Below are 64551 nucleotides of genomic sequence, written 5' to 3'. Positions count from 1 at the left end.
TGGGCTGGAACCCAGAGTAGAGGGTGGGCCCGGGTTCCCCCCAAACCTCCCAACTTCTGATCAGACACAGGAGGAGTTGATCCAGACTGTGGGGGAGATCACTGAGGTGAGCAAATCTGCCAATAAGCACAGGACCCACCAAGGTAGAGGAGGAACTGTGTCACACTAGGCAGAGATATAGAAGGCCTGATTCAGCTCCCATGATAATCAATGGAAATATGATCAAAATCAGTCAGTAACAAAGACTAAGCTATTGTTTTAGTGTGTGTGTATACGTGTCATGTACAGCTGCTGCCTATTTTTTTCTTAATAGACATTTCATTCCATTAAACCACACCTGCAAATCACTGGATGGACTAAGAGGTAAAACTCTCCTGCTATGACTGTTGACTTCCATTGACTTCAGTGGCAGTTGAATCAAGCCCAGAGCAAAGTGTGTGCAGGAGCTCTGTAAATCTGCAGCAGGCAAGGGTACCAGTGCAATGTATATTAACTGGAACAATTATTAAAATAAATTAAAACTATCAGAACATAAGAACAGCCCTACTGGATCAGACCAAAAGTCCATCTAGCCCAGTATGCTGTCTTCCAACAGTGGCCAGTGCCAGGTGCCCCAGAAGGAATGAACAGAAGGTAATCAGGTGATCCATCCCCTGTTGTCCATTCCCACCTTCTGGCAAACAGAGGCTAGAGACACCATTTCTTATTCTTAGACTGCATACTGAGTAAATTTTCACCAATTAAAGAACTGCTTATAAATTAAGTTTTTTTTATGAGACAATCTGTGTTCAAATTCTGGAACCAAATACGAGAGCTGCAAAAAGTCAAGTTCTCTGTGAAAAACCAATAGCTGTGGATTCTCTGTCCCAAAGGCACACACACGATTGCTGAGGCTGCTTAAAGATTTTGCCTCAGCATATTTCCTTCAACAGGCAGCGTCACACCCCTAAATAGATATTGTTTGTTCCAGATTACAGAGTGCTAATATGTACCACTTGAGATCACAAGCAAGAAGATGCAATGAATAATGGATTTAGAAGAAGTGAATCAAAAGTTTTATAAATCTAGTTCTTCTGGCAATAGTATTGCATGTAATCTTTATCCAAGACAGCTGCATAATTTTGGGAACCTTATCAGAAAAACAGTTTGCATTGTGCAAGAAAATCAATTGTTGCATTGATTCATTTTATACTGACTGCCTCCAGACCCATACCGGGCATTTTACTTGATATGGTTTAGAAAATATTATAGCTAAAAACTAGTTGCTAAATATTAAACTCTTAAAACATATTTCTACTCCTTAGTCCATCCGGGGATTGCATATCAGAGGTTTAGGAAGTTACTTTCATGTTCAAATTTTTATAAGACATAGTTTAGTATCTTTTATAGATTGCATTTCTGATGATGATACACTGAATTAACTGCCTCATATTCAGTGCCCAACACACCTTATGTGGGCAAAATTTTCTTTGAGACATTCACTCATTCCACATAGTGGAGAATGGCTCTAGAAACCCATGTTAAATATAAAGTGTTGCTTAATGGTCTAAGCATAAAATAGGGGCCCAGAACTCCTGAATTCAAGCACTGGCTCTCAACCTTTGGCTTCGACAATGAAATTCTCTTTATATTCTGCCTTGGTACTTCATCTTTAAAATGGGGATAATAATTCTCATCTACTGGCCATATAGGGATCTTGTTAGGACTGACTGATATCTGCAAGGTGTAAAGCATCAAGGATTACTAGTAATGCAGAAGAGATTTTTAAAAATCATTTACTTCTGCCCCAAACATAACTTTGAATGACTGAGATGTTATTTGCGCTACTTTTAGTTAAGGTTACATCTGCATCTGTTTTAGAGTCTCAACATCCTCATTTTCTGGATTCAAGGTCTTTGTCCACAGAGAGATTTTCAGTTTGCAAGTCTTTCAGAATATGAACACTAACTTGTCATAGTACCTGGGGTATTCTGAGATAACCATACATGCCCACAATCCAGATGAATTATGCCCTGTTGGTGTATGAGCTCAGAACTATCTGCATTGCAATGGATTCTAGAGACGCATATGCACCTTTTAGAATCATAGAAACATAGGGTTGGAAGGGGCCGTGAGAGGTCATCAAGTCCAACCGCCTACACAGAGGCAGGACCAAGTAAACCTAGACTCTCTCTGACAGGTGTTTGTCCAGCCTGTCCTTAAACCTCCAAAGATGGGAATTCCATTATCTCCTTTGAAAGCCTATTCCAGAGCTTAACTACTCTTCTAGTTAGCAAGATTTTCCTAAATCTATCTAACCTAAAATTTCCCTTTCGGCAGATTAAACCCATTACAGTAGTCCCCAACCTTTTTCATCTGGTGGCCACCAGTCAATGAGCCACGGAGGACTGTGGCAGCGGACGAGCATCTGCCAAAATTCCACCAACAATCAGCAATGTCAATAGGTGTTGCCGCCGAAATGCCACCAAGTAGTGTCATCTATAGGTGTCACTGCCAAAATACTTCATCTGGAGTAGTAAATCTTTGGATGCGAAGATAATCTTTGGTCAGATTGTTGTTCATCTTTAGCAGTTGATAAAGGTAACCTTTGGTTTGATTATTCATCAACTGATGAAGACCAATCACCTTCAATGCATTGCTTAGAGCTTTCTACCTAACTGTCAACTCTTGTAAAATACTTTTTTGAAGTATGAGGTAGTTTTTCTAATTCTTTTTGCTGTTTTACTTTGTTGCTGGTAGGCAGCACTGGAAAGTCATTTTCATTTTTGTCTTGGCATTTTAGCCCTATAACCACTGGCACCAATGCGAAACAGAAATTAGAATGAACGGTGCTGATAAAGCAGCACAGTACACACACGTAATCATGATTTGAGTGACCGTGTCACATCATGCTCCTATTGCACTACTGTACTTGCTGTAGGTAAGACGCTAGTCATTGGGGCAAGAGAGCTCCCCATGAACTCAGATACACACTGGACCCAACCCTGCTGGCATTCTCCCAGCCCTGAGGCTGCCCAACCAGGAGTCCGAGGGGCATGCAATGGAGAGAGCTCTGGGGCTGGATGAGCCAAGGAAGAGGTGTTGGGCTTGCTGGACAGATGCTGCCCCTCTCTGCCACATGGTTCGCCCCCTGCAGGGTGGGGGGCAGGAGGAGACTCCAGGCACCAGCACACACTGCGGGGCTGGAGAGAGCGGCAGCAGCCTCTGGGGCTCCAGCAGGCAGAAGCTCCCCAGGGATCCTGGGGACCCTCCCGCCTGGCCCAACTCTTACCTTACTGCAGATATGGCCTGAGGTGGATTCATCTCCCATCACTGCCACTCCCGTGGCTGGGGGTTGGGGCTGCTGCTGGATCCCAGCCCCACTCATCCACGGTCTTCGCCTTGGCCCCGGAATGAGTTTGGCTCAGCCCGGGCTGCTGCTCTGCTCCCCTCTCCTGGCAGAAGGTGGCACAGAGGGAAGGAGGAGGAGGAGGCAGCAGAGGTGGGGACAAGTCGAGGAGGAGTGGCCTGTCTGGACACCATGTTTCGGCCGGTCCTTTGCAGCCGGAGCAGGGCTGTGCTACCAGCTCCTGCCTGGGGAGTGGCTGTGGACCGCGGGAGAGCGGCGGGGACAAGCCGAGGAGGAGTGGCCCGTCCTCTGCAGCCGGGGCAGGACTGCGCTACCGGCTCCCACCTGAGGGGGGTGGATGGCTGCTGCCCACAGGATTGCAGCAGAGACATGCTCCCTACTTAGCCAGCTCCCTGCCCTGCCGCACCCCAGCAGCAGAACAAGCAGCTGTTTACTGCCCCCCGCCCCACCCCCGGAGTTGAGGATCCAACCCAGGATGCAGCCTCAGGTTTGAGCTGGGGCCCCAGCTTTATGCTGCCCCATATATATTTTGTTGCCCCAAGGACCTGTTGTTTAGCTGGTGCCTAGAGCCGCCCCTGGCTACAGAGAAAAGGGATCACAGGCTGATGAATTGGTTGGTAGGGAAATCAGAGATGAACTTTGATAAAATATATGGGACTAAGAACTGCCTTATTGTTATGGAATTAGATACAGGGAACAGTCCAGCAAGTGGTGCTCAAGTCCAAGAGCTTATTTGAGCTGATGTGATTTTCACCAAAGATTGCTTCCTAGTGTTAAATGGTGCAGGGAGCCCCAGCCCCCATGAAACAAGATTTATGTATGCAACCCCCCTACTTGGTTTAGAATAGTTTTGTTTGTTTTTACACACTGCAAGGCTCATCTTTTTATAAGGGCTTTAGCACAAGTAATTCTAGTGCATTATAGACATAATTAAAGGGCAAATAAATAAATTAAGTGCGCACCAAAGAAATGTTGCTTTAGTCAGGAGTACCGGTGACAGTGAACAAGAACCCAGACTCCCAGAGACCAGGTTTAGTTTGCAGGGCTAGCACTTGGGGAGGACGGGGGGAGGAATACACCATTTTGCCTATAAGCTAGCAAATTTTATATAGTTTCATTAAGACAGACAAACTTAGAACCCTGGAAGTCTTTTTGCACAGAATACAGGTGCTCTTTAAATACACAGCCATCACTAAACATTAGCAACTGAAACATAGTCTTGTGTTTTTATAACTCAGAATAGATTGTTTGCACAATGGGAATGTTTTCAGGCCTTTACTCTGCAAAACATGCGACCGCCCTTCTGAATATTTGGGGGGTGGAAAAAGGGAAAAATTAACTTCACTGAACTATTTCACTAAGAAACATGGTGCACTGCACTTTAAAAAAAATAAAGTGTGTTGCTTCTGAATGCATTTATTGAACTAGAATCCCATTTTTAAGTTATTTTACAGTTAAGCTATAGTGGGACTAAAGCTACTGTGGTGGTTTAAGAAAGTATTACATATTCTTAAAATTAAAACGTGCATAATTGGGAATGCATTGAACAGATTATGATTAGTTGTGTAAGTCATATGCAAACTGCTGATTAACTGGGGAAAGAGAAAAAAAAAATGTATGGACTAGGAAGTAGTTTTGGCTCCTTGATTACATATGATGCCTTTTATAGTTTTTCCTAACAGGATATTTTTACTTCTAGTTACGTTTAAAAGCAACAGTGACAAAAAATGACAAGAGCAAGGAAGTTTATCATTTTAACACTGTCTTTTCATGCAACCCCTTTTGGTTTTCCTACAGGTTAAGGCAAATCACCCCCACTCTTAAACGACACTTCATCAGTGCACAAAACTATATGGCACCATCTATTGAAAGAAAGCAGCACAGCATGTTATTGTGGGCATATTACTGCTGCACTTATAAAAATGCATAGCACTAAAAGCACTGAATTATAAGTGGAGCACAGGCTGCTTCAAATTCTTATCTAAAACATGAAACAGCAGGAGAAAAGCCATAGTTATTTGTGAATCAATCACAGCGAGGCAACACAGGAAATCTTAGGAGGGTGGGAAGTCCGTGCCTCTGATTTCTCAGCTCAAGAGGCTGTTTTAGCATCTGACCATTAGGATATTTCCAAATGCAAAATACACTTTCTAATCACCTACTACTGTTATAAACGTAATAGCTTGAGAGGTGGATTTTGTGGCTTAACCACTCTTTGTATTTTCTCTCTATATAGCCATCTCCAGATGAAATATCCATTTTATTCTCTTTTAACCATCACACATGCACCAGCACTTTTTAGACCAGGCCTCAAGATATTATGCATATTTTTCACACACCCCGAGCAAGAGGGTCATTCCGATATAGATCAGTAGTGTAGACCTGACCTTACTTAGCCTTGTTGCTGTTGAATGGAAAAACCTCAGACATCATGCCAGAGTGCATCAAAGCTGCTCTATTTCAGCACTTTGAAGCAATTAAAATGGTTAATTGCCATTAGTATTAAAACATTAACTCTTTAAGCAATCAAAATTAACTGTGGTTTGTGTTCTTAAAGTATCTTGCAGAGATGTGTTATATCAGGGTTTCTCAAACAGAGGTCACTGCTTGTGTAGGGAAAGCCCCTGGCAGGCCGGGCCAGTCTGTTTACCTGCCCTGTCCGCAGATCTGGCCAATCACGGCTCCCACTGGCCGCAGATCACTGCTCCAGGCCAATGGGGGCTGCTGGAACCGGGGGAGGGATAGCTCAATGGTTTGAGCATTGGCCTGCTAAACCTAGGGCTGCGAGTCCAATCCTTAAGGGGGCCATATAGGGAACAGAGGTAAAAATCTGTCTGGGGATTGATGCTGCTTTGAGCAGGGGGTTGGACTAGATGAGCTCCTGAGGTTCCTTCCATCCCTGATATCTATTTATGTTTGCCCTTTTTGAGGTGGGGAACGCATGACAGATTCTGCCAGACAGCCTTAATAGGGTTCATAAATACCTCATTCATAGGTGAGGCCACTCTTGAAGGCCCTACTGTTGCCAACATGTCAACAAGGCCATGTAAGGATTCTTTAACCACCTCCACCTGGATCCCTAGGCTTAAGGCTACCCTCTATAGCAGCTCTTGGTGAGCCTTACATTTAGCAGGGGGAGGCGAAATGACCCCAGCGGAGTCTTGCTCATCTCCTGATGAGGCAAGCACAGGCTGAGGCTGCTTTTTCTCCACTAGTTGTCCAGCAGGATCATCCTGAACTACCTCTTGCTGCTCACTACTAGGCCCAGTACCAGGCTCCGGAGCAGATGGTGCCTAGGGAGCAGGTGCCCCATGCCTCTCCAAGACCCCCCCCCTCCCAAAAAAAAACAAACAAACCTAGAAACCATGGGGGAAACCCCAGATTCCAAAAAGGCCATTGAACTGGTGGAGGGCCTGGCCACCCTCTTGATGATACTCTCAAATATCTTCTAGCAGGGAAGGAGAGTCCACCATCTCCAGCATTCCAGTGCTTCACCACCCTCCTAGTGAAGAAGTTTTTCCTAATATCCAACCTAAACCTCCCCCACTGCAACTTGAGACCATTACTCCTTGTTCTGTCATCTGGTACCACTGAGAACAGTCTAGATCCATCCTGTTTGGAACCCCCTTTCAGATAGTTGAAAGCAGCTATCAAATCCCCCCTCATTCTTCTCTTCTGCAGACTAAATAATCCCAGTTCCCTCAGCCTCTCCCATAAATCATGGGCTCCAGTCCCCTATTCATTTTTGTTGCCCTCTGCTGGACTCTTTCCAATTTTTCCATATCCTTCTTGTAGGGTAGGGCCCAAAACTACATTCTTCATTCACACACAAAACAGAATTAATTTACACAGAACATTTTGAACAGGAACATCAAATTGCAATGCACAAGGAAACAATCATGGCATTCTTTTACTTATTTTAAAATGCTAAACCTATAACAAAATAGAGACCTTAAACCATCTGTTACTGCTTTGAAATCAGCCCAGATACAGATTCTGGCTGATGCTTCTTTACCAAATTGCCCATGAAGCCCTTCCTTTCTGGTATTCAAAAACGGTGGCTGTGAAGATATGATCAAATCATACACCAATACATTTAATACATACTACATCATCTCATTCTTTATCCTTATTTCTAAATCATACAAAATGCAAAATAAAATCCTACTACTACACACTTCTGGAGAAAGTGGCACCAAAAGGCTTAGCAGATCTCTCAAGGCTGCAGATTCTTCTGGCATGGTCAGTACCAAGATGGTCTCAGGACTGTGTGATGCTACGGATGTAGAAGGCACTGGACTCAACAGCACATGTTTTGGTGTCAGAGTCAATGGTGCTGACTTCTGCAACCCCAGAGAAGAGGAAGTCTTAGGCTTTGGCTGCACTCTACTTTTATCCCCATGCCTAGATGACTTCAGTGGTAGCAAGCTTCCCTTGTCAGCAGTCTATGTAGAAGTCTTATGCCGTTTAGGCACTGGGGAAGGTGAGCACTGCTGGGACTCTGGCAACATAGGAGGCACTCTCCTAACCAATGCCAAGGCATTTGATGCAGAGTCTGACCCTGTTGTCCTATAGTCTTTCAAGAGTCTGTCTGACTGGGCTCTGATGGAGGTCTGAGCAAAATCTTTAGCTTGCCTTCTCTGACTTTCCTTGTCCAAGGCTTAAAGTCTTTCTAGTTCTGGCAATGATCCAGAATCTGAGCTTCACCTAGAGACTTCAAGGTGTTTGAGTGAGGCAATGGGCATCAGCCTAGTACAAGAGATGCAGGGCTTAAAGCTCGATGACCAAGGCATCCATCAATACAGAGTAATGGGAAAAAATCCAACTGAGGCCAAAAATGAAAGCTTACACTAAGTACTAATATAAATCTAGAAAGTGATCTACAATTGTAAATTTACAATGAACACGCAGAGCACTTGCTAAAGCAAGCCAAGCAATTCCAACAACAATCACAGGCAGTAAGAAGGAGCAAAGGGAGCTTGGGAGAGGTGGGGCCTTTTATACCAGCAAGCAGTGAAACACAGCAGCAGAAGGTGCTCGAGTTGCTCCATGTACCTCTGAGGGAAAAGTAGCCGACTGTGAGGTGCATGTACAAAACAAGAATGGAAGGTACATGTGTAATCACTCAAAGAATAAAGCAAGACAGCTACAGAAATCTAGGAAAACAGCAGGGATATACTCAAAACATCCCCTTTTGCATGAAATATGAGATTCACAACTGGAGGGGGGAGGGATGGAGAGGATTTACAAAGGTTCTAGTTCCCATTAAAGTCTATGGGAGTCAGGCACTTAACTGCATTCGTTTCCACTGAAAATTCCATCCTCATTTTTTCCTGTTAGCCCTCTCAATACCAAAATGAATTCATTTGCACTTACCCACTAAGTCACAGGGCTAACATTAGCCACAATCTGTTCACAGGCTACAAATCATTTACATTGTCCATCAATAATCCATTTAGTCTGCCTATATAACTATTCTTAATCTTATTCATGAAAGAGAACAATACTCTTAGCCATTTGTAACATTGGATCCAAGCTATAGTTGCAAGTCACACAAATTACACCATTCTTCTCCCATCACCCTACATCTAGGGCTTGTTACTAACTATACTTAGTGTTACTGCCTAACAACTGACTCTCCCTTCTCCCACGCCCAAAGATCTTGGAGTCCTGGCCATATCTTCCAGAATCAAAGAGAAACATCTCAAACTTTTTTGGGGGAGGTGGGACGGAATATTAGTAATTCCACATTGGGCAGAGATCAAAATAAACTTCTCTCTTTGCCTCAGCCCCCAAGGTATCCCAGCTGACTCCTAACAACGGTCACCTTTTCCTCCTATCGTTATAAATTTAAAACTGTAAACTCAAAACTCCCGCACCACAAGTTATTCTAGCATCCACTTTCTGGCCCATTAGGACAATAACTCTTGGACTGAGGTTAGTGGAAGTGTTTTCAGAAACCAGACTAAGGGTATTAGTGACAAATTAATCCGTTTATATGTTGGGGCAGGGGAATGGAAAGTGCTAAGAATGAGAAAGGGTCTTCAATATATTTTAATAAACCATGTACAAGACTCATTTTTGAATAATTTAAGAAAGCAACATTTTTCATTTCAAGTTATTGTTCATACACTGGTGTTATATAACTTTCCTTTAACTAAAGCATAATGGACAGCGTGCATTGTTTAGCTTTAAAATAATCCAATTTAGCAATTAGGTTCCCTTTAAAAATAAACTAGCAGGTAAAAAAAGTAGATCCTCAGACTCATACAGGCTTGCTGCTAGAGAGCCTCAAATGTACATACAACACTTGTGAAACTTAAGCCATTAGTGTATTAAAACTCAAGACATGAGAAAAATCAATCATTTTCTTAGAAAACATTGGATTGTAGTTAGTTATTAAAAAGCTACAGGATCCAAGTTTACTTTCAAAAATTAACTTTTAATAGCATTCTTTCCAAATGAGTGCACAATTCTTTTTAAAATCCCCCATTATGAAGTCCCTTTCAGAATTTTAAACACAAAGTAGTGATATAACTTTATATTCCCCTCAGTTTGCTAACATTTTAAGACAATTGATGTGTCCTAGAAGCATGTCCACATACACTTTGACACATGGAAGTTTTATTTACCATGCTTAATAAACTGAATGCAAACAGATTATATTTGCCACACAATTACAAGAGCAAAAGTTACAGTTTCTAAATTACAAAAATAGTTATCACCTATTAGCATCTCTATACATATCTTTAGCAATATGCATTTTCTGTACAATGAACACTAATAGTGGTTAAACTGGTGAAAAATGACTCATTAAAACAAAAGTAAAGGACTAGGTAATTAAGTGGCTTAATTAGTATATAATGTAAAAGCTTTAATGTCCAATAGACAACTACGCCAAAATTGTGGTGTTTATTCACAATCATCAAACCATAAGAAATGGCAGTATACTTACTGGTGCACTACCAATACCTAAAGCTGTAACTCAGCATTTTAATCCAATCCAGGGAGTACATTCTGGTATTGACAGAGCCCACACACTGGGGCTTCTCTGCTCTCCACATTTCTTACCAATTAAGAATTGTTCCTGACAAATAATGATGGGTTCTTGATAATCTTAAGTACGCCCAAACAAGAAAAGCATTCCATCACCAGTAGAAAAAAAAAAAAAACAAACAACAACAACAAAACATTACAATTCAGCATAACCAATTAAATAAATTAGCGTTTAAGGGTTTCCCAAACAAAAAACTATATGGTGCTTTTGTAATACATCTAGCTGTTACCATTCCAGTGAGCAAGACAGTTCAAGACTGGTCTAAAAATCATTCTAAATAATGAATACTATTGCCTTTAGACCTCTTAACACACTAAAATCATGTTTTTAACATGCTGAATAAAAAATCTTAGTTATTTATTATCCCAACACATTTCTGATTAATACAGTTTAAAAGAAGGTAGGTTTCCCCTTCTAGAAAAGGAATATATCTTAAAGTGTTGCCAGATGTGGTATTTTGGATTTTTTTTTTTTTACTTAAGTTATGACAAATGTTTATCAAGGGCCTTATCCTGAAAACCTTATTCATGTAACTAACTCTTGCACATTAAGTAGTCTCATTGAAGTTAACAGGAATATACAAACAAGAAATGGGTAATGGGGGCAGGTGCCAAGTTACTGGCAGACAACTTACAAAATGTTTTTTGGTTATAGACGTGTTTTATTTTTCAGCATTTAACGACAACTAAAAAACATTTTGCCTTTAACACTCAACACACCACCTCCAAACACCTCAATTGTTTCACCCTTACCAAGAACATATTTCAGTTAATCAGCTGGTAGCACTAAGTCCATGATGAAAATGTAAAGCATCGCTGGTAGAGTAGTCTGATCTAGTCACTGAACATTAAAAAACAAAAACAACGTTTTGAATTATACTACTATTTAGCAGAATACTCACTTGGAGAATTTCAAGGACCACTTGTATGAACGTCAATCAATGTGTGTGTTAAAATAAAGTTGTCAAATGTAACAGCAATGTTAATATCAAGGTCATGCATGCATCAGAAGTGCATCAAAACTGTCAAGCTATACTGCACAGCAAATTGTTACAAGAACACTGACCTCTACATTGCATAATTATTTTAAAAACTGTAATCCTTCTATCAAAGAGCCTCCAGATGAGGAAACAAGTTACAAATGTGGCAGAACATCTAGAAGGCATTTTTCTTCCACAATTCGTGAGTAATAATATATCATGGGCTCTGTCTTTCAGAACAAAAGTTGCCTTTTGAACTCCTCTACTGTGTATTCAGTCTGTAGATCTCCAGGGTTTGTAGGATACCTTTTTTTAAAAAAAAAACAACAACAAACGTTTTGATAACATAAATGAGTCCTAAGGATAAGAGATCAATCCCAGTTAAGAGTAAGCGTATGGGTCATTTTAGCCAAATACATCTAGGATCAGCTGTTGTAGTATACATTTATATTAGCCTCCCCTTCCACCCTACATCGCAGTTCCAGAGTCAATTTCAAGCTAACATTCCAATGGATGCAAAATAAGCACCTTAAATTTAAGTTACATACCATCTCCTCAGAGACTTTGTGGCCAAATAAATCAGTATTTTACAAACTAAATTATACAAGGATATGCTCCACTATGGACTTAATTAGCAGCTTTTGGGGCTTCCGTGAACAGAGAACGCTTTCCAACCTACATTTCTTGTACTATTTCAGACCTTGATTCTGCACAAGAACTCACTCATTAGCCCCATCATACACTCAGGTAGATCCCTTTTCAGAATCATACCCTTAGCAGTTAAATATTAAGAACGACATTCTTGTCATCTTGAACCAAAAGTTTCTTATCTGGACAAGCCTAAGAAAAGTAACTAGCTTTTACCCAGATGTATTACTACCGACAGCACTGTTTACGGCAAAACACATTTTATTAATGGATCATTGTCTCAAAATAGCCAATACTTAAAAGATTATATAGAAGTAAAATTACATAAGAGTTTCAGTCTATTTCTGAACCCCCAGTTTTGTTCACAGAATGTTTTGCACTGTACCATTGGCAGGTTCTGGTCTTAAATCTGGCATGGCCAGATCCAGAAAGAAATATATTATGATTTAGGAAGATCCTGCAGTGGCAAAGTGCTCTAAAAGTAGCAACTCTTACCACACAGTACTCTCTGCTGCTGGCACATGGGTCTGACCAGAGCCTTTCTATATCCCAGTCATTGGGTGAGAAATCAGCTCTCAAACTGTTGGCAGTTAGCTGTTCCACACAAATACTGGTACAAACTCCCCACACAGCCAACCCAGAAGAACCAATCAATCACCAGCCTCCACCCCAGACATACTTTCCTGTTACCAGCCATAGTCAAAGACTGGGCATTTGCAACTACATGTTTATGTATATAACAGCTCTAGGTTATATTAAGTGCAGTATAACTTTTTTGATTCTGTTTATTCACCATTTTTTAAGTTTACAACCAACTACCAAAAATATTTTTTAGAAGGCAAGAAGTAACTTGGTTTTGTAATGCCAGCATTGTGTCTTTTGGGTCAATCAGTGCGACCTGACCAGCACTATTTAAAGAAATGTGATGATTTAAAGTCCAATAACGCAAAGGGATATAGGCAGGGACACCTTTACACCCATGCAGAACCCTTAGCAGGACCATCACTTATAGCAGAGTAACTTTTTTTTTTTTTTTAAATTGTGAAGTTTAGTTACATACAACAAAAAATGTGAAGGGGAAAACAAAAAAACAACGAACAACAACAAAATTACATTTTCAAGCTTTCAGACTATTCCTTAACTGAAAAGTTACCTTTAGAATATAACACTACTGCCAATGAATTGGATTCTTATTTTTAATATCCTATGTTAGCAAGATGTGGAAGCATTAAAGTTGCAGTTCCTGTTTTTTAAAAATACTGTTCATTTCAATTTAACAATCTAACCACTCAATGGCAAGTTCACATTAACCTGTAAAGAATCCAATTTAGAACTAACTAAATCAGGATTCTTTTAACTAAAACTGAAGACATTATTTGGATTCAAGTAAAAGAACAAAAGTGTTTTAAAACACATTAAAGGTAGTCTCGAAAAATCAAAGAAATTTTAAGATTAAATCTAAATTAAATTATGCTCCTCACAAGCTGAAATGCATAAGCACACAGTTCCACGGCCAATTATACCTGGCATGCAGTGACACTGAAGACATTTACTCTGGATTATTTTGTTATCAGAAAGTAGCCATATTTGAGTTCTTGTAGTTTAGTGTTTGCATAGGCACTTGCACTTTTACAAAAAAAAAAGTCACTCTCCAATCTCATAATGTGAAGTGTGAGGGCTTAAGAGAATTTGGGCAACTATTGCTTATTCAGTCCATACAGATGTTAAACTACTTGTCAGTGTTAGGTACGCATTCTTTATATTTCAAAGCAATTATGATTAGTTATATTTTCAGTTTACACTTAGTTGCCCAAAAGCCATATCTAGACTTACTATGTACACTGTTTAAGTGATTCTGTGTAAACTTGAAAGTGATACACTTGTACTCCAAGCTACTACTACAAAAAATTAAATAAAACTTAATGCATTTTTCATTATCCAGTAGAGACTTCAACATTTTTCTTTAACTCGATAAATTTTGCAAAGCAGTCATGAACGTGTGTCATATGCATTATTCGTTTTTAAAAATATGAATAATGAACATTTTCTTTAAACTTCCCATCCTGGGGTAGGGGCAGGGAGGAGGTAGAAACAAAAACAAAAGAACAGTAGCCAACTTAACACCAGATTCAAAATTCCACATTCAAGGAAAACAAAAACCTTCATTCAAGTCAATAAGAGTTTTGTTTGTGCTTAAGGAGTGGGAAATAATAAAATCAAGCAGTTAACCTGTAATGGAAGCATATCTAAAACAGAATTCCAATACAAAGAAGTTTTTCCAGAAGTTTACTAATGCATCCTCAAGGACTATAAGTTACCACATATATAGACATATCCAGACACTCTAAAGGAAACTGGTGACTTAAATAGGTGGCTTGATCTGTATTATGTGTTATAGTTTCAGTTCTTAGTATTTAACTTTTAGGTTATATATTTATTCCTCTCTTACAAAATGTTCCTTAGTGACATTGTTTCATCTATACAGATAAATATATGCACATTTACTTTAAAATTCTTGTAGCCACAATGTGCTGCAGGCAATCATTCAAGTTCTGTCTGAAAATTTAAGATGCATTTTTTCTAGTGAAACAATTTGATAGAAATGTCTACATATCATAACAGTAAACAGAAAGAGAAATACACTGTTCAACAATTGTGGCTACATACATTTTGCACTTTTCCTTCTCCCACAGATCGTATTATAAGCAAACAGACCTTCAGGTTGCTAAACTTTACACACACACATCCCCTTTTAATAGTAGCAAATCTGATCAACAGTTCTACTAAGATGAAGTCTGGCAGTAACAACAGTCATCTTTTTCTTTCTGCATCATCCACTGTGCCGCTTTTATTGTGGAGGTTGAAGTACGTTTAAATATTCTGACTGGCCCAGTTGATAAGTCGTGTTTCCACCACAGTCTACATACTGGTATCTCTCCTGGGATATTTGTTCAGAGTGGCCAAAGTAAGAGGTTGTCACTGTCACTCTTAAATACAGACAAAAAAGAAGAAGGAGAGACATCGGTTTGTAAAGGCTACACAAAAGGAATTTGTGAGATGATCAGTATTTTAAAATCAGATATACATTTTCTTCAAAAATTTTATTTAAAACATTTTATATAAATTAAGCAATTTTTATTTCACATTAGTAGCCAGCTAAGTTTTAATTAAAAGTTAACATTGTACTACAGGCACAGAGTTACTATTATATGTGACTACACTATACTTGGAGAGGATGGTGAAACCAATGGAGTTTACCCCAAAATCAATTTAGATCTGATCCATAAAACACACTCCTAGCATATCATTGAGTTTTGTGTTTTAAAAATAGTCATGATGGACTGTATTCAATGTTATACGGACAAACTGGAAAAGCCCGAACTTTGATCTATTTTTTATTATCTGGGTACAAAGACAAGGTAAATATTTACATCCAAATATTCAACACCTCTGGTCTTTATACCAACACATGAAACTGGCAGTGAGCTTGCAACAGAGATAATATAAGCAGGTGGAGAAGAGGGAAGAGATGGGTAAGAGACAGTTTCAGGCTTAAACTATAAAACCCAGTGAGACCTTTGTAATTATATTTAAAAAAAAAAAAAAAAAAATCCACAACACACCCCACTATAATCCTGCCTGTAAGTGAACATAACTCATTTTAAGGGCTTTCTAAAAAACTAATTTAGCAAATATGACGTATCAGACCAATGGTCCTGGAGACAAAAGGCCTTCAGTCACAGAGCAGATAGAGCGCTGGCATTGGCTGTGCAAGTTTCTTCACGCTTCCAGGCTCCATGTTAAGGCAAGATCATATTTAAACTGCACACAATTTCTTAAAAGCTGAACCATGCACAGAAATGATGAATTATTAAGTAATTTTTACTATGTTTATTCATTTTATATAGAATATATTTTCCCCCATGTTTAAGAACATTGTAAATGAAAAAATTTTCAAATACACTTAACGGATACACTAATTACTTTTATGCACAAATACAAGTGATCCATACTTACTGCATCATGACTACTATGTTATGCACTTTAATAGATGACAAGGTACAGTAATCACTGAAATAACAAAACCAGAATTAGAGTAATCAAGTGGTAAGATTTAACAAGCTAAAATACAGAACTAAAAATTCTAATTGAGAGGATATTTACATGCTCCTTGATCTTTAAAGAAGCATGAAGTATGAAGAGCTGCTATTAATGTCAATTAACTATAAAATATTATTAGTCAAAAGTTGCTGCAAATAGCGAAGATGCCAATATGCTCTACACACAAATCTCATTTTAAGTTTACATGCAAAAAGTCATTCTATATAAATGTAGAATTTTTTTCCCCCTGTTAACTGCTCTTTTTTAAAGTGGGGAAAGGGAAAGTCTGTATTTTAACAAGTGTTTAGTCATAGGCTTGCAATTTAAATTTCAAGCAGAGGATAGAAGGGCTCTGTAACCAATAGTTCAATTTAAATCTTTAAGATATCAGCAAAGAAAGCACAACAGAAAAGCCTCAACACATCACTAAGGCTACATTCACACTACAGCTTAAGTCGGTATAAGCTATGTCACTCAGGGGTGTGAATAAACTGCTCGCCTCAGCTACATAAGTTACATCAACTTAAGCTCCGGTGTGGACAGAACTATGTTGGCAGGAGGGCTCTTCCTGCCGATATAGCTACTGCTGCTTGCGGTGGATGCGGTAACTAAGTCAAAGGGAGAGCTTTCTCCCATTGGCTTAGAGTGTCTCCACTAGCAGTGATGCAGCTGCACCACTGTAAGCTCTGTAATGTAGCTAGCAAAAGATTTCTACCAGACTCCTGGTGCGAAGTTGCAAGGGAAAGAGTCAACAAGGTTGGCAGGATTTTCTGATAAACTGTGACCATCTATTTTAAGTTTGGACATTCAGGAATATGAAAAATAATTATGGTAGTAAGATTCTGAGCTAAGTCATATATCATTAGACTTGTACATATTCTTTTAAAAAGTGCAGAAAATACAAGTGTTTAAGCATTTGTAAGCTAAGTTCATATTTCACATTTATTACAATGTTTATTAATATTTTTTTTAATTTTTTTCCAAACATACTCAAGACACTAGTTCTCATTGAGTACTATGGCTTAGACCCTGCAATTGGTACCTACAGTTGTATCAAGTTGAAATGTTTTTTTGACTGTGTTTGAATTAAATACAGAAAGCTCATCTGAAAGACGTTAATGGACAAAAGATTCTTCATATTATGGTAACAAAAATGGCAGAGTTAAATTTTCCCAAACTACAAAATTCAACCGAAATTTCAACCCAAATACATTTCTTTTTTGAAGTTATAAATGAACAAATGCTTATAAATTAAGTGTCTCCTCAATTGCAACTACAGGGATTACCATTGTACAGCCATAGTGACATCCATAGTCCAAATAGAATAAATATAAGGGATATAATCCCTTATGTTTTGCATCATAAATCAACTCCCAGCCAGTTAGTTAGGAAGAAACTTTTTCTTGGAGCAGATTATCGTAAATTAGTCCATTACAAGAATTCTTGCACCATTCTCTGAATCATTGGGTACTGGTTAATGCTAGAGACAGGAAATTAAAGTAGATGAACCAGTAGCCTGACTGACTACAGCAATGCCCATGTTCCAGTCTAACATTCATAAAAAAGCAGTATGTGCTTTACTGCTGTATATTCAGTAATTCCTAATCCAAATATAGCACAAGTACAGCAATGTGGTAAGTGTTAGTTTTTAGTGGGCACCACTATATCGCATCATTAGTACAATGTTGTATACACACACATATTTTAAAAGCCAAACACTTACAACATGTAGCTCATTTCATCCTGTATGACTGTGGGCACCATATAATCAATCTGAAAAAAACCCACAACAATAATTCAATGAAATGATCAGAAACACATAAGATCAAATATGGCTCACATCACAAACATATCCACATTTACCTGCTTCATATCCAGTGGACCAATGTTGGTGATATTGTTTAGCCGTGCCTTTCCAATAACTGTTTTTGAAAACTGAACTTGAGCTGTAATGTTTGCCACTTCCACAGAATAGTAATTGTTGTTTGTTATATTTAGGGTGTTCTGCAAAAACAAACAAACAAAAAACTTTAGAATTGCCCATCATGAGTTTCTTGAAAAAGAACTGTTTTGAAAATTGTTGAGCAGAAGACATGAAAGTGTCTCATATCAAAATGGAATATATGTATAAGCTAACTTTTGCTTTATCTATCTAACTCCACATACTTTTCTAAACATATTATGTAACAATTACAGAGTTTCTGAAATGCAGACACCATGGCCGCATGCAGCCACCAGGAGCTTTTCTTGCGGCCACAGCCTCCTGAGCTGTGATGGGGGGATGAGGGTGAGAGGAAGTGGCAAAATAGCGGCCCCTCCCTGTTGTGCCTTGGTGTTGATGCTGGGGCTGCCAGCAGGGCTTGGGCCCTGCACTCCTCTGGAGACACCTGGGGCACAACACTGGAGGAGGAGCAGGCAGCTGGTGAGTTTCACTTTTCTGGGGTGTTGGGGCTAGGCTTTGGGCTTCAGTCCTGGTGTGGTGGGACAGCAGCAAGCTTGGGGCTCCAGCTGCATTGCTTCAGGCTCCATCCCTAGGCTGCGTGCCCCGGCCGTGGGGCTTCGGGAGCTGGCCACAGGGCTTCAGGCTCCAGCCCCTTACTGCCTCTCCTGGCCATTCACCCACCCCATGGCCCATAATCCCCGCTGCCTCCCCCAACCCCCATCCAGGGTTCAATTTGTCCCCAGGCATGCCAAGGCTGAGTAAGTCTGCTGTGAAAAGTGATACTTTATGTTAGTTAATATCACTTTTCACAACAGACTTACTAGCTAGCAATAAATAACCATGATTTGGACATTTGCTTTTTTTTTTTTCCTAAAGCTAACCTCATATTCTTTTCCTAAAATACTTGAGCAGCCATCAAAAAATGTATAGTGAGAACCATGTTTTAAAACACTACGCAGCATCTGGTGCAGGCAGAGGCAGTGGTGTTTTCACAAATGTTAGCTAATATTTTTATTAGATTTCATTTCTTCTAGGATAAACAAGTCTTAAATGGCAAGAATTTTCTTTTCTGCACTATCCGTCAGCTCATTAAAATATGCAGGCAGTAATAGGAAATTCATTTCTGTTCACATAAAATTAATAACCGAATTTTCAAAGATTCCAACTCCATGAAGATTTGTGAGCGAAAGAAAACTGAATCTACTTCCCTTGTTCACAGGAGAATGTGCATCTGTAATACAGACACTACATGAGGAGCTTTTGGCTATTGTATCCACAGAGTAGCCCCTTCCAGCATGCTGACACCTCTGCACTAAATTATTTGGGGTCATCCCTGTTTACTACTCTATCCAATTCAGCATGCTGGTACTGAACACTTACAATACTTACATTTTAGAAGGCCACACTTTAAGAGATATCTACCTCAACAATTGCAGTCATCCTGTATACTATTTTTTAGTGGAGTACAGGTATAGACTTAAGGAAGGGATATCTTTCTTAATAGTAGACCCAGAATCCTGGCACACTCTCCCAGAGCAGATCAGGAAAAATCCCAGTTTCTACTTCTAGGTCTATCTGCCAGACCTCTACTGTTCCTCAAAGATCCAGACCAGATGAAAGTCTGACAGTAAACTGAAGGTAGCAGCCCATGATTATACAAACTGGAGAAGAGAATCTGACCACTCAAACAGTTGTCACTATCTTTATAATCCACATAAAATGCCTGCTGGGGTAAACACTGTCAGAATGCTTACAAATAAATGCTACACCTTATGTGCCTAGTAAAATTCTATATAATAAAGCATTTTTGCCTGGATCCATACGTTGTGTTTTAAGGGGAAACTACACAAATTTACTGTTCACTTTACCACAATGTTCAGATTGTCTTACCGTAATATTTAGATATATTATGCGCCTACTTGTTTCATAACTGACATATACTGACTTCACTCCAATGTATTCAACATCGATGGAACGAGGAAATAAGAAGAATACAGCCAGACCAGAAAGGAGTAAGCATACTATTACAGAAGCAGTCACATAAAGCTTTCTGGGGGGGGGAAAAAAAAATAAAGTGTTAATCTAGTGATATTACCAACAAAAGTGATTGGTTATAAAATTCAAACCACTTCTTTCTTACCATTTATTTTCTTTGTAAGTATATAAGCATTCCTACATAAAATCAAGATATTTAATCTAGTCTGTCTCAAACTTTCACTCTAACTGTTTAAATTCCACTTAATATGCAGTTTGTTTTCAGTTTATGTTTAACAAAAATCTTAGAGTATAGGTTAATCTTGCTTTCAAGCAGAGTTCAGATACAGAAGTAACTGATGTAATTAGTGACTCAAACTTCAACACATATATATGGATGCTCTGGTCTAAAAATTTTAAACCTAATTCTGGGGCCCAATATATTTAAGAAAAAGACCTCAATCAAAAAATACTCTTAATTTGAAATAGAACCACCAGAACTGAGAGAGCAAGCAAATCAAATTTTGATATATTGTAATATATGAGAACAAGGCTCCCATATGCCTTGCAAAACTCCCTGTCTTACAGGAAAAAATATTTTATACTAAAGCTAAATAGCAATGCTACTAGCTTACTTAGATGTCTGTTTAACGAAGAACTACAACTTTTGGTTTCTTGGGAAAAAAAATCAAGGCATATGAAATAAAACCTTGTAATACAGCTTTATAAAGCCGCAAATTTGTTCCAAGTTTTGGACAACAAACAAAAGATTCTTCACAACTGACCTACCATTGTACCAAATCTAGAGGATTCTTAACCTCTCAGTATAATCTTCAAGTCCTCGCAATTAAAGTTGTAGAATGTGACAATTTTCACATCCCTATAAAAAATGGTATCTTGCCATAATTCAGTATTATAAAATGAGGCCTACTAGCAAATAAATGAGTAAATTAATAAAAGCTATGGCATCAGTAAAACACATTAGGTATTGGAAATCAGAACTTGGGGCTGGTTTAGCAAAGAAATGACAAACCTAAAATAAAGAATTATAAAAATCTCTGTATCCACCAATATTTCCATGCACTTGTTAATAACTGCTATTATTGCTAACATTATACTGTTGCCAAATTAAGTATTCTAGGATTTCTAATGTCTGCTAGACATGAAAATAAAAGTCTATTACAGAAAAATCTAAAATCTTTTGATGACTGTCATAAAATACATCATAAATCACTAAGGTTCAACTGGTTTAACACATAGGCAGATCTAGTAAATTTAATACAGAGAAAGCAGCAACAAAAAGGGCTAGACCAGAGTAATGAGTTTACTGATCCTTGACACTGATGACCAAGAAACCATCCAAAGAAATATACAATAATAATTGACTTATTTGACAACAGTGGGCCAAATTCACTGCTGATGCAACAGTCAAGTTGTGTCTACTTACGTCAGCAATGAATTTGGCCTTTTGCCTTCAGGTTAAAAGCTACTTTGCCGTTGGTCTAGAGTAAAGGCTACCGAATTCTCAAGCAATGTACAGCCACACAGTCTTCTAAAATATTAATCATTTGATATAACTATAGCCCAAAAGATACTGTACTGCATTATGCACTGTGCTACAAAATACCTTCTTAAAAAACAGGTGTGTGTTACCCTGAACCTCTTTTGTTAATATTTTGAGAGTTATTGTTAGTTTTCTTAAGCAACATTGTTTGGAGATAGTGAGCCCAAGAAAAGATTACTCAGTGACTTCACTTATGTTTCTTCTTTAGAGAGGAAAAAAAAAAACAACACCTATATTCTGATGTTAAATGTGATGCAATATATCAGCAAAAGAAAAGTTCATTTCATACATTCATATTCTTACTGTAACTTACGTTCTTCTTGGCCTCAGCCTCTGATCACTGTATGGAATCAGTGCCACAAGCTGGTTTTCCTGCCCTACAAATATACAACAACAGTTTTCAGAAATATCTTTAGGTGGACTTAGCTATCTCTAAACAAGAACAGTTCAAATAGCATTTTCCAGCAGACTTTAATGGAACCTCATGATGGATTTTTGTTTTTAATAAAAAGAGACAGTAATTAAAACTACATTTTGGAAAGTGTCCTTAGGTATGGAACATGTCTTCACAGACTACACAAAAATTCTTTCAATTCCCCAGAGATTGTTCTGCTATGGGTGTATTAAGGGACATATGCTTCTATCTCAGAAGAAAGGTTAAGAAGCAATTTTTTTGACAGGGCAGTGAAAGGAAATACTTGTTTCTCTGGAAGACAAGTATTTGTACTGCATTAGTCACCAAAAGCACCAAACAGAACCAGAGGCCCATTACATTAGATGTTGTATGAACCCATGAGAATACACAGTCCCTCCACCAAAGAGTTTCCAATTCATTCATTTCTGACCTATGTTCCCTTCTTATGATTCAACAATTGAATTTTTTAGTATTGTAAGCACCCTGGAGCAAAGACCAGTTTGTAATGCACTATGCACATCTTTGATGCATAGGAAGTGAATAATCCTCAATGAGTGAAAATTAACAATCTGAACAGCATGGCGGCAAAAGAAAAAGAACAATCACTAATACCAAAACCAAGCTTGCAAGAACAAGAATGAGTACTATTTAGGTCAAACCTTTAATGTCAGGATCAAGAATTTTGCTCACAATATCCTCAGTTGCAAAGACCACCTGAAAGTTTACCAAGACATGCTCTATGAGGTATCAACAAATTATTCTTGCGGTAATGAGCTGAACATCTATGAAAGTTCAGTGAACTATTATCACACGTGATGCACTTACAAACACTTCAGAGGAAAAGACTCCAATGTGTAGCTAATATGACAGACAGAAAAAATGAAGAGGGAGATGAAGATTACTTAAGATATACATGATTATCATTGGGGGTCTGAGCCCAGAGCTACCTTGGGGTATGTCTACACCGCAATTAGACATTCATGGCTGGCCTGTGCTAACTGACTCACGCTCGCAGGGCTCTGGCTAAGGGACTGTTCAACTGTAGCACAGACGTGTGGGGTTGGGCAGGAGCCTGGACTCAAGGACCCTGTGAGATGGGAGGATACATCTACAAAGAGACTCGCAGCAGTGAGTCTCAGAGCCAGGCACTTGACTCAGGTCTCACGTTATGGGACTCAAAATAGCAGTATCAACATTCTCAGGCTGAACCCAGGTTCTGAGATCCATCTCCTTCACTGGGTTTCGTTCCCCCACCCCCAGTGTACACATTCCCTCAGAAGGCTAAACAGTCTAAGAGCTACGGGAATTTTCCATACAATTCCTACTAAAGAAAAAGACCTATAGGTTAGTAATTTGTGCACGTGGTATTCTTTCCCCTAAAAAATACAAGTCCCAATAAATGAAACAAATGACTAAAAGCTTGAAAGTACAAGCAGGACCTGCATAGAAGAGAACTTGAAAGTATGCAGGTTATTTAAACGTGCAAGTTGTACAAGCAGCAGGAGAGGATATAAGGTAGATGTAGCAACACAGCATGTGTCAACCGTTGGGTTAAAGTGTGGCACCTAATCACAGATATCTAAATATTAATTGCACCATTCAGCTCAAACATAGTTTTTGCAATAAGGTATTGTGGAGGTTAAAATAAGTTAAAACACACTGGTTTCCTGTCCACACCAACAGATTTCTACATTTTTCTTACAAACCTACAGTCCCTTCTCTGCACAGTTTTCAGTTGTAGATAGACTAATGACTGGGGAAACAACAAAAACAAAGCCACACAAAGTTTCCACAGAGCGCAAAAATCTTTGTGTTTGCAATACAAGAAGAGTTAGAAACATGGTAAGAGGTTTGAGAAAAATTCTGGAATATTTGTTCTTGTTTGAAAGAAAATGAAAAAAAATACTAAAAATAATCATTGATTGTTTAAATATATTCTTCAAAAACTTTGCAAAAAAATATTGTAGTGCTACTTTTATTTTTACTCTGTGTGCTGTGTTGAACAGTCGGATTTGGCAAAAAGACAAGAAACAAATTCCATATGATTGCTACAGTTTAACAAAAGCATGAATCCAAGTACACTCTAATTCCAATTGTGCAGTATAGTCTCAGATATTCACAATTTTGTTACTTAAATTGAAATCATTTTATAGCGCACTGAATCTATCTTAAAAATACCAGTTCACTCTATTAGCCAGTTCTAATGAAAATATTTTATTGCAGACTTTCATTAATTAGCTCACATTTTTAGTGTTTAGTATGAGACATGCATATCGAATAAATGCTTTAAAAAAAGTCACTCTAATGTAAAAATTGAATAAAAAAATTGTATGTTTAACAATTTTCTATTTTGATTTACTAAACATTAACTCTAACCTTATATATTAGAAACATCCGCAACTTAAATGTTACCTATTATCATAACACCTAGTATTACCATAACAGGAAAATTAAAAACATTTCTATTTAATTTGATTACTTGAAATATTTGATAGCCCTTTGTACGGGTCTTTCACATAGCAACAGGAGAGAAAAAAATATGGTTGTAAAGCTACAAAAACAGAAGGACTCAGGGCAGATGTGATGACTAATGATACAAAATCCATATGGTTTATGTAAGTCACTACACTGATACTGATATTAATTGGAAATTACATGGTCTTAAATCTGTTGCTATTTTTAAAAAAAAAAAATTTCTTTCAAATGGTTTTGGTGCCTTTCCTCCCAGAAGATTCTGAAATGCTTTACAAACTGTACTTGAATAAGGACTTTTAACCTGTACTGAAATATCTCTCTCTCTGGAGTAGAATGTGGCAGCCATTCTATGCCAAAACAACATTTTACTCCTGGGGGAATTCTGCACCAAAAAATTAAAAATTTTGTGCACAGTATTTTAAAATTTTGCATGTTTTGTCAAAAACAACACAATATAATCATGCCAGCTTCAATTATTTTAGTAATTTATTTCTAAATATCTGTCAGCAGGTATGCCTGCATCAATACAGATCCCCGCACTCCCCTACCCCAAAAATTCTGGTAATTTTTTTTTTTTTTTTTTCAAATAGGTTCCTTACTAGGAATAGAGAACTTCATATAGAAGTTAATTAATACAGAAGTTTGAGTAATTAATTTAAATTACAATACAGAACTATATTTCTTGCACCTGTCAGAATCACTGCAAAGGCTTGGATGAGTCAGGGTAATGGAAGAGCTGAGAGAGAGAGAGAGAGAAGAAGCCTAGAGTGACCTGGAGGATTGTTGGGTGTGGGTGGGAGAAGTATGGAACAGGTTTTTTGGGGGGTTGGGGGTGAATTGTTAGGGAGTTGGGGAGCCTCCCCCATGCAGATGCAGGCTGACCCCAAGCCTCTCCCTTACAGTCCAACATATCTGCCCCTGTTCCCGCATCCCCAGCCCCAGGGGTTTCTGCAGCCTCCTCCCCCATCCCCATATATCCCAGCAGCCCCCCTCTCTAGTCCCCAATGGGCCTTGCACCCCAACTCACATTCAGCTCCTGGCTCAATGCTGTCACCCCACTAGCTTTGAGCCCACACTCCAGTCTGCCCCCCCACACCCCCTAACCATTCTGAACACCAGCCTGTGACCCACCTAGCAGACCTGTGTGTCCCACTCTGTCCTAACTTGGCTCCGCACGCACGGCATTGTGATGAACTTCTACTCTTGGGGGAATTCTGCCCCACTGTGCACTCACAGAATTTCTCCCTGCCTGCCCACCCACCCCCCATCCCCAAAATTATATTATGACTCAGAAGTGCTGCGGTTCTGCCTTTTGCCCACCATCGGTAGTTGCCTGTGTTCGTGCGGCTGGCTGTTCTGGCGCCACAGCAGCCTCTGGTGGGGAAAAAGGTAAAACTGCAGCACTTCTGGGGCAGAATGTATTTTCTGCAGCAAAAAAGTTCTGTGGGACACATGAATTCTGCACATGCACAGTGGTGCAGAATTCCCTCAAGAGTAACATTTTTATGAGGAGAAATGATGACTAATTTGTCAAATTAAAGATGCAAGAGTAATTTTAGGAATAGAATTTGATCAAAATGGGGCTAGTACATCTAAGGCTGTGTCTTCTATAGGCAAAAAGATGAGCTAACAGATGGCAATATGCTAGTGACGACAAGGAAGTTATAGTTTTTACACATATTAGAAGGTCAGGATAAATCCTAAAGGGAGCATGTAAAACTACAACTTCCTGGTCTTTACCAGGATTGTACCTCCTGTTACCTAACACACAGTAAGAACTCTAGTGTTGTCAGAAAAGTCTATTTCAGTAACTCCTCACTTAACATTGTAATTATGGTCCTGAAAAATGCAACTAAGTGAAACAATGTTAAATGAATCCAATTGTCCCATAAGATTTAATGTAAATGAGGGGGATTAGGTTCCAAGGAAATATTTTTGGGGCAGACAAAAGGCATTATACTGTATACTGTACAGTACTGTATTGTGGTTGGGAAGTTCCCCTGGCTTACCCCACAGAGGCATAGCCCACTGCAGGCAAGGACATTAGGAAGCACTTATGCAGCAGCAGCAGCTTCCCCAGAGAACAGGCTCCAATTTTGCCAGAAATGCTCCAGGCCCGCCTCTTCCTGTCCCTGCTCCACTCCAGGCCCACCTCTTCCTACCCCACTCCATCTCCTCTCAGGAGCACACCACATCCCTCTCCCCCCCACCCAAAGTCCTCAGGGAAGGACTGGGAGGGAGGGAAAGGAGGCAGAGAAGCAGAACTTGTGCAATGCTCCCGTGTAAGATTCCGTGGAAGAGCAGCGACTTTACAAGGAGGCAGCCAAACGACATTATAAGGGAGCATTGCACAACTTTAAACGAGCATATTCCCTAATTCAGCAGGGGCATAACATTTAAACAATGTTAAGTAGGACAATGTTAAATGACGAGTTACTGTACTGAAGAGAAGGATTTTACTTTGACATGGGCATCTATTAATCGTTTGACCAGGCTAACCATAATCAGTTTTAGGACTGAGGCTGAACGTTTGCAAATGACATTTGTAAAACACACCATAATGAAGGGCACAGCTTAAAACTAATTTGTGATAGATCTAGATAATACTTAGCACTTTAAAAAAGTGTTAATATTTTCAAAGCAGTGTACACCAGGTACTTGAAAGTGCATGAATATTTTTTAAACCAGAATGCTGAATTTCAACAGCCCTAGGTATTGGACTTTGCCCATATTCTCATATTACCTACTAGCTAGCAAGAAATTCTCCAAGGAATGTCAGGTGGCAAGGATAACACCACCATATGATGAAGTCCCATTAACTATTTCACCCTCCTGATCAGAAATACCTTTGAGGACCTTTGCAGGACTACTGTCAAGAGCACCAGTATGCACAGAGGAGGGCATCCTCTTTTAAGAAAAGTATAAGTAACAAGGGGCATCCAACAATGCAGTCACAGGATAAAAACATTTCATGTCCAGAAACAGACAACCTATTTAAACAGATTTTCCCAAACCACAACTGATGTTTACTATTCAATGCATGCAAAATGCATGGCTTTCAAAAAAGCCTGTTCTTGTGGTATGCACAATACACAAAAGCATGACAGCCTGCAGAGAGCTGAATCCCTCAATTATGATTTAAAAAAAAATACAACGTGTCTTGAGAATGACTGATGCTACTACTTAGAGGTCCAACAGAATAAAGGCACAAAAGGCTGCTTTTTAAAAGAGAAAGACAACGAGAAATAAAGCTTTCAACACAAGATGCAAAGGACATCTAGAAGGAAAACACTGTAGCTGCTAATATACCATATATACTTGTTCATAAGCGGAATTTTTTTTTTAGTAAAAAGGGAAGCACCAGAGAAGGGGTATATGAACGGGTATAGAGAGGGAGAGGTGGGACACAACCCCGTCCCCCAACAGAGGGAGCAAGGAGAAGCAGCACAGCCAGAAGGGAAGAGGCGGGGCCAGAGTCTCTCTGCTTCTGGTCACGCTGCTCTCCCCTTAGCCTCCGAAGCAGCTGCAGACTGCGGCCGCACTGCCCGGCCGCGGCCCGTCGGAGCAGGCTGCAGCTGTGCCAGACACATCCTCCCCAGATAAGGTGGGAAGGGATGGAATGGGGAGAATGTGGGGGCCCTGGGGTGGGGTCATGTGGGGTTGGTCACAGGGGTTACTCCCCGACCCCCAGCTTCTCCCCCCAAAAAAGTTTCCCCACCAGTTACTGTCCTGGCCCGTCAGAGTAAGCAACTTGCACGCCGGGACACTTTGTTTACTTAGGTTTACCTCTGTGCCTGCAGACGCTCGAAGTAAACAAACCATCTAAGCCTGCCAGCGGCTTATCCTCATGGCCCAGGAGCCAAAGTTTGCCGACTCCTGAATTATAGGGTCAGCATATGAACGGATCGTAAAAATTTTCCATTTTTACTTATCCATCTTGGGGGGTGGGTGGGGAGGTGGTTGGCTTATAAACGAACCGGCTTATGATCAAGTGTATGCGGTAATTCGTTTCCATAAAGGCCATTTTTCACAAGTATTTGTAAGTCATTTTAAGAGGTGTAATAATTAAAGGTACAGATTGTCATACCAAGAATTACACCAGATTCTCTGTACCCTAGTTCCTGACCATATTAAACCTACCCTTGCCTAAATTTCTCCATCTAAAAAATGGGAACTACACACTACTTACCAGTTATAATGAGCTTTGATATATCTCTTGACAAAAAGTTATTATATAAAACTGAAAAGTTAGAATTGTAAAATATGTATTATGATGTACAAGCTTACACATCGATCATCAAAACTGTTACCTCACAAAACTAGTCTGACCATTTTTGTTAAACAGAATGCATACTGAAAGCATTTAACAGAAAAAACAACTAGAAGACCGTATACTTAATGGACAGTTAAAATTCTGAACTGACTCACATGTTTTAAAAATAAAGGTTAGCAAGAACATTATTAAAATAATATTCTTAAGAGTGCAGGCTCTGATTACCACAGTATATATTCAAGTGAAAGACCTCATAAAATGTGTCTCTGTATAACTGCCTAGTCATTTCAATATAGTTAAGGGATAAAATACCTAGATACAAGGAGAGTTAAGAGCACATATGCACAAGCAAATCAAGATTAAAGTCTTGCACTGATTTTCTCCGATACAAATACTAAAAAGATAATTTATAAAACGTTGATTCATCACACTCAGTCTGACTGTCTTCTTGTGGTAGACGAATAGAAGAGAAAAAACAAATTTCAATTACAGAACTGTAGCTATTGGATCCAAGGTATCAGCTTCATTTACAAGGAAATATGCTTAATTTTAATCTGTAACACCTACCACGTGGAATTCTCCCTGTCCCTTGGCAAGTGGGACAAGTGACACTGTCTCTTCCTGTAAATTCCACATATGGGAACTGTGACACATCCCCACTTCTTCCATCTTCACTATGGGATTCAGAGTGAACTAATCCATTCCTCATGTTTTCAGATGCTGTACCTCCATCATAGCCATCTTCCTTACACGTATGTAAAGGCAGGTGAGAAAAGGATTTCCCCATGTCTGATGGTAGAGAGAGTTAGAAGCACGTTTTAGGAAAAACACTCAAAAATGGTTTACTGTCTTATGCAAAACCCAAGAGGCACTATTAACATTGCAGTGCTTAGGAATGAAAAGAATCCAATTCATTTGGAATTCACAGTACAACAAAGTCAGAATAAAACAAGACGCAATCTGAAATTAAACCGTTGACAATTAACAGAGTTCATTCACTTTGAAGCTCTACAGCAGAGAAGTCAAATATATAACTTGCAGGATCCATCCCGCCCTACAATTATACTTATATGGCACACAACATTCAGATTGTCCAAAATTACAGTTTTTGTTTTTGCTTTTTTTAAGTAATATTTGCAACCAGGAGCGCTAAAAGGAAAAGAAAGCTGAGCATAACTGTTGCAGTCATGTCTGCCTGAGTCTGCAAATAGCCCATAACAATGACTGAGAAGTGTGAATTCCCCCAGACCCTATTATCCTAATTGGACATCAACTCTAAAATTCAATTATAACATTTCAGCAACAACATTATTTCAGTGCTGATCATTTTAGCAAAAAGAACAAGGAAGGAAGTGAACCCAAGCCCCCAGGGAGGTGGGACTTAGGAGCTGCTGCAGGGGAAGAACTGTAACGGGAACAACAAAAGGAGACAGAATAGAAAGATATAGGCAAGGAAAGATGAGAAAACAATGGCAGAGACAGAAGTCATGACAAAGGAGAGAAGAGCTTCCAGTTGTGCATGCTGAATAATAAAGTACTAAATAAATACCTAAAAGTTTAGTTTTCACATATAGGCTGAAAAGGACTTCTATCCAAATATCCACTGACATAAGCGTGGGACGGTGTAGATTGAGGGGGAATATGGAGTCCTAAATTTATACCCCAAACCACAGAAAACCAAGTGTGCAATTTCACCCTTTACAAATCAGTTTCATACCCTTAATCTACAGCAGGGGTAGGCAACCTATAGCACGGGTGCCGAAGGCAGCACGCGAGCTGGTTTTCAGTGGCACTCACACTGCCCGGGTCCTGGCCATCAGTTCAGGGGGTTCTGTATTTTAATTTAATTTTAAATGAAGCTTCTTAAACATTTTAAAAGCCTTATTTACTTTACATGCAACAATAGTTTAGTTATATATTATAGACTTATAGAAAGAGACCTTCTAAAAACGTTAAAATATATTACTGGCACGTGAAATCTTAAATTAGAGCGAATAAATGAAGATTCGACACACCACTTCTGAAAGGTTGCCAACCCCTGATCTACAGTCTTTCACTCAGCCTGCTTTTCAAATCAACACATCAACAGCGGAAACCCTAATTTTGACCAACTTTAACATTTGTATGACTGGGTGGATCATGTCATCCAGATAATAATTACTTATTTCAAAAATACTTCTAATTAACATTTAAAAAAAAAAAACCAACAAAAAACCAGCTTTAAAAAAAACCTTCAAATAAAATGTTGAGCCCTCTATCTGTAGCAATGCATAACAAAGCTGTATTCCGAGCCTGAAAAATTCACTCACCAGGGGCAACTAGGGAACTTTGCTTGAAGAGACAGAAGTCAAAGACATTAATTTCTACAGAATTTTACATTTCATTTAATTATTATATAAATGTTTAGCCATTATTACAAAAATGGCTCTAAATCAGTTTCCATACATAAAGACAGTGTTAATGCCCCAACTGCTGCTCCTAACTTTTTAATGAGGAAGTAGACTGAAATGGAAAGCTATCCCTGGAACCCTACAGCCATGAGTGAAACTGACAAGAATTGTGTCATTTGCACTCTTATATCGGTTAGGAATCCTGTAAGTAGCTGAGACAGACAGGGGAGATGTTCAAGGGGGATGGAAGAGACAGGTAGAGTGCTAGGGGACTCGCTAACCTTGCAAATACCAGGAAACAGTGAAATGGGAAGAGTAATGAAGACCCTTCACTTCCCTCTTGCATCAATCAGGAGGCTGAAGATTTGAGGGAAGGGACACGCAAATGAACTTTCAAATTTCTCGCAGTTTAGGGATAGAGGAGTTTTCAAGTTTCACACACTTATAAAAACAGAGGCAGATACATATATTATGGATTTACCCATCCCTTCACCTTACACCCCACCTATCACAGTACAGGGAAGATAACTGATGAGCAAGGAGAGGGGTAAAGGGGCATGGACTTCTTTGCCAGTGCATTAGCCCCAGCCCTTCCTGGTGGCCCCTACTTTCTGTACCAACCTCTAACTGGAATAACCCTCTAAACAGTGGGTGTATGGCTATGCTCCAGGCTAAACAGTAGGAACATTATGACTGCAGAAAAATGACTCCAAGGTGAAATATTTTGCAAGTGTCTGTACCTTTCTAGTAGTCAGATCATATAATCTACCACTATCAATCTTTAATGCAAGGTAGCACACCAACTACCATGACTTAGATTACAGTCTTTCAGAGTTTGAAAAACTCACTGATGTGAAGCTTGATCCTGCATGCATTATACAGACAAAGCTCCCACTGAACCGAAATGGAATTTTGCCTTAGTGGGAACTGCAGGATCATGCCATTAGTTTCCACTATGGTACTAGAGAAAAGAAATCTAAAATATAAAGGAACCCCATTCCTGCAGTTGTACAATAAGGTGTCCCATACAGAGAAAATAATACTTTAAGAACTTGCATGCATTCCTTCTGTATAGACTTCTCAGATTATTAAAAAGATATATTATTCCAATAGGTGGTATAACCAACTAGAAAGGATAGAAAAAGGCCAGAAGTTCCTTACACTGATGTCTTACTGATGGTCCCAGCAGCATTACTGCATCACAGATGGGTGAACACAGACATTTGCTTGAATTAAAAATCATGAATTTGTGTCGATATTCATGACCCATTTTGTTGGTTTTAGCAAGTATTCATACAAGCCAAGTTTTAGTCACAAGAAAATTCATGATATGGAAACCTACTTATATGGATATTCTTGCAACCATTTTGCATGCGCTTTGTGGATCTGAGCATGCTAATAAGGGAGCTGAAATACCATACAACTCAGATGACTAAAAACACAATGCCTGTTGTAAATAGAAAGTATCCACAGCACAAGCTGCGGCAAGTATTTTGTGAACAAGGCTGAAATATGTTCACACAAGCCATTTAAATAATGAACAAATTTACAATAATTGGAATTTGTCAGCAAAAACAGAAATAGTTTCTAATTTACTAAATTATTCACTAAGTACACAAGATGGCTCTGCCCCTCTGTTGTCATTAGTCCACTTAGAAGGTTTTATGATTCTGCCACAGCCTTGGAGCTATGGAGCCTGAGTTCTTTACCTCACGCAACAGAGGTTATTGCCCCCTCTCAGAGCAGGCAGACAGACACACTAGCACTGTTGGAGGCAGTGCGCTAAAAATAGCAGCGTGAACTTTGCAGCATGTGCAGCAGACAGGGCTAGTCACCTGCGCTCAAACCTGTGCCACAATGTCCAAACTTATTTTTAGCACGCTAGCTCAGTCAGAGCAAATGAGAGTCTCTCTACCTTTGCTGGAAGGCACACTCTCTAGGTAGACATACCCAAGGGATCATACTTTTAGATCCAGAGGTCATGGATTCAATCCCAGCAAGTGTTATGCTACAACTGCAACTAACTCGTCCGATTACACTGCTTGAAGATTCAAATGCCAACTCTAATTGAAAACTACCGTTCCATCTATAACAAATATTTTATACCTCAAATCTATAAACGTCAATTCTGAATGCCCCCCAATACAATACCCCAATACAATGAGATTTTAAAAACCGTAACATTTTGTAGATGAGAATACAGAAAAAAAGCAATTAGGGAAGCTGCCTGACCTCAAAACGTTACAACAAACCAGTGTCAAAGCCAAGATTACAATACAGGAATTCTTGGCTTCTAATCCTGTAGTCAATTCCTTAGACATAATACTTCTCAGTACTACACTACAGCCTATATCAGCATAGATTGTGTCACGCAGGGGCATGAATAAACCACTTGCTGAGTGACATAAATTACACTGAGGTAAGTGTTCATATGCACAGCACTATGTCTGTGGAAGAGCTTCTCCTGTCAACATACTTTATGCTGCTCACAGAGGCATTTTGTAATGTCTTCACCAGCAGCCCCACTGTACTTAAATATATGGCCTAAATGGATGCAACTTTCCTTTTAAAAGACAGATCAAAAGTGGAGTTCTTATTTCACTCTAATATACACAGAATTAAAATGCAACTCCACAAAAAGCAAACAAAATGATGATAATACACCTAGTTTTAAAAGCCATTTTATTGCAGTTGCCTGCTCTATCAGCTGAGGATTAGTCATTACTATTACACATTCTCTCAGGATACATAAGGGAGAAAAGGTAAAGAGACATGACTTGGTATTCACAAGTCTGTTCAGCTTGGGTAGGCATGGCTAATGACGTGCAATATACAAGATTTTAACAAACTCTTTGTCAAATCCCAGCCTTCAGCTATCCACTGAGTACACAGCAAAAAGTGTTTCAGGAAAACACTTGAAATCTGGGACCTTGAGACTTATGTCCTGTGTGGACAAAAGAGAGAGAGACACCCCTCAGTGAAGCCAGGTATGTTTACATTTGAATCCCACAACCCCGTCATCCACAGCAAAGGGAAACGGGAAGCAGAAGCTTTAATTTCACCAGAGACCTAAATAACCAGCTGTTAGAGACCTCCCCACAAAACACACATACCAAAACAACAGCATGATAACACCATGCCTTGGCTACCCAACCCAGCTAAGCACACAACCTCGGTCCTGGGCCCCAGGTCCCACCTCAGCACACAACTCTTCCCCGCCGCCCACGACAACACCGCTCGGGGACGCAGGTCCCCCCTTACCACACACACACACACACTGCCCCCTAGGCCACCCATCCAATCACACATCTCCCCCTGCCTCCCCAGGGCAACACAGCTCGTGGGCCGCAAATCCACTCTCAACACACACAGGGACAACACCGCTCCCGAGCCCCCCATCCCACCTCAGCACACAACTACCCCCGCCACACACACACACAACACTGATCTGGGGCCCCGGCCAGCACTCCGTGACACCGGCCCCCCGGACCCCTTCCCAGCGCCCAAGCCACACCAGGGTGACACGGCCAGGCCGCTCCGCACTGCTAGGCCCCCCACCCCGCCGCGATGCCCAGCTTCCCCTCGCCAGCACCGACGGCCGCCGCCCGAGCTCGGCGCCCTCTCACCTGCGCGGCCGGGCTCGGCTGCTCGCTCGAGACAACTGGACTGCGTGCGCGGCAGGGCCCGGCTCCCGGCGGCGGGTGAAACAACGACACCGAGCTCGGGAGCCCGGATCCTTCAGCGAGTGCAGTACGCAGGCGCGGCGAGGCGGGGGCAGGGGGCACTTGGCTAAGGGCGGACGGTCTGTAGGGGAGGGGCTGAGGCCCAGCGGCGAGCACCTGGGAGGAGCCTGTCAGCCGCCCTCAGGTCTGGGGTCTTCGGCTCGCGGCGGGGCCGCTGTGGTACGAAGGGCCGAACTGCAATCGCTGCCCGTCTCTAGCAGTCCACACGTTTGCTCTAGCTAGGGTGACCAGAGACCAAGTGTGAAAAATCGGGGCAGGGGATGAGGGGTAATAGGAGCCAATATAAGAAAAAGCCCCAAATATCAGGACTGGCCCTATAACATTGGGACATCTGGTCACCCTAGTTCTAGCCAAAGCCCCACTAGAAATGCCCCTTCTCCAGGTGCTGCTGGGAACCTTGACCCTGGGGGAGCAGCACCCTCAGCACCTGCCAGGCTGGAGAGCCCAGGACTCACAGTAAAATCCACTGGTGCTGGCCTGACTGACTTGTTCACCCAGTAGCCAGACATATGCTGGGCCTTCCCAGGGCACAGGCATTGTGCATCCCTTCCTTTAGCAACCTACTGCTATATTGCTGAACGGGGCCTCTTTTTTCGGTGCCTCGCTTGAGCCCCTTGGACCTGACTTCTCTTGGAGCTGTGTCCAGGCGCCAATGCTGACCTTTACAGTGTTGCCAGCTTTCATGATTTCATCCCAGGTTTTGTAACATTCAGTGATTTTATTTCTTAACACCCCAGCCTCCTGGAGTCTTGCGAAAGATTGTTTTAGAGATGGGCAATACTGATTGCTAGATTGTTCCTATCTCTAGCATAGGAATATTGATGTGGGGGAAGAAGGGCTTCCTTTTCTTCTCCACATCACCCCATTAACAGTGTCACTGGCGACTTTCCCATTGTACCTACAATGGGAAAGTGGGGGGAGCAGAGCAGAGATGTGTGCATGAGAGAGACCCCTGCACCAGTCAGCAGAGCTGATCATGCACAAGGGAACAAGTAAGCTGCCTCCCCAAAAGAGGGAAAATAACCTAGGCCTTGTCTATACTACACAGTTTAGTTGACAAAAGGTAGCTTTTATCAACAAAACAGTGGAGGTGTACATGCAACAATGCTCCTCCCACCAATTTAATTCCCCTGCTACATCCACAGAATAAAACCACCTCAACAAGCGGCATAGAGCTTTTTGTGATGTAGTTAGAGCGATGCAATGTCAGAGTAGATTGTGCTTCCTTATGTTGCCCTAATTTGGCTCCAGGAGGTGTCCCACAATGGCCATCATGACCATTCTGGTCAGTAGTTTGAACCCTGCTGCCCTGCACTCACCACCCATTTAAAGACCTAGGAATTTTTGAACTTCCTCTTCCTGTTTGCTGTGCATGGACTGTTCACACAGCATCTTTCCAGCTGACCATGCCAGCTTTCTATAACAGATGTGCTCCCACATGGAGTACACCAAATCTGTTGGATTTGCTGGGTTTGTGGGGAGAGGAGGCTGTGCAGTTGCACCTTCACTCAAACTGTAGGAACGTTGATGTCTACCAGCAGATTGCTTGTGGCATGCAGAAGAAGAGCAATGAAGGGGTATGCAGCAGTGCTGTGCTAAGATCAAGGAGCTGAGGCAGGCATACCAGAAGGCAAGTTAGGGCAACTATTGTTCTGGTGCAGTGCCAATGACATGCTACTTCTACAAGGAGCTGCACACCATCCTTGGTGGTGACTACACCACCAAGAGCCCCATGGATACTTCAGGGGGACTGGAGGCAGCAGCCAGTGGAGTCAACCCTGAGGATGAAATGGTGGATGAGGAAGTGGAGTTGGAGGAGGATGTGGGACTTGCGACAAGGTCATCCAGTGGCGTGGTAAGCCAAGGCCTATTTTCGACTCAAGAGGGGTCTAGCTAGTCCCAGCACTCTGACTCTGGCACTCATGAAGCAGGAGAGGCAAGCTCTGGTAAGCAGACATTTTGCTTTTATGCTTCACAGTCATAGGAGACTGAGGTCTCATTTACTTTGTTATAAGGTAGAAGAGAGATAAGGGATAGAAATCAACAGAGCCGATGCAGCTATGCAGTGAGGGCCCAGCGGAAAAGTTTGTTAATGTACACCGGGATGTCCCAGGAATCCTACATAGAGATCCCTAGAAAACTTTTGTGTAGGTACTCAGCAATCCTCTGCTAAAGGTTCTCCATATATATATCATGTATATCAGGGGTCAGCAACCTTTCAGAAGTGGTGTGCCAAATATTCATTTATTCGCTCTAATTTAAGGTTTCATGCACCAGTAATACATTTTAACGTTTTTAGAAGGTCTCTTTCTATGTCTATAATATATAACTAAACTATTGTTGTATGTAAAGTAAATAAGGCTTTTAAAATGTTTAAAAAGCTTCATTTAAAGTTAAATTAAAATGCAGAGCTCCCCGGACTGATGGCCAGGACCCGGGCAGTGTGAGTGCCACTGAAAATCAGCTTGCATGCCGCCTTCAGCACCTGTGCCATAGGTTGCCTACCCCTGATGTATATCATGATGCGATCCCACCACTCAGTGCTTCTTTACTGAGCCCACTACTGATGGTCCACCATGTGCAGCTGCTCCATGAGTACCAGCAGCAATCATGAATTGTTTCTTTCCATTGCACACAGCAGAGCAGGCACTACAGATTCACTTTCTGTTTCCCAGCTCATGAAATACAGCAGGACCAGCCGCGTTGTGTCCATAAGGCTCATCACCATACTGGCCAGCAGTTCAGGATCCATGCTATCAGGCAGAGATGGTGGGTGCACAGTTTACATGGAGCTGTTAAAAAATGGCACCAAACCAAGTCAGAAGCCCATGGATGATGAGATGGAAAGAACTGCATCATGACACGGTGAGCACACCCCCATGATGCACTGTGGTCCATTCCCAGATCTTCTAGTGGCAGAGGGTGGAGAGTTGCACAGTGGGATAGCTACCCATAATGCAATGCTCTCCCTGTCAATCCAAGAGCACCGACTGGGGACACGTTCTGCTGACACAAGGAGTATTGGATGGACATGCACAACCAATGTAATTAAAGTGGCATATGGTCGTTGACACAAATTAAATCAACTTAAATCTGTAGTGTAGACAAGGCCTAACGCTATTCCCAGAGCAAAATGAGAACAGAGGAGTAGAGCTGCCAACCCTGCATGATTGTCCTGGAGTCTCCAGGAACTAGAGATTAATCTTTAATTATAATTGTCATGTGATGAAACTCCAGGAATATGTCCAACCAAAATTGGCAACCCTAAGAGGAAGAGTGACTCTGAGGATACATCTATACTGCAATAACAAGACCGGCAACACAGCCATGGCTGGCCCAGGTCAGCCGACTCAGGCTTGCAGGTCTTGGGCTGCAGGGCTATAAAATTCCAGTTTAGATATTTAGACTCAGGAATCCTCCTCTCTTGCAGGAACAATTTTGTGACCCATTCTCTGTGTTGTAGCTAGGAGTAAAGAGGGAACAAGATACTTCCTTGTGCCAGTGCACCATTACCACTGCTTCCTGCACTCAGGGGAAAGCAGACTCCACAGAGCTGCTGTGTCTATCTGCATAGAGGTTGTGAGTTGAGCCTTGATTTCCCCCCTAAGTGGCTCAAAAAGGGTAGTTACACTGGCATCTTGAGGAGCATATGCTGTGGCTGATACAGACCTCTCACTCCAGTGCATCACGGAGACTGGGAAGGACATTGTGACTCCCAGAATCACAGTCTCTCTCCAGGGCTGCTCTAGTGGCAGCACAACACCACAAACTCACAATGTAGCCTATAATTTGTTCAGTAATATGGTGCTGTGGAGTAGCGATTCTTTAAAAGTTGTGTGGTCACATTTCCAAATGCTTATCTCAACAATGTCTGCCTTAAACAAGAATTTTGTTAAAAGGCTGTCACAGTGCTAACTTGGGTCCACACTTTCTGAGGGGTATGTCTAATAAGGAGTATAAATAACCACTCAAAGTCTTCTCGTGTAGCATTCTCTGTATTCCAGAACTGCAATTAGTTATGAGGAATGCACCAATATAATACTTGGATACAGTTCTCTACAGAGAGTCTCATCTCTAGATACTGTCTGATGTCTGTGCATTGAGCTATCTGCATAAGTAAAGAATAAACATTTCTTATCTGATGTTTTTTTGATATACTGCATTCCTACTGACAACTGTCATTCTGATTGCACTCTGGTCTTTCTAGTTTTTGTGTTCATTATTTATACACAGTACAGTAGTTACTCAGTTGACATGAATGAGATTGTTAAATTCTGTATTATGAGGGGGATGCAGAAAGAACATAACTTATCCCAGTTACTATGCAATTTTAATATTGTGTATGAACTATGACTCATACGCAGCAATACATATTATCAGTGCTTCATGAACAGCCCATATTTCTCCATGCTTGCATATGTCCATCTTTCATATGTAAAACCATATGGTTGAATACTGATGAGCAAAATACCTTGATACAGAACAGTAGCATGTTTTTTTCAAATTGAATGAGTGACCTGATATATGTATATAACACCTTTTACTCAGAAGCAGTCCAAAAACTATGATCAGAGCCTTTACCTCAGAAGTGCAGCAGCCGATTGCAGAGCTGGCCAGATTCTGCCACCCTTGCTTATATATAGTAGCACTCTATTCTATTAGTAGTCCCATTAATTTCAGCTTTTCCCAGTTTACACACAGTCTTTGTTACAAAGGGAGAATTATATGCTGCCAAATAGGAATATAAAATGTAAGATTCTAGTGCTATTACTGTTCATGGAACTGATACCAATACACAGATAGGTTATGTGGAAATGTTTAATGTTAAAACTTCTTGTAAGCTCTCTTTTGCTTCCATATCCTTCTTCATCATGTTTTGTAGGGGGAGGTAGGATGCAATGGGATTTGCTTAAATCTAAAGAAACCCCCAAAACTTTAAAATATTTTTTGTGGGGGCAGGGGGTAAGAATTAGATAAGACCTTGGGAAGATCTGGCATATGATCTATGCTTCTGTGCTTTAAAAGACTCTCTCACTTTGTCAGCCTAACACAGCTATTTCACAAAAGAACAGGCATGCATGCAGGGCCGGTGCAACCATCTAGGTGACCTAGGCGGTCGCCTAGGGCGCTAGGATTTGGGGGGCGGCATTTTCTTCGGCAGCGACCACAGCGGCCAGATCTTCGGCCGCCCCAGTTGCAGCCAGCATTTCGGCAGAGGGAGGTGGGGCAGGGGAGCATGGGGAGGGACGCCTGCAGCAAGTAAGGGGGGGCGGCATGCAGGGGAACTCCCCGCCTCAGCTCCCCTGCCCCAACTCCTCCCTGAGCACGCCATGGCTGCTTCACTTCTCCCACCTCCCAGGATTGCTGCGCCTAAGCTGATTGGCTCCGCAAGCCTGGGAGGCGGGAGAAGTGAAGCAGCTACAGCGTGCTCAGGGAGGAGGCGGGACAGGGGTGAGCTGGGGCCGGGAGGGGGTTGCCTCAGGGCAGAGGGTGGGGAGCTGCCACGGTGGGGGTGCCTCAGAGTGAGGGCTTGGGGATGGGGGAGGGCGCAAGGTGGAAGTTTCGCCTAGGGTGCGAAACATCTTTGCACCGGCCCTGCATGCATGTCAAATTTCTCCAACTATTGCTCTCTTTAATAAAATCTTGTTTGGCCAATACAAAAAAACCCTCCTGTACTTTTGATTTCCCACATGTTTTTATTATAACATCTTAGTGTATATCTGGTGTGAAGAATCCTGTTTAAACTTGATGTTTAATGCTTTCTTCTAGGATTCTCCCATCTGCTTTTAAGACTCAGGTGCCAAACAACAATCCGTAGTGTTTAATATCCTTCTGCACAACTTACTCCATTTGTGCATTGATATTGATTTACTTCATCTTGGCATTCATGAAATAGATCCAGAGGGAGTACCATTTTGAACCATTACTGAAGCATGTGAAATGGCACCCACAACAGACAATTAAGAGGTAACAGAAGATGCGGCATCAGGAGGACCAGCATGAACAGAATGCATTGAAGCAGTTCTATCATATATGGCATGAAGCCAGGGTTGTCCCTGGCTTTCATGCTATGGTAAGGGTTCAGTATTACACTCAATGTACATGATATTTACTACTTCATGTCAAGACATTTTCAGTACTCTAATATAGTCCATTGATGAATTTTTGGGGATCTATCATTAAAATGAATGCTCAAGTATGGAGTCTGCCAGACTGACTAGTTACTACCCTTGAAGAAAATTGTTTTGACGGGAAAAATATTTTTTAAAAGTTTTGAACATTTCATCATTTTCTAAATGAAAAATTCCAGTTTTCCACTTCAAAATGATTTTTGTTTGGTAATTTAAGTTAATTTCAGTTTAAACATTTTTAAATCATTAAAATCAAAATGAAACGTTGACATTTTCTAAAAGAAAACATTTTGATGAACCCAAATTGATTTTTTTTCTTTTCAGGTTTTCAGTTCATGAAAATGTTTGAGATTTTTTCTTTTATCACAGTTCAGGATTGGAGCACTTTTTGATATCTCAACTTTTCGTGGCATGAAAAAACTGTTTTCTTACCAGATTTTCTGATGGTATGTTTCACAACTAGCATACTGCAAAACTTCATGTGCTATCAGTGCACAATGACAATCCATACACTGTTACAGTATGAAACATTGTTAGACTTCTTCAATGCCATCAATATGACTATTACAATGAACAGCAATAGCATTTCTGACCAGTAAGTATAGCCACTTTATGCTTTGAGTATCATGAAGGGGTTTTTTTGTTTTGTTTGTTTGTTTTTTGGTCACATTTTGGGTGAACAAAGGCTGAAAGAATGCAAGCTTAATGGCTTGAGAATTGAACTAACTTCTTATTGGTTCCATGGTGAACTATGTAATGTATAGTTATTGCAATTTTTGATATCAAAGATGCATCATGTTCAGGGATCTTTGGCTTGTGTTGCCATGTGAGCTAATGACTTCAAGACTGACCTCAGGGTTTTCACTGAGGTCTAGATCTTCAGAGATATCTAGATTCCTAAAACCCACAGATCCCTCAGTTTCTTGGATGGTGGATACCAGAACCAGAGAATCAGCTGCTGAACAGAATCTTTTTTACAAATTTTTTTTTAACTAATCTTGTTGTGATGGGTTAGATCATAGAAACCCCCTGGGAGCTGCCACCTGATGTACTCAGACTACTTCTACCTCTGCTTTCCCTGTCAGCTCAGGACTCCAGCACCCTGTCTTGCTGAGCTAGACACTCCTGTCTGCTCCAACAAAGACCCAGGGTCTGAATTACTTGCCCCAAACCTGCAGGTTTACCTGAAAACAGCTAACAAGTGTTCCTGTCTTTAACATTCAGATGCCCAATTCCAAATGGGGTCAAAACCAAAAACTATTTTACCCTGTATGAAGCTTATGTAGGGTAAACTCATAAATTGTTCGCCCTCTATAACACTGTTAGGGTATGTCTACGCTACCCGCCGGATCGGCAGGTAGTGATCAGTTTACCAGGGATCGATATATCGCGTCTCATCTAGATGCAATATATCAATCCCCGAATGCGCTCCCGTCAACTCCGGAACTCCACCAGAGTAATCAGTGGTAGCAGAGTCGACAGGGGGAGCCGCAGCCGTCAATCCCGCGCCTTGAGGACGGGAAGTAAGTCAAAATAAGATGCACAACTTCAGCTACGAAAACAGCGTAGCTGAAATCGAAGTCTCTTACATCGACCCCGCCCCCTAGTGTAGACCAGGCCATAGAGAGATATGCACAGTTGTTTGCTCCCCTAGGCATTAATTAAATACAGAGAGTAGGATTTAAGTAGTTCCAAACAGTAACAGACAGAACAAAGTAAGTCACTAAGCAAAATAAAATAAAATGTGCAAATCTATGTCCAATCAAACTGAATACAGATAAGATCCTCACCAGTTCCAGAATGCCCCCTTTTACAGACTAATCTCCTTTTAGCCTGGATCCAGCAATAACTTACACCCCTTGCACATTGTCCTTTGTTCCAGTTTATTTCAAGTATCCTGAGGGGTGGAGAGGCTCTCTTTTTAGCCTGCTGAAGACCTAATGGGGGGTCTCCCAGGGGTTTAAATAGACTCTCTCTTGTGGGTGGAGACCCCTTCCTCACTCCTATGCAAAGTCCAGCTCCAAGATGGAGTTCTGGAGTCACCTGGGCAAATCACATGTCCATACATGACTCAGTTTTTACAGGTAGCATCCATTGTTTTCATGCTACCTTGAATGTCCTCAAGTGGACTTCTTATGTGGATTGGAGCATTCCAAGATCCATTGTCCTTTAAGTGTTTCTTGATTAGGTACTTAATTTCAACATTCCTTTCTCCAGGAACTGACCAAATGCTCTACTAAGGTTATTTTGAAATCAAGCCAGTACACAGCCAACATTCATAACATTCATAACTTTGAATACAAAAATGATACATGCATACAAATAGGATTAATACATTCAGTAGATCGTAACCTTTACGGAGATATGTTACATGGCATATGTAGCATAAAACACATTCTAAGTATATTTCCATAAAGCCTTATAGGAGGTATCATCACACTTGTGACCTGCAAAGACTAGCCCCAATCTCATCATCTTTTCCTAGGCAAAATTCTTGTTGACTTAACTTGGAATTTTGCCTAAGTAGGGAATGCAGGATCAGGTTCACTGTCCTCCAGCCAAAGAACAGAGGTCCCATTCACACAGCAACTTTTGACCATGCTTTTAACTGGTCAGGGACACTGGCTAAAACCTGGGTTTTGTCAATATGGTGTATAAAAACTAAATAACAATCAGTAATTAATAACTAGTGAATCTTAAACATATGCTTGTCTTTCTGGCTGCTTAGTATGGTGTGGTTCACAGTTCAGTTTCTGTAACCTGTTACATGCAGTTATTTTATGTGTAGGAGCACTCTTAACTGTGCCTCTGTGCCAGCCAGTTCTCCCATAATTTTGTGTAATTATGATCTCCCACAGTGCACTTCCCTCGTGATGCGGGTGCCTGACAGTTGAATTCTCTCTTCGTCATGAATAAGCTATTTCGAAGGGCATTTCTAGGTATTCGACATAGAATATGCAGGGCAGTTTAAAATTCTGAGCATCTTCCTTTGCTGAACATAGCATTCACACCATTGTTCACAAATCTGAATATTGGAAGCTGCAAAGCAATCCTACTATCTAGATCTAGATGAAAAAAAGGATGTGGAGAGAAAGGAGTCTTAAAAATACCTATCATTCTTGGCACAGGCAGTTGCTTCTGAGCAAGCCAGAATGACTCAGAATATGCTCATTAAAGATAATGAGGGAGCGTGGTAGGTGTGGATACAAAAACATAGTTGTAATGTCAGAAGAAATATTGTGCAGACATAACACTGTCTCATGTTACACATGTAACAAGGTGGGTGAAGTAATATCTTTCATGGGGCCAACTTCTGCTGGTGAAAGAAAAAAGTTTTAAGCTACACAGAGCTCTTCTTCTGGTTACAAGTCACAAATAACTGTTTAAAATGACTGTTCCTCTAACTGATTATAAAGTCATAGTTGTAGTGTGGATGGTCTATTAATGTTAAAAGCAAAATATGTGAGCATAGTGTAATGCCCCATCAAGTTTACCTGCTCTACCATAAAAAGATTTTCTGGCCTTTTAAAGACCAAATAATAAATGCAAGGGAGTCTTGCCCCTTAAATCGGTATGATTGATAGGTGAATGCTCCAATCAGAAGAAAACATCTTTCTAGAATATGGGTAATTAATAGAAGCTGGGTTAGAGAGAAAACAAAGGGTCAAATTTGGAGATTCTTAGACAATTTATACCACTTCTTTCTCAATGACAACTGCAATTGAAGTCAATGGGAAATTACTCGAGTAAGGACTGAGTAAAAACTCAACAAAGACTTTAGAATTTGGCCCCAAAGTAATTAATTAAAAGAAACTAGAGAGGAAACACAGAGCAAGATTCTGATCTCAGTTATCCTGGTGTAAATCTGAAATAACGTCATTAAAGTCAATATAATTATTCCAAATGTACATCAGTGTAATTGAGATTAAAATCTGGTCAATTTTGTGTGAAAGGAAGTAGAAAGGAAGATAATGCAGTTCAGAGGGACAAATAAGCAAAGAAATACAGAAACATCCTTGTGAACTGAAGAAATACAAAGTACCACAAAAATGATTAACTTTCAAAATGGAAATGGAATTTTTAAGGCGTGCAAACACCAGAGTAGTAGTGTGACCAGTTTATAAGATAGCTTTCAGGATGCCATTCATACCAGCTCTGTCTCCACAGTAATTAGACAAAATGACTGACTAAAACAGTGGATCACCTTTGCTGTTTCATAGATAATTCTATCTAACAGGAATTTGCATGCATCCCATTTAGCTCCTGCCATATATATATATGAGCATAGCAATCTCCCAGAACAGAAACCAGTCACCATCACAGTAGAAGACATCCAGCAGCGGGTCAAGAACATGAAGAACTGGACAGCACCTGGACCAAACATGATCCACACCTACTGGCTAAAGAAACTAACAGCAGTGCATGAACGCCTAGCAGCACAGATGAACCAGCTGCTAGCAGCAGGCTCCCACCCAAACTGGCTAACACAAGGAAGGACAGTGCTGATCATGAAAGACCCCTGCAAGGGGACAGAACCGGCCAACTACCGGCCAATAACCTGCCTCCCCACAACATGGAAAGTCCTATCAGGCATCATAGCCGCCAAGCTACAGGACCATATGGGCCAGTACATGAGCACAGCTCAGAAGGGCATTGGGAACAACACCAGAGGCTCAAAACACCAGTTGCTCATAGATAGAGCAGTCGCCCAAGACTCAAGGTCTAGACAGACCAATCTGAGCACAGCCTGGATTGACTACAGGAAAGCCTATGACTCAATGCCGCACACGTGGATCTGTGAATGTCTGGCGCTATACAAAGTCAACAGGACACTAAGGACCTTCCTCAAGAACTCAATGGGACTATGGAAGACAACACTGGAAGTCAACTCAAGGCAGCTTGCACAAGTGGCCATCAAGTGCGGCATATATCAAGGTGATGCACTGTCCCCGCTGCTGTTCTGCATAGGCTTAAACCCCCTCAGCCAGATAATCACAAGGACTGGATACGGGTACAGGTTCAGGAGTGGAACTACCATCAGCCACCTCCTCTACATGGATGACATCAAGCTGTATGCTAAGAATGAACGAGACATCGACTCGCTAATCCACCTGACGCGGATCTACAGTGAGGATATCGGGATGTCATTCGGACTGGAGAAGTGTGGCCGGATGGTAGTGAAGAGAGGGAAGGTAGTCAAGACTGATGGGGTGGAACTACCAGTGGGCCACATAGCAGACATACAGACCAGCTACAAGTACCTTGGCGTCCCACAGTCACATGGAAACCACGATGAGGAGGCAAGGAAGACAGCAACATCCAAGTATCACCAAAGGATAAGACAGGTCCTGAAGAGCCAGCTCAGTGGGAAGAACAAGATCCACGCCATCAACAGATACGCCCTGCCGGTCATCAGATACCCTGCCGGTATAGTGAGCTGGCCAAAGGAGGACATGGAGGCTGCCGATGTGAAAACCCGGAAGCTCCTCACAATGCACGGAGGTTTCCACCCCAAGTCCAACACCCAGAGACTGTATACCAGCCGGAAAGAAGGCGGGCGGGGCTTGGTGAGCGTCAAAGCCACTGTCCTGGATGAAACCCGGAACATCCAGGAGTACATCAGTAAGATGGCCCCCAAAGATGAGCTGCTGAGAGAATGCCTGAGGCAGCAGCAGACATGGGAGGAAGACCAAGCAGAAGAAGGGCCATGGCAAGACAAGACCCTGCATGGGATGTACCGTCAACAGATAGCTGAGGTGGCTGACATTGGGAAATCCTACCAGTGGCTGGAAAGGGCTGGACTAAAAGACAGCACTGAGGCACTGATCATAGCAGCACAGGAACAGGCACTGAGCACCAGATCCATTGAAGCAGGGGTCTACCACACTAGAGAGGACCCAAGGTGCAGACTGTGCAGAGAGGCCTCAGAGACAGTCCAACACATAGTGGCAGGATGTAAGATGCAGGCAGGAACAGCATACACTGAACGGCACAACCAAGTGGCTGGCATTGTGTACAGGAACATCTGCACAGCGTATGGGCTAGACCCTCCCAAGACCAGATGGGAGATTCCACAGAAGGTTGTGGAGAATAGCAGGGCTAAGATTCTGTGGGACTTCCAGATCCAGACGGACAGGCAGGTACTGGCCAATCAACCAGACATCGTGGTAATAGACAAGGAGCAGAAGACAGCGGTGGTGATAGATATAGCAGTGCCAAGTGACAGCAACATCAGGAAGAAGGAATATGAGAAGCTGGAGAAGTACCAGGGCCTGAAAGAGGAACTAGAGAGGATGTGGAAAGTGAAGGCCAAAGTGGTCCCAGTGGTGGTAGGAGCCCTCGGGGCTGTGACTCCTAAGCTGGGTGAGTGGCTCCAACAGATCCCAGGAACAACATCAGAGCTCTCTGTCCAGAAGAGTGCAGTGCTAGGAACAGCTAAGATACTGCGCAGAACCCTCAAACTCCCAGGCCTCTGGTAGAGGACACGAGGTTGAGGAAGACACATACCACCCATAGGGGTGAGAGGGGAATTTTTTTTTTTTTATATCATTAAATTTTTTTTTTTTTATCTTGCCATACAAATCACGTCTAATACAAGGAGAACAGGTAAAACACTAATGCAGCCCCAATCAAGTCAATAAGATTGCCTGGATATAACCAAAGGCAGAATTAGGCTCTCAGAAAATAAAATAGACAGATTTGAACATTTAAAACAGTATTAGGTTAGTAGCTAGATTAGCTGAAAAAGAAGAGACAGGATGAAAATTGCACAAAACTAAAGGTGGTGTAACTTGAATAATTCTCAGCACTTTCTAAGAGTGTAAATATTTTTTTGATAATGCACAGTAATTTTCTCCTGTGTTTCTAATTATGTTTATGCTGAGAGCTGAGTATTTGGACATTTCTGAGCGCTGGTGTGAAGAACAAGGGTATTTTATCCCATAGCTTGGAATGAGACATATGAGAGCTGAATTATATTTTTCGCAAGCTGCCAATCTGACTTCATGGGGACTTGGAGAACATATTCTCCAGGGAGTGCCCACAGTCAGGCTGATTTCTTTTTTTCTATTGTGTACTTTTGAACCTTCAGATTGGCAAAGCTCTGTATTTGAATATTGTGTGTAAAAACGTGAACACACAACTACTGACAACTGCAAAGACTATTGGGCACTCTTGGACAGAGGTTCTTTCCTGCAAGACACACATTTGATTTTTAACACATTTTTAAAAAATAGATCTGATGAACTAAAAACATCCCATAAGGGCTAGGCAATTTCCTGTCTGGAGAATGACTGGGACTAATGTGGATGTGCAGCAGAGACTTCAGAAATCTCTGTTTAGAACACAGATGCATGCACTGTTTATGCATTGTGACAGAGTCATGTTGATCCAACCCCAATAATCTATGATTCTATGATTTAGTTTCTGCTTACTTCAGATCCACCCCATGGATCTCATGGAATGCTATAGCTTTTGTCATTAATTTGAGCAGGCTGAAAGGTACTGTCTCTATATTCATTTTTATTCCTAAAATGTACACTCCTGGCACTTGATTTGTGATAGCTGACACCAAAAAGCTGATATATGACTCAGAGTTAAGAAGCATGGGACCAGACAGAAGGAGTTAGCTGTAATCCCTCAGACATACAATGCTAATATACAATATAATACTTACTCCTGCCATGAGTGCAAGGGACTGGACTAGATGACCTCTCGAGGTCCCTTCCATTTCTATGATTCTATGCTCTTCTGTCATCAAAATGTGAAAATCACCTGAGTATAAATAGTGTCATGCAAAAAAAATACTGAAGTAAATAAAGTGGAAAGTTGTGTGAGTTTTGATTCAGAGTGGATTAGGCTTTCAAAAATTCTTTGCTTATACATTTTGCTTCAATTTCCCTTGACTGCTCAGGACTATAGAAACTAGACTTATTTTCTTTTCTTACACATTAACTCTCCCTAAAGAGCTGTCATGGTTGAGGGGGGGATGAGGACAAGCTCTCAGACATGCCCTAGAAAATGTCTCATGCAGCCAGAGAAAGGGGTGGTGTAAAAGGCAGGTGTCTGGTGCCTTATAACCAGATTGCTCTGGGAAAATGGGCCTTGTTAGCCATGATAGGCAGTCCACCTAGAAGGGACTCTGATTTCAAACCAAGAATGTCAGGACTGGCCAGCTGGTTTGTAAAAGTAATGCCAATGACACATACTGTATGGGTCTTTGTCTTCAGGCAGTATAACCGTACAATGCTATGGCATCCCCCAAGAACAATGTGTGACCACTTTGCCTGACATTTGTGGAAATTGGGAAAAGGCTACTGTATTCTGGGTGCATGTGGCTAAAGAAGCAAGCCGAAGAACTATGTTTGATTTCCCTGAACTTGGGAACAGCGACTGGGAAATCTGTATAAGTTGTTGAGGTGTTGAAAAGTAGGAGAGTGCATGCAGCCTATATACAAGAAACAAAATGGAAGTGGTCAAAATCCATGAACATCGGGAAGGGTTATAAGATAATGTATCAACTCAGTAGCAATGGGGAATGGAGCAGTCTGATGCATGGAGGCAGAGCACATTGGACCCTAGCTTCAAGCATAAAGGAGATGTACAAGAATGTAATTACTGATCCATCAGGTTAATGAATCACACAATGAAATGGCTGGGAAAAACTATTGAGAAACAACTTTGTGAGGAGAGGAGCATTAAATGACAACCAATTAGAATTTATGCTAGGAAGATCAACAATGGATGCAGTGTTTGCAACCCAAATATCTCAAAAGTATAAGGAGAAATGCTAGGAACTGCAGTTAGTGTTTGTGGATTTAGAGAAGGCTTATGACAAAGTTCCTAGAGAACTTTTATAGTGGTGCCTGCAGTCTTCCAATCTGCCGGAAACATATGTTCAGACTATCATGGAGAGGTATGATGGCAGTACAATATGAGACACAGCTGTGGCTGCAGTGGGTCATTCACTGTAAGGTTAGGCCTACATGAAATATCTGCCTTAAGCCCATTCATATTTATGATTGTAATGGACACCTCAACACAGGGTATTGTGACAAAGTTCCTCCTCTGCCTTGGTGGATCTTGCGCTTATTGGCAGATTTGCTCACCTCAGTGATCTTCCCCACAGTCTGGATCAATTCCTCCTGTGTCTGATCAGGAGTTGGGAGGTTTGGGGGGAACCCAGGCCCACGTTCTACTCCTGGTTCCAGCCCAGGACCCTGTGGATTGCAGCTGTCTATAAGGCCTCTTGTAACAGCTGCATGACAGCTACAACTCCCTGTACTACTTCCCCATGGCCTCCTCAAAACACCTTCTTTCTCCTCACCACAGGACCTTCCTCCTGGTGTCTGATAACACTTGTACTCCTTAGTCCTCCAGCAGCACACCCTCTCACTCCCAGCTCTTCACATGCACTTCCTCTCCTACTCTCTCATGTCTCGGGTCTGTGTCTCTCACCTTTACACCTCACGCATACTTGAGACAGCATCCGTGTTTTACCAGTGTGGCCTTTGATTTAGCTCGTGCCTTACGATTAGATTCTGCAGGCTGTCTTAAATTAGTCAGATCCTCGTCCTGTAATGTTTAACTTGGTTCAGCGAGGTCTCCTGATTAACTAAGGCTACAGTAGCAGTCCTCTGCTCGCGTCTTTAGGGAATCAGGAACCCTCAGGCGTTCTTCACTGAGAGCCACGCAATAGGATACCTCGCCTCAATTGACCTCTTCTCTACTGGTCGAGTAGGAAGGAGGGGAGCCAGGCGTCTGTCTGCTCTAGTCAGTAGCTGATCTGCTCGCTGCTGACTCGGCGCAGCACACTGAGGGGCCTTTGGGCCCATGAGCTGCTGCCATTTACATATCACTTGGCAGCATCCGCGTGTCCCGCTCGGTCTTTGCCTGCCTCGCCTCGTTTGCTCTGTACAGCTAATCCATCCGCTGCGTCACTTCACTTAGGCGAGGCGCCTAGACAAGCACAGGTGTTGCATCACGGGCGGTAAGAAGGCGCCCTGTTCTGCTATCTCTCAACAGAGGCGTCCTCGTACCGAGTGAGATATGTAAATCCCACGAGCACAATCCCAGGCTCGTGGGATTTACCGGGTACGGGGGCTGGGTCTCGGCGTGCTAACTACTGGCCCACCCTGACAGCCCTTGGAGGACGGGGCCGGCTGCCTCGGTCCTGAGCCTCAGCCCAGAAGGGATGGTAGGGGGAGAGAGGGGAAGTTTTGTATGAAGCCGACCTCTTTTGGGGCTCTTACGGTATTGCTGAGGACATCCTTACTGAGCGCCGGCTTGCCTATCTCCTGCCTCAAGTGACATCAGTCACCCACCACCGGAGCTTGCCCTGCGGATACTCTCAACTAACAAGTGGCAGAATCTGGGACTGGGGAAGGGAGAGACAATGAGTTAAGAGAGCACCTGGAGCTGCTGAGGATGGCAGTTGCTGGCGAGCTGGTCGGAGCCCGGAAGAGTGAGGCATATGAAGGAGAACCGTGCGGAGACCGAACGTGAAGACCACTGTGGAGGGGTATTCCTGGACTGAGTCTTTGTGGTGGGGGTTTGGACTGTGTCTGTGGGACACCGGGGGTGTGGCTGGAGCCTGCCCCCGGTCCATCTGTGTTCCCTTCTGCCCCACCACCACCATCGTTGCCCCCTCCACCACCCCCGCTGGCTGTTTTCCTTCTGCTTTGGACTCCTTCCTCTGGACTGAGCTGCTCGCCTGACCCACCCACGCCCACTTCATCGTTTGGGCCTGCAGCAGACAGCGCCTACCATTGACTTTTGCGCAAGTGCTTGTGGGCGCACCACCTCCCCTGCCCTTGGACTAGCCCCTATCTTTTTTGTCTGCCCCACCTGTTTCCCTCGTGGGCCCTGATAGTTCTGCCCCAGCCTGCAGCTGTCCCCGTGGTCCTTCTACCCCATTCCAGCTTGCCCTTTTCCCCCGCTTCCTCTCCTCTGCGTCCTCCTCAGCTGACTTGAGTAAGCTCCTTTTAAACCCAGGTGCCCTGATTAGCCTGCTTGATTGTCTGCAGGCTGTCTTAATGTCAGATTGTCCTGTCTGTCTAATGGTTCTAGCAGGTTCCTGATTACTCTAGTGCAGCCTCTGCTCTGGTCCCTGAGGGAACAGAACCTGCTTCTCCTGGGGCAGGAGTAGCTCTCCCTTTGACCTCTCCACTGTAGAGGAAGGAGGGAGAGGGCTGCTGCTGCTGCTGCTGCTGCGGGCACTGGGCCCTTGGCCCTCGCTGCCATTACTGCTGCTGCTGTTGTTCTCTGCTTTCTGCTCCTGCTCCTCTGGCTGGGCTAGACACCACCACCGCCCTGTTTCTGCTATGCTGCACTTGCTGGCCAGTAGATATTCCCGCCCACCCCCCTCGGTTCTCGCTGTTACTCCACCTACAGCCCTTGGGGGGGCTGCTGGCCTGCTTCCAGAGAGGGGGGAGTGAGGACCCTGGCTCTTGTTGCTGAGGACACTTCTGAGCGGGGTCCCTCCTGCCTGGACATCAGTCCACCACCACCTGGAGCTGCTGGACTACTGTGGCAGTTGCTGGCGAGCTGTTGGAGCCCGGAAGAGTGAGGATGGAGGAGGAGACCGCCGCTGCTGGAGACCACGTGAAGACCACTGTGGAGGGGTATTCCTGTGACTGACTTTTGTGGTGGGGGTTTGGACTGTGTCTGTTGGGACACCGGGGGTGTGGCGTGGAGCCTGCCCCCGGTCCATCTGTGTTCCTTTCGCCCCCACCACCATCGTGCCCCCTCCACCACCCCCGCTGGCTGTTTCCTTCTGCTTTGGACTCCTTCCTCTGGGACTGAGCTGCTCGCTGACCCACCACGCCCACTTCCATCGTTTGGCCTGCAGCAGCAGCAGCCTACCATTGACTTTTGCGCAAGTGCTTGTGGGCGCACCACCTCCCCTGCCCTTGGACTAGCCCCTATCTTTTTTGTCTGCCCCACCTGTTTCCCTCTGGGGCCCTGATAGTTCTGCCCCAGCCTGCAGCTGTCCCCGTGGTCCTTCTACCCCATTCCAGCTTGCCCTTTCCCCCCTGTGACCTCACTCCCGCTCCTGCTTTTTTTCATTAGTTGTCCCCCGGAATTACTTGGTGTTCTAGACCTGTGGATCCTCCCCTTAGGCTGGGGGGAGGTCCTTTAAAAGTGTGAAGCCCGCCCACCCCTGGGATGCCAATAGGACCAGACTCCTGTACCCCACTGGTCTGGGTCTGTCATAGTATATGGAGAGACACTCCATGAAGCATGCTTTTCATTGACTTATATTTTACCATTAGGGTGACCAGATGTCCCGATTTTATAGGGACAGTCCCGATTTTGGGATCTTTTTCTGTAATAGCTTTCTATTACCCCTCACCCCCTGTCCTAATTTTTCACATTTGCTGTCTAATCATCCTATGTGCCATGGAAAGGGACCTAAAACTATGGAGGGCTGCATTTGAAGAAAATGGCTTACAAATTAGCCAGCAAAAGATAGAATACATGCGATGCTTCATAGAGATGGACAAAGAGAAGTCAATAAAACTACATGGTATGGAATTTTCATCTGTGCAACAATTAAAATACCTTGGTTCAGCATTGAGCCATGATGGGAATGTGGATGCAATGTTAAGAGCCACATGCAGAGCGCTTGGAGTAAATAGAGGGAGTTAATAGGAATTCTCCATGATAAGAATATGCCAAATAAACTAAAGAGCAAAGTGTATAAGATTATAATTAGGCCTACAATGACATATAGATTGGAATGCTGGTCAATGAGGAAGAGAAAAGAACCACCACTTCACACTGCCAAAATGAGAATGCTCAGGAGGATGCTGGGTAAGATGAGATGGGCTACGCAATGAAACAATATGAACCATGATGCAAGTAGCCCCCATCATGGAAAAGCTGAGAAAGTATCAACAAAGGTGGGTGGGTCATGTGCAATGATTAGATGTGGGATATGTTAGCCAGAAAATACAAGAGCTAGTAGTCATGGGACAAAGACCACAAGGAAGAGCTAGAAAAAAAGGTAGTTTGAGACGCTAAAGGGGTATTACTACACTGGAGTTAGACACCCGCAGCTGGCCTGTGCCAGCTGACTCAGGCTTGTTGTGCTTGGGGTAATGGGCTGTTTAATTGTAGACGTTTGGGCCACCTTCCAGGGTCCTAGAGCCTGGACCCCAGCTCAAGCCTGAACTTCTACACCACAGTTAAACAGTCCCTTAGCCCGGGCCCCTTAGCCTGAGTCAGCTGGGACAAGCCAGCCATGGATATTTAATTGCAGTGTAGACATACAATAGGAGGACATGAAGAGGGTTGGTGTCAGCTTAGAAGATGCACTTGGAGGTGAAGAACAAGAGTGACCAACCCCAGCTGATGAGAAAAGGTGAAGAAGAAGACACATTTATTTATTTTCAAGTTTCTATGGATGTCAAATTACACATAAGAAAAGAAGTTAGATACTGCAATGGGGAAAAGAGACAGTTGTCCTACTTACAATGTTTGCTTCCTAGGATTTGTTTCCTAATCTCCTTTTTAAAATGGTAATTGAAACAAGGATAGAATTTTAATAAGATTAATATCTTGTGTTACTACAGTGGCCACACTCTTGTTTTAAGTCCTGATGTAGCCAAACAAGGTCAATCATATTTAGACCAGGTTTGCAGTGTTTAAGTTAGGGAGTTATGATATCTTTTGTCTCTGAAAGACTCCAAAAGGTGGCATTTATAGTTATTCATCTGGCCCCAGAATGCTGTCATGTGGCATGCCACAAGGTTCTATTCTGTCACTCCTCTTCAATGTACATGTGAATCCATGGGAGTAGATAATGAAATGATTAGGACTGAATTGCTACCATTGTGTGGATGACATGCAGCTCTGTTTTTTTGTTTTCAGCAGACCCAGATGGTGCAATATCTTTGCATTTCTGGTGTTTTGCCAAACTGGGACTTGGATAAGAGTGAATTGGTTGCATGTTTATCCAAGCAAAACAAGAGATGCTACAGTGATCTTAGTTAAAATGTCATCATTTTCTACTAATAACTGCATAGTGGTATCTGAAGGTGTACGTCTTAATGGCAATCACATTGGTGAGCTGGAAAAAGGGTTTTGAATATATGGAAGAGAATAATTCAGCCCCCATTAATTAGGGAATTTGTCAACCATTTGTTGAAGAGGTTCTCATCCATTGAAATGATTATGCCTACCACAGAGTGAGATGGCCTTTTAAGAGAGGTGGGTTTAGCACTGCCTGTGACTAAGCTGTCTCCCAGATTATGTGTTTCAGGCTAGGGATCAGGTGAGATCCTGTAGATCACTGGTCTCTGGATCAAAGGCAAACAAGCAGCTCTTTTAGGAAAAAGAGACTAGTTTGTCTGCTTTGGGAAAGAACTTTGAGCCCAGAAAGGGGCTGAAGAAACTGTAGAATCATGGAAAGGCTAGTTTTGATTTAAGTTGATATTTTAATTATGATATTTTTAATAAAGCAGATCCCAAGAAGGGGTGTTATTGACTATATGTTGGGTCATCTCTTAGTGCTACAAGCTTTTGCATAAGCTTTTCAAATGGAAGACTCTTATGGATTTTTCTGTATAAAAACTGACTTCCTCTCTCATCACTCCCTGGATGTGCCACGTACTCTACATATATACGTGCAAAATGTTGTATAATACCCTAGTGCTGCCTGATGCTAGGATCAGCTTAACTACTCCAGAAGCCTCAAGTGACACTGGGTTAGAGTGCCTTATATGAGGTCAGAGTTTGCACCTGTAAATATTCCTTCCACCTTAGTGCCCCATCTGTGTTTGTTCTTCCTTGTTAAAGAGTTCCAGCCATCAAGGTTGCCTGTGTTTCCTATGTAAAGATAATACTTAGCTGCCATGCTGCAGCTTGGAACATGATCTTGGAGCCTAGTGGCAATTGAAAATCAATATAAGTCAAGTCAATGGCATGTGGCTGCCAGTTTAAATTTGCTTGGTATTTAGTTAGGTCTGACTGCTACCGTTTATTTCACCTTTTATCAACTACCAGCAGTATGAGGAACGAAATGCAAATTCAATGATCCTATTGACAGAACTACAGAATTTTCTCATTGAGAGAGAGGTTGACTGCACTTATGGAAAAAGGAGAAAGGTAGGTAATGGACTCAGATGAGTTTAGTGTGGACTGAAGTTCTCAGCATGGACTGAAGCGTGGAAGAATGGAGATCGCATTATATAAATCTCTTGAGCATATACAACTCTCCGTAAATGACTGTGAAAGACATAAAACTGGTACCAAAAATCCGCTCCACAGAACAATAAAATGCATAATATATTAGAGACGTCCTAAGTATCAAAACAGTTTTAAAACTGCTAAGGCACAAGGTTTGTTCTACTTCAAAACACTGAAAACTGTTTAGGGCCAGATTGTGTCCTGGCTTTACAGGAACATAAGAATCCCGTCTTCCCCCTGATTCTTGACTGGAGGCACAGAGGATACCGCAGGAACACTTTTCTCCCTCACACATCCTCCAGCACATGAGAACACAGTTGTGAGGAATGGGTGGAGACAGAAGGATGTTTATATACTAGCCAGAAATGTGTGACATTTTCTTTCCAAGAAGGAGCTCCTGCCAATGGTAGGACAACCAGCTGTAAACATAATATTCTGAAGCAACCCTTTTAAGGATATGTATGGCATTTTACTAGCCACTCCTCCTGGATGATACATAAAGATACAACTCGGTCATGGAGGTCACCGATTCTGTGACTTTCCAGAACCTCTGTGACTCCTTCTGGGGTAGGGCTGGAGCTGTTGTCAGCCCCAGGACCTCCAGAACAGCTGCCCCAGGGCTAAAGCAACAGTTGGGGCTGGGCCAGTCTCCCTGGGGCTGGGACAAAAGTGGTCAGCCTCTGTTGCTGGAGCAGCAGCAGGACTGGAGAAGCTGCAAGCCCCCAGCAGTGCTCTTTTTGTCCCTTCCCCCAAGGTATTTTTAATAAAAGCCAGGGATAGGTCATGGGCTTCCATGAATCTTTGTTTATTGCCCGCTACCTATCCTTGACTTTACTAAAAATACCCATGACAGAATCTTAACTTTAGCGATACACCACAGTTGAGATCAATGTACATGCTTGAGCAGAAGCCCCTCGATTATAAAAAAAAGAACTGCAGTAAGGTGTTCTCTGTGAGGGGCTCAAATTTGGAAGCTAATCCCCTTCCCCCAGCATCACATATTTGCTGATCTTGTGTGAATGTTGTTAGGTCTCATCTCTTTACCCAGGTTTTGGGAGAGGGAAGAGGTATACTAAGGCTGTCTGTGGGGATGGAGGTTTTATTGTCTCGGCTTGATTTTACTGAGGTTAGTTATTATGGGGGAGTGAGGAGCAGCTGCTGCCTTTATTTTTAATTGTTGGCATATGTGCCTAGAAGCCAGGATGAAAGCATATAAATAGAAGTAAATAACTAAATGAAAGAAAGAGTGCCTGAGTGGTACCTGAAGAATAAGTATTTGACTTCTAAAAAACTCATTCCACATTTAAGCTTCTGTCACCAATAAAATGAGTTTCAGTTCTCCGGTTTAGTCTCCTATATGGGCCCATTCAAGTTACCATGCTGCAGGGAACTTGCCCCCAATGAAGTGGGTGAGTTGCTATTTAAGGTGAATAAAAGGGGAAGTGCTTTATGCCAGACAGAAGCTTGACTCCATAAGGGGGAAGTGGGAAGCTTGATTCCAGTACATGACTCCATAAGGGGGGTTGTCATGGTATAACCCCCACTCTGAACCTTAGCGTCCAAAAGATGGGGTACCAGCATGAATTCCTCTAAGCTTAATTACCAGCTTAGATCTTGTAGTGCTGCCACCAACCAGGACTTGCAGTGCCTGGTACACTCTGGCCCCCCTCCAAACCTTCCCAGGGGACCCCAAGACCCAAACCCCCTGGATCTTAACACAAGGAAAGTAAACCCTTTCCCCCACCTTTGCCTCTCCAGGATCCCCTCCCTGGGTTACCCTGGAATCACTACGATTCAAACTCCTTGAATCTTAAACAGAGAGGAAGTCACCTTCCCCCCTCCTCTTTTCCCCTCACCAAGGGCAATACAGATTCAAGCTCCGTGAAGCTAAAACACAGATGAATCACACCTTCCCACCTCCCTTCCCTCCTTTCTCCCACCAGTTCCCTTAGTGAGTACAGACTCAATTCCATTGAGCCTCAACTAGGGAACAAAAATCAATCAGGTCTTAAAAAGAAAAAGTTTAATAAAAGAAAGAAAAAAGTAAAAGTTGCTCTTAATCAAGATGTAAATGTTACAGGTCTTTCAGCTTTAGACACCTAGAGAGAAGCCTCCCCCAGCACAAATACAAATTAAAATCCTTCAGCCAAATGACACAGATTTGCAAATAAAGAAAAAATCAAAAGAGATAACCGCCTTTCTAACTGTCATTACTATTTAAACAGAAATATTAAGAGAGCTGTATGCATGTCTGGTCACTTCAAAACAGAGAGAAAAACAACGGAAAAGAACAACACAAACAAGACTTCCCTCACCAAAATTTGAAAGTATCTTTCTTCCTGTTAGTTCTCTTTGCAGGTGTTCCAGTTCATGTTTGTATAACACCCTTACAGTAAAAGAGACATTTAAACCCTTAACATCGTTATGACAGGGTTGGGAAGCTCAAAGCTCCCGGCGCTCTAACAATTTCCCTTCTGTCGTTATTCGATCTGGCACATTTCACGACTCTACTGCTGCTTCCCTATTCTAGGTGCAGTATATAGATAAGTGGGTTTTTTTAAAGATCTTTGCTTGCTGGTTCATAAGTGTTAAATGATCCTGTGCAATTCCCTGAAGTTAAATGGCCATTCGCTATGCACACACTTGCCTGCTGCCTGTTCAGCTCCAGTGTTTTGTTTTGCTTCTGTATATGTAATCACCCTCAGCCAAGCATGGAGAGAATGCACATGAGGCACAGTTGAATACAATGCAGCACAATGGAATCATCCCTGCTGCAGCGCTCTGCTTGCAGAACTGTCAAGGTTTTTTCCTCCACTTTGAACTTGTAGTACAAAAAAGTTGGACCTGCATGAACCTTTTAGGGAGCTTAAATTTAACCGTATGGGCGTATATTAAATCTGCGTAACGCTGCCACAAGCCAGAATTAGGGTCTGGCACACTTTCTGTTCCCTCCCCAAAACCTTCTTGAGGAACCAGACCCAAACCCTTTGGGTCTTAAACAAGGAACATTAACCATCCCCCTCCTTTTCCCCCCATGCTGTCCTCGCTGGAGGTTGCCTTGAGAGGCTTTCACACGCGATCCAAAATACTCCTTGGATCTTCAAATCAAGAGGAATTTAACCATCCCTCTTTCCCCACAATTCCTGGTGAGTTTAACTCAATCCCTTGGGTTGTTAAGAGCAAGTGAAATAATCAGTTCTTAAAAAGAAAGCTTTAATTAAGAAAGAAAAAAGAGTAAAAGTTATCTCTCGGTAAAAATCAGGATGAAGAAAATGACTTTGCAGTGGACTAGATTCCTATAAACCAGAGACCCCTGTTTCCCGCCAAGCGCTGTAGATACAAGTTACGCAAACAGAGTTAAAATCTGCTCCAGCAAAAACGACACTTTACAAGATTAAAGAAAACAAAGACTAATCTTGCCTGCTGTACTATTTACAATTTTTGAAACATTGAAAGACTGATTCAGAAAATTGGGAAAGCCTGGTGTACATCTGGCCCTCTTAGCCACAAGACTAAACAACAACCCAAACAAAAAGCACAAACAAAGACTTCCCTCCACCAAGATTTGAAAGTATCTTGTCCCCCTATTGGTGCTCTGGTCAGGTGTCAGCCGGGTTTACTGAGTTTCTTAACCCTTTACAGGTAAAAGAGACTAGCGAGGCGGTGTGGCTCCTCTCCTCCCCAGGGAGGGTCGAGCCCTGCCAGACACCTAAGGGGGCGGGGCCACAAGGCAGTGAACCCGCCCCTCAGAGGGTCAGGAGGCGACCCGGAAGTATAAAAGCCATCCGGCAGCGCTCAGTTGGAGCCCAGGTGCTGTTGGGAGCAGACCTGTCAGAGGGAGCTTGTGACTGGGAAGCTGCTGGGGCCCAGGGCGGTTGCTCTGACTGGCCAGAGCTTCTCTGCTCCCGTTACTGGGAGGAGCCACTGGAGCTTCCTTGCGCCCGCTACGAGGAGGAGCTGCCGGAGCCGCCCCATCCCTGCTGTTACCCCGAGGAATCCCCGGAGCAGGCTTGGCCAGACTTCCCAGAGGTACTGCCGGACCTACTGCCCAGCCCTGGCCGGGAGGGGCCCATGCTACTGGACTTCCCGGGGGCTGACGCCACAGATACCAGGTAGACCCAGAGGGGGAAATTGGAAGTAGCCTGGGGGCTGCAAATACCTGAACCCATGTCAGTGTGTTGTGCTCAGGAACCCCACTGACCATTAGCGATGATAGCCACTACTAGGGCCCTGGGCTGGGACTCAGTGGAGTGGGAGGGCCTGCGTTCCCCCTGCCACCCTCTCAAGGGTGGCAGACTCCCCCTCCCCTGGGGCCTGAGGAGGCCGTTCAGATTAGTCTGTAGTGTGCAGCCCTGAGCCAAAAGGGTCTGAGCCCTGTGACTTTGTGTTTGGTGTCCCGCCCGAACCGCGGGCTGGGCCCCTGCAAACTGTACCACTGCTCAGCCCTGCACCAAAGGGCCTGAGCCCCCCCTCCCCGAACCTTGCTCAGCCCTGAGCCAAAAGGGTCTGAGCCCTGTGACTTTGTGTTTGGTGCCCCGCCCGAACCAAGGGCTGGGCCCCCGCAACTGTACCGCTGCTCAGCCCTGAGCCAAAGGGGTCTGAGCACTGTGATGTTGTAGTTCTGCTCAGCCTCACCGCCAAAGGCTTGAGCCCTAATGAACTTTGTATTGTTGCTCCGCCCTGCAGCCAAAGGCCGGAGCTCCCAAGCGAATGTGCCGCGTCGCTCAGCCCTGAAGAAAAGGGCTGACTCAGACTACGTGTAGCGAGGCCGGTCTGGCTCCCCTCCACCCTCAGGGAGGGTCGAGCCCCGGCCGTGCCCATTACAGAGACATTAACCCTTAACTATCTGTTTATGACAAGTACAAATTATACACAATACTACTAGTAGTAAAACAGCGAAGAAGGGCGGTGCCATCATAGGAATGCAAGAAACAGGAAATGCAACTGCCTGTCAACAAAACTGCATATTAGCAGTTTCAGTAAGTGCTGTGAAATGCACAAAGTAAGCAGACTGAAACACAAGAGAAAATATTTGGTGGTTTTCCTAACTGTGTAGTTAAAATAATGTTAAGGGTTACCTGTAGAAACAGTAAGTACAAATTTTTCAGATGAAAATTCAATTTTTGAAGCATTCAGGGTGTCCCTTTAACATTTTTTATCATAATAATTTATTGAATAAACTGGTCCTGACCTGGAAACAATTGGGTATAACTGTTTCAATTCTATTAATGACTTGTATTCATTTGTGTTATTAGTTGGTTCAGCAGACCATCCTGTGACTAGCTGGTTCACATTCCTATTTGCAATTTTTGGTAATGAGCTCCCAAGTTAAGATTTGGCATCAAATATTTATTTGTACACTGATTATGCTGTTTTGCTGGAAGCTATCATCTGCTGAATAGTGGGTGAGAAAACATTTTAACAGAGGCAGAGAGCAGCAAGATAAAACCAATGACATGAGGGAAATGCCACCAGAAGACTTATTACCAATTGGTATCCAGGGAAGAAACAACACAACACACTACCAGGCATAATTACTGCAATTAATAAAGGTGTTGGTACAGGATAGTTCAGTATAGCTGATATGAGGTTAGCAAGTAATGAGATCCTGTTTACGTGATAGGACTCTGTCCTTTTGATAATGATGGTAGATAAATGTTTATATGCAGCCATAAAGGGATGCTATCAAACTGTGAGGAGCGATCATAATGAAACCTGAAGCCAAATGAACAGTGGCTGAAAGTCACTGAATCTTTATACTATCTCCAGGATCCAGAAATAGCAGAAAAATGAGATGTGGCAAATTTCTGACAAAAGTTTTGCTATACAATTGGCAAAACTTACAAGTCTTGTTCAGAAACCATTTCTGTTGCATTATTGAGTGACAAGATTCACTAACTTTGAATTTTGCTGTTCAGATGAACCTGAAATTCAAACTAAGGGCTTATCTAGCCTAGGGAAATTTGCATCTATGTACCTACATCAATATAGCTTACTAAAGTAAGTGTCTTTGGGTACATCTATACTACAGGATTATTCTGATTTTACAGAAACCATTTTTTAAAACAGATTGTATAAAGTCGAGTGCACACGGTCACAGTAAGCACATTAATTCAGCGGTGTGCATCCATGTACTGACGCTAGTGTCGATTTCCAGAGCGTTGCACTGTGAGTAGCTATCCCATAGGTCCCACAGTCTCCCCCGCCCCTTGGAATTCTGGGTTGAGATCCCAGTGCCTGATGGGGCAAAAAACACTGTTGCGGGTGGTTCTGGGTACAGCCTCACCCCTCCCTCCGTGAAAGCAGCAAACAATCGTTTCGTGCCTTTTTTCCTGGATGAACTGTGCAAATGTCATAGCACAGCAAGCATGGACCCTGCTCAGCTCAAGACCGCAATCATGGACATTGTAAACACCTAGCGCATTCTCGTGCAGTCTATGCTGAACCAGGACCTGCAAAACCAGGCGAAGAGGAGGCGGCTACAGCAGCGCGGCGACGAGAGTGATGAGGACATGGACACGGAATTCTCTCAAACTGCGGGCCCCTGCCCTTTGGAGATTCTGCTGGTAATGGGGCAGATTCTAGCCATTGAATGCCGATTTGGGGCCCGGGAAACAAGCACAGACTGGATGAGGGTTAATGTGGCTGCAAATCGATAGTATTGGCCTCCGGTGGTATCCCACAATGCCCATGTGATCGCTCTGGAAAGCCATCTGAACTTGGACGCACTGGCCAGGTAGACGCGAAAACCCCGCAAACTTTTGAATTTCATTCCTGTTGGCCCAGCGTGGAGAGCTCACCACACAGGTGACCACGCAGAGCTCATCAGCACAGGAACAATGCAGTCTCCTGAGAATCGAAAAAGAGCTCCAGCATGGACCGCATGGAGGTACTGGATCAGATCGCTTATGGGGAGAATTCCGTGCTAACAAACTCCGTTCCAAAAGACGAAATGAAAAAAAATTTGAAAAATTTCCAAGGACTGATGCAAAGAGGCCACACCAGGACTCAGTACAGTGCCGGTGAAAGTTAAGGAGCTCAGACAAGCTACCAGAAAACCAAAGAAGCAAATGGAAGGTCCAGGGCAGGCCGAAAGCTACCACTTCTACGCTGAGCTGCATGCAATTCTAGTGGAGTCCTGTCATAAACAGATAGCTGAGGGTTAATGTCTCTTCACCTGGAAAGGGTTAACAAACAACACCTGACCGAGGACCAATCAGGAAACAAGATACTTTCAAATCTCAGGGAGGGAAGCCTTTGTTTGTTTTGGGTTTGGCTTTGTTCTCTCTGGGTCCTGGACAGGACTAGAGTTGCAACCGGGTTTCTGCCAATCTCCCTGCTACAGTCTCTTATCTAGTTAAAATAATGAGTAAGTAAAAAGGCGGTTATATCTTTTAAATTGTTTTTCTTTATTTGCAGATGTTATTTGCTGGAAGTATCTTAAATTGCATTTCTGCTGGAGAAAGCTTTCTTTTTGTCTCTAAGCTAAAAAGACCTGTAATATTTCATCTTGATACAGCGACAATTTTTATGTTTTTCCTTCTTATTTAAAGTTTCCTCTTTTTGAATCTAATTGATCTTTTGTTATCTTGGTAAACTCCAGGAAGGAGTCTGCACTCACCAGGGAATTTGTGGGAGGAAGAAGACAGGGGGAGGGAAAACCTGCTCTCTGCATTTATTTTTTTGTGTTAGATTCATGGAGCTTGAATCTGTCTATCTCTTCTAGTGTACCTAGGGCGGGGAATCTGGAGGAAGAAAGAGGGGGAAGGAAATGTTTATTCCCCTTTGTTGTGAGACTCAAGGAATCTGAGTCTGGGTACCCGGAAGGTTTCTGGGGAGACCAGAGCTTATCAGGCCTCTACCCTAAGTCCTGATTGGTGGCAGCACTACAGGATCTAATAATAAAGCTTAGAAGATTCATGCTGGTACCCATATTTTGGATGCTAAGGTTCAGATTTAGGAATTATACCATGACAGGCCCGTCACCAGTTCCCCACCCTGTCCATGGATTCCGAGGTAGGGTGGTAATCTCAGCCTGCAGGATTCTGCGGACGGGGAAGATGAGGAGGAAGAGGGAGGACGAGCTTGCAGACAGCACACAGCACTCCGTTCTTCCAACGGCCAGGAGCTTTCTGACCCAGACGGAATTACCTCCAGCCCCCCAGCACTAGCCCAGACAATGAAGCCATGGAAGTGACTCTGGTGAGTGTATCTTTGTAAATATAAAACATGGTTTAAAAGCAGAGTGGCATATGTAACTGGTACTTCAGAGATGCTGTATCCCAAGGCAGGCCCTTTTCAAAATTTTCTAAGAAGGTCCC

General features: G+C 42.5%; 1 protein-coding gene across 1 annotated transcript; it reads right to left on the bottom strand.

The window, feature by feature from the left end:
• Nucleotides 1-9770: 9770 nt before the first annotated feature.
• On the bottom strand, nt 9771-34932 carry TMEM106B (transmembrane protein 106B). The gene is made up of 8 exons (XM_032795682.2): nt 34794-34932; nt 29345-29566; nt 21928-21991; nt 19967-20126; nt 17998-18138; nt 17858-17907; nt 16051-16104; nt 9771-15020 (listed from the first exon to the last, which is right to left on the bottom strand). Exons 2-8 carry the CDS (start codon nt 29562-29564, stop codon nt 14882-14884), a joined length of 828 nt encoding a protein of 275 aa, XP_032651573.1. The 5' UTR covers nt 29565-29566; nt 34794-34932; the 3' UTR covers nt 9771-14881.
• Between the last annotated feature and the right edge of the window lie 29619 nt (nt 34933-64551).

Source organism: Chelonoidis abingdonii, chromosome 2 (assembly GCF_003597395.2).
Source record: "Chelonoidis abingdonii isolate Lonesome George chromosome 2, CheloAbing_2.0, whole genome shotgun sequence".
NCBI classification, from domain to species: Eukaryota; Metazoa; Chordata; order Testudines; family Testudinidae; genus Chelonoidis; species Chelonoidis abingdonii.
This window is presented reverse-complemented; position numbering and strand designations above follow the sequence as displayed.

Coding starts and splice junctions, on each gene's coding strand:
- TMEM106B (XM_032795682.2), bottom strand. CDS start 29,564: ATGGGGAAATCCTTTTCTCACCTGCCTTTACATACGTGTAAGGAAGAT. Junction 16,105..17,857: donor GATGAAATGAGCTACATGTT/GTAAGTGTTTGG, acceptor TTGTTATTTCAG/TGATTACTGTACCTTGTCAT. Junction 15,021..16,050: donor AACATAGTAGTCATGATGCA/GTAAGTATGGAT, acceptor TCTGTATTTAAG/AGTGACAGTGACAACCTCTT.